This window comes from Vicia villosa, linkage group LG1 (genome assembly GCF_029867415.1).
Source record: "Vicia villosa cultivar HV-30 ecotype Madison, WI linkage group LG1, Vvil1.0, whole genome shotgun sequence".
Classification (NCBI taxonomy): domain Eukaryota; kingdom Viridiplantae; phylum Streptophyta; class Magnoliopsida; order Fabales; family Fabaceae; genus Vicia; species Vicia villosa.
The window spans coordinates 239,363,469-239,435,557 of record NC_081180.1 but is presented as its reverse complement, the minus strand read 5'-3'; the positions used below and the strand labels follow the sequence as shown (position 1 = coordinate 239,435,557).

The 72,089-nt window shown below is 32.7% G+C and overlaps 3 protein-coding genes across 3 annotated transcripts; 1 reads left to right on the top strand and 2 right to left on the bottom strand.

Annotated features, from left to right (window-relative positions):
* Positions 1–15,706: 15,706 nt before the first annotated feature.
* Positions 15,707–17,414, bottom strand: LOC131624271 (uncharacterized). The gene is made up of 2 exons (XM_058895220.1): positions 16,685–17,414; positions 15,707–16,507 (listed from the first exon to the last, which is right to left on the bottom strand). Exons 1-2 carry the CDS (start codon positions 17,315–17,317, stop codon positions 16,211–16,213), a joined length of 930 nt encoding a protein of 309 aa, XP_058751203.1. The 5' UTR covers positions 17,318–17,414; the 3' UTR covers positions 15,707–16,210.
* Positions 17,415–39,871: 22,457 nt separating this feature from the next.
* On the top strand, positions 39,872–40,408 carry LOC131624262 (calcium-binding protein KRP1-like). Its single transcript, XM_058895214.1, has one exon. It carries the CDS (start codon positions 39,963–39,965, stop codon positions 40,320–40,322), a length of 360 nt encoding a protein of 119 aa, XP_058751197.1. The 5' UTR covers positions 39,872–39,962; the 3' UTR covers positions 40,323–40,408.
* Positions 40,409–42,321: 1,913 nt separating this feature from the next.
* On the bottom strand, positions 42,322–46,179 carry LOC131624251 (OVARIAN TUMOR DOMAIN-containing deubiquitinating enzyme 1-like). The gene is made up of 9 exons (XM_058895206.1): positions 46,022–46,179; positions 45,531–45,746; positions 44,644–44,709; positions 44,453–44,536; positions 44,176–44,298; positions 43,300–43,352; positions 43,102–43,151; positions 42,929–43,029; positions 42,322–42,817 (listed from the first exon to the last, which is right to left on the bottom strand). The coding sequence occupies exons 2-9, from the start codon at positions 45,684–45,686 to the stop codon at positions 42,554–42,556; spliced, it is 897 nt and encodes a 298-aa protein (XP_058751189.1). The 5' UTR covers positions 45,687–45,746; positions 46,022–46,179; the 3' UTR covers positions 42,322–42,553.
* Positions 46,180–72,089: the final 25,910 nt, after the last annotated feature.

Genomic DNA, 72,089 nt, shown 5'->3' with positions numbered 1-72,089 from the left:
AATTAGGGTTTTGGAATTATCAGGGACTGAAACTAGGGATCACATTTGGGAAACCCTAAAAATCCCCAGGAAGCCAATCAAAGATTTCAATCATCCTCAAATAATCCCTATGACAATATACAATGGAAATTACATCTCAATTCAAGATCCACAGTCATCAATTTCATCAGGTCGACAATTAGGGTTTTTGGCCTAATTCACTGAACAACTGACTTTTTAATCAGAACATGGTGCCACAACTCAAACCATGGCTCAATATCCTCTAATGCTTCAATGTGATCCATTCATACCATTCATTTGATAAGGATAACCTGTTTCATTTGAAATCTCCAGAAACGCGATTCGTCTGAAAAAGTCAACTGTACAAGATCACCATTGACTTTTGGGGAATTTTGGTCAACCATGACTTTTGAAGTTTTGAATCATCAATATATGATATATGAAGTCATTTGATCAAGAAAAATCAAGAAAATCAATCAAGAATCAAAAAGTCAAAGGTTGACTTTTATACTTAGAAAAATTTTCTAAGTGTTTTTCAATGGTTTTTTCCAAACTTTGGAAGGGAATAACTCAAAATTTCACCTACAAACTGAAAAAAACTTCCAACATGAAAGTTGTAGATTTTGATCCAATAAACAACTTTGACACATATAATTTTTTTTTCATAAGATCAACCATTTAAGAGATATGGAGCTTCAAAGTTGGCATCTTTTGAAAAATGCACTTAAAATCTCACTTTCTTCAAAGCTCATGGCTCTTTTTCACCTACTTCCTTAAAGATCTTGAAGAAACTTTCAACTAGGGTTTTGAAGTGTGTAATATGAGCTTTCCAAAATGTCCAAGAGCATGAAAAAATATGGAGTGTAGCTATGATTTTGAATTTTGACATTAGTGAACTTTTCATTTGAAATTTCAAGTCATTTTGCCAAAGTTATGAACCATTTTGCCAAATGATCCAAGTAATGATGCATAGATGCAATGATTGAAGATATTTTCTGATTTGAAGATCAGAATGGAAGAGATAAGAAGCTTGGCAAAATAACCATGGTTAAGTCACTTTTAACCATTTGCATTTAATGTGAAAGATTCCATTTTATCTCTTAAGCCAAATCATCACTTCTTGATCAACTTGCAAGAGCTTTGCATTCAGAATCCTTGCCCTATAAATAGAGGTTCAAATTACTCTTCAAATCACACCAAAACCTCACAATCATAGGTTTTCTCTCTTCTTTCTTGATTTGCAAGTTTCATGAGTTTCAAAGAGGAAGAATTGCAATTTCCATCTCTTGCAATTTCTGAGCAAAGTGAGGGTTCTAACATCTCATAAACATCAAATGTGATGTGTTTGAACCATCCATACACCCCAAAAACACCAAGAACTTAGAATCACTACCTCACTTCTCAAATATGCATAACATAAGCCTTATCATGCCAATTTTCATCCAAGCTCAATTCTGTCCAATCTAACCATCCAAACACCATCCATATACCATATATGAACTATTCCAATCATCATCCCTGACCTGTAACTCCAAAATCACCAAGCTTGATCCTCACTTGAGCCCTACTGCAGATCGAGCATCACCAGCTGGTCCAGAGGTTTTCAGTTCATTCCAATCATCCAAATATGTTCCATAAGGTCCATTGAAGCTGTCCAGATCAAGAAACAACATCTGGAACCTCTCATTTGCAGAATTCGATTCTCAGTTTGGCCGTTTTTGAAGGTAAGCCTCATGAACTCCAAACTCGTACATACATGCATCATAAATGAAAAATTGAATTGCTATCTTGTTTCTGCACTATCACTGATCAATAGCCCTCAATCAATTTCACAATTCATCAATCCTACACGATTCCATGTTCAAATTCGGAATTAGGGTTCTTAGTGTTCATCACAAAATTGATCACCTTAGAGCAAATATAAATGAATTATGAGGGCACCATCATGTTTCTCGTCCAAAATCGAGCAAGATAGACCATCTACTTGATCAAAACAATCCAGTTTTAGAGAAATTCAAAATCAAAATAGGGATGTGTTCTTGGCGCCATTTTTTTGTTCAGAGATTTCAAACACTTGTTTTTGAATATAATTAAATGAGCGTGTATCATAAACAAGCTGCGCGCGCAGCTCAGTTGGTTGTTGTTTTGAGTAGTGAGCCTCAGGGCGTGGGTTCAAGCCCTAGTGAAGACAAAACCTTATTTTTTACCACTATTTTTCTCATTTTTCTTCACAACTTCATCAATTAATTTAACTAACCAAATCAATTCATTTTTGCTTCATTTTTTAAACACTATTCATTTGATATATATATTTTATGAATACCAAAAAAAATCATCAAAAAATATTTATTTGATACATTTTTTAAATAGGTTTAAAATGACTTGTTTTTAAGTATTTTTAAATACTTTAAATATTGTTTTTCTTTTGATTCTTCAAACTTAATCACTTATAAATATTTTTTTGATCAAACATTAATCATTTAGGTATTAATTAAGTATAATCTTTTTGTTTATCTTGATTAATTTGATTTCTTTCAATTTCAAATCGTTTTAAAACAAGCGATCACGATTCTTTTCAAAAACGATAAACCATTTTTTTTTATTTTCAAAGGAAACTATTGATTAAATCTTTTTAATTAATCCATTGATTTTCAAAACGAAGTGGGGCCTCTCGAATATTAGAGAGTGTAAGTCCCATTTCTTTTCTTTTTGTACAGTTTTTTAAAAACAATAAACTTCTTCAAAACAACTTTCAAATAGTTTTTCAAACGACGCGTCTGTTAATAAAACAATCAACCATGTTTTATAAAATAAAACATGGGCCTCCACATAGGTATAAGTCCCATTCCAGTACATGAAATTAGGTATTTCATTGTACGCCTTTTGTACATATCTCAATCAATTTGTTTTTAACTTTGAATAACTAATCAAAAATGAAGGTTTTTTTTCTTTAAATCTTCCCAAAAATACCATGGGCCTCCATGTAGGTATAAGTCCCAAGCCCCTTTGTAAATACCTGTTTACATAGCTGTTGAATAAACTCAATGGGCCTCTCCCCGAGTATGAGTCCCGAGCCCTGTGTATACAAATGGATCATGCTTACAGGTATATTTCCTTCATAAACTCCATTATATACACACACTTTGTAACTGTTCATATTTGTTCATGTACTTGTTCATATTTGTTCGTGCTTGTTCATATTTGTGATTGTGTTATATATACTTGTTCAACTTAGTACAACACTAGGTTCCCCATAGCCTCCTATTGGGCTTCGTGCAAAGAATCTCCCTAGTTTAGGTTAGGACATAGAGTATGGTTTCCCGGTGAAATCGCTCTAAGAGCTCAAACCAACTATACCACGCCTCCCCTTGGGCTTTGTACAAACGAGTGACCCTCCCATAGCCTCCTCTTGGGCTTACAATGCAAGGACCCTCAATTGTCCCTCCCATAGCCTCCTCTTGGGCTTACAATGCAAGGACCCTCGGATAGCCTCCTCTTGGGCTTCGTACAAGGACCCACGGGCTTCTTATAAGCATCCCCAATATCCAAATCAAATACCCTAGGAGATTAGACATTTATCATCTCTATGATAGGAGTATCTCTTCTATATCATCACAAACAATCAATCAATCAAACTTTTTTGCCACAAGGCTGGCTAATCAATCAAACTTTTTTGCCACAAGGCTGGCTAATCAATCAAACCGTTTTGCCACCATACTGGCTGATTAATCAAAGTTTTTGTCACAAGGCTGACTTCATTGAAACTTTTGCCACAAGGCTGGCTGATTAATCAAAACTTTTTGTCACAAGGTTGACTTCATTGAAAGTTTTTGCCACAAGGCTGGTTAAACAACAAAAACATCTTTATCATTCTAAGCGCCATAAGTGGCATGGCCCAGGGCTTATAATGAAAAGATTTTCAAACAAAATCAAACAGATGTATGTGATGATATAGATTAGATACATCGAACATTTAGATGACATTTGTCTCTTATCCTTTGCTTCCACTAGCATAAGTGGGAACTACGATTGCTCTGACTTTCTCAACATCCCTTTGAGAATACGTAGGCACAAGGTCGTATCCTTGGCGAGCAAAACAAAACAAAAAAAACCATTCAAACCTTAGCACCCGTAGACCCCGAGCTACAGATGCTCTGATTCCCTTTAAGGGATATGTATGCAGAGGATCGCGATGATCTTTGCGAGCATAATCAAACAAACACCTTAGGTCCCACCTATTTCACAAGAACCTCCACCACAAAGGATGCAAAACAAAACAAAGAAACCTATAGAGTACTATAGATACGTTGGGTGCTAATACCTTCCCTTCGTATAACCAACCCTCTTACCTGGAATCTCTCCCCCACTTATGCATTGCTTTTAGTTTTGGGCCTTGCATCTGTTTTTTAGGTTATTGCAGCTTTTTTCCTTTTCCTCCTTTGGAAACAATAAAAAGTTTGGTCGGTACAAAAGAAAAATCATTTTTTTGAGCACTCGAGCCCAAAGAAGGCATCAGGTGTCTCATCCCGAAAAAAGACAACGATTTTTCCCCGCGACAACATTTAAGCCTTTTTTTATTAATATGACTAACTAAGTCTTTGGTGTCACAAAGATGATTTCATGTTGATAGAATTCACATTGTCTCTAACAACCAAAGCTTTTGTCCAATTCAATTTAGAAAGTTTCCCCTTCTAGCCACATCCAAATTACCTTTGTTGAGTTTCCTCTTTACAAACCCAAAGTGATTGTCATAAATCAAGAATATGCACAGAGATCAAATTAAAGGGAAAATTTGTAGCATGTTTAACAACTCTAAGAAACAATTGCATTCTCATGTTAGTTTGTAATCAAATATTACCAACACCAACTACCTTAGATACATCATCCTTACCCATCTTCAACACTCCAAAGTCATCAAAAGTCTAGGATGTGAAGAACTCCTTCCTTGATGTAACATGCAATATATCGCCATTGTCAACTATTCATTCGCTCTTATCTAATATTAGATTAATAGACTCGTGATCAGAAAGAATAACAATATCATCATTATTAGCAGTAGTAAAAAAATCATCATCATAATATTCTTGGCCTATTTGTTTAGACTTACCTTTCTATATTTTGTTATCCCTTTTACACTGATATCATTACTTCTATGTGAGTCCTGTTTCACGAAAATAATATTGAAACTTCATATTCTTGTATTTAGACTTGCTTCTGCCATTCTCTCAAAAACCCTTCAGGAGCAGAACTTGTGTTATAAATACAAAAGATATCCTAAGACTCTAGTAAAGATAGCAATAGAAATAGTCCTTCATCATAAAATTTGATACCCATTTCTGACATCTTCTTTAACATGTATATTTTCAACCAACACCAAAAAATCTCTACCTTAATTGAAAATAGTACATTAGCTTCCATTGTATTCACCGTCATCCATAGTTCAAAATAACTATCATACTCCATCCTAAAGTGTATAGTCACTTGAAATCACACCACTTCAAGAATTTTCACATTGTCTTCACCGAAAATCATAGTTCAAAAGAACAATCATACTCCACCATAAAGAGTATAGTCATTTGAACCTACATTACTTTAACTTCAAGAATTTTTCACATTATCTTCCTCAAAAATCGTAGTTCAAAAATTTATGGTGCAACTTCCATGTTGGCAAGAAGTTCTTCAATCATCAACATAATCTCACAACACAGTTTGGATCAATGCCCATATGTTAATCTGCTAGAAATTAATTCATCCTTTTCCATGATAGCGGAAATGTCATGAGGAGACACTTCTTAATATTCAGAAAAGATCATCATCTCCCATAGTTAGGGAGACATTGCTAGCATTTAACTTAGATCCTTTCTCTGACACTATCCCATCAAGACACTTATACTTTACATGCCTAAATATTCTGCAATTCCAATATCTCAAACCCATTTCATTATTTTTCTTAATATAAGGCCTTCCTCTAGCAAGCAACATTTGATGAAGTATTATCATCGCCCTTTAATCTTCTTTCTATAGAAATAGTTTTACTATCAAATTCTTCAAAAATCAAAGTGTCATTCCCATATATCAAAATAGGTTTAATATGCTCATAAAAATATAGAAGAGACCATATGAGTCTCTAATATTTATCTTCATCGTCAATCTTGACTCCACTAGTTTCAAATTCATAACCAATACCATTAAGAGCACTTAAATGATCATATACTTTCATACAAACGTAAGTTATGAAACTACTCATTCAGCAACAACTGGTTTGAAATACCCATCTCTTGATATTTTCCTTCAAGTTTCTCCCAAATATTTTTGGTTGACGACATACCAAGAATGTTCGCAAGAATATTCTAAGGCAAAGACATGTGAATTTCACTCAAAGCTCTCAATTCCAATTCCTTCCAGTTCTCGTTGTCCATGTTTCAAATGTTTCCTTTCAACGCCTTATGTAATTCTAATTGTATCAATTCATGTTTGACTTAAATTTTCAACAAGGAAAAATTAATCTTTCAGTTAAATTTCTCTAAATCAAGACTCACTATACTTGAAAATTTTGACATTGCAGGCAAAACCTTTCCTAGAGCAAAACAATTTTTCTCAACAAAAATAACATATGAAATTTCTTTTTTGATGTGGAAGATTGTTATACCCCAAAATTTGCCCGCATCTTTTTTAGAAAGAAGGCAACAGACTTCTGTCTAAAATTGGGAGTTTCATATAATCTTGGATTTTATTTCATAAATATCCTGATTTTATGAATACTCGGTTTTTAGAATTTTTCTTATACGGTATTTTGGTTCGCTGTTGAATTTATTCTTACACAAACGCCAAGTACTGTTTATCACTTCACACACGCTGTTTATTTGGGATTTATTTGCAGATAAATAGTACTGACGCAATTGGTACAGAATTAAATTTTGTAGGCGCAGAGTCTGGGGATTCAGACTGTACTGGTAACAACCAGTTGACAGTCAAACCCGCTGACAGCATGATTCTCCGTGTTTTGTACCATCATTCAAATCAATCTTTTGCATTTCAAAATTCCAAGATTTTTGTTCTAGAAGTCTTCTGATAATCACATGATCAGCAGAGACTCAACACTGCACAAAAATCAAGTACGCTTAACTGTCTCCTACACAAACAGTCCCTAACTAGGGTTTTTGTTTTTTTCAGGAGAACAAGTTTTTTTGAGACCTCAAATGGATTTCATGGACCTCCATATGTCTCAAAGTACCACCAGACAAATTTTCAAACTTCAATTCACTCAGACGCACAGTCAACAGCTCAAACAGTCAACAGACGACCAGTTTGACCGAAAAGTCAACAGACAATCAAAAATGAAATTTTTTGTCAACATCCATATTTTGTCAAAATATTCATCATTTGATCAATGGTTGATCATAATTCATCAAGAAAAGATCAAAAATCAACAAAACCCTAAGTTTCAAAATTAGGGTTTTCTCCTAAAAAGTCAACTGAACTTTGACCGGCCATAACTCTCTCCTCGTTCATTCAAAAAATTCCAACCAAAGCTTGTTTTGAAGGAAATTCAATTATCTTTCAAATGCAATTGATCCCATGGTCATTTTATTTACCATTTGAAAAATATGAGCTCAGACATTACAGGTCATTTTCAAAGTCAACAAAAAGTGGTTTTTTGTCAAAGGCCATAACATCGAGATAATTTCTCCAAATGAAAAAAAGTTTCCAAAGTAGCTTGTAGCGGACATCTTGAGGTTTCTAAAAAGTACTAGAACTCCTTCATATGATCAAAATTGAGGGAGATATGCCTTGTTGAAGTTGGCTATTTTTTGGGAAAATGCATGAAACCAACATTGATCAAAAATGTTTTTTTTCCAAAAGAGGCCAAGTTTTCATGATCCAAACATGATTCTAATGATGCTAAGGGCCTCCCACGACCAACCTAAGGCCCATAACATTTTTATTTCTTTTTTAGTTTAATTTTATTACATTTAAAGTTAAATTAAAAAAGAAATGGTGTAAGATAATGATACAATGCTTTGTTCTTAAGCAAAAGCCATCAAAATGGATCCAAACTCTGCAGCATAGAAGTACATGGCAGGCCTAGAGCAAGAGGGATGAAGAAAATCAAGCCATGGCCAAAAATTCAAAGTTTTTATTATTTAAAAATTCAAAAGTTCAAAAGCAATCAATGCTTGATAGCTTAAGTTTGCAGCACTTCCATGGCCTATAAATGGACTAGAATACTTCAGTAAACACACACACACGAAAATACACCAAGGAATAGCCAAGAAACTCACAAAATTCTCAAAAAAATATCAAAACTTTGTAATTTTCATTTTTTGGTTTCCAGCCATTATCAATACAAACTAATTGTCCTAATCATCTTCTGAGACATAATATAGTAAGTTGGGATCAAAATCCATGGCTGAAAGTACTTGAAACGATCATACTCATACTCTCCGATTGGCTTATATTTTCGTGATCCATATCTCATTCATAAGCATATATAAATTATATCTAACATTTTGTTTGAGTTTGTGAAGTGATTTAGAGTAGCTTTGACGTACAACATGGAAGCATAGGTCCCTGAAACAAGCTTGGCCATGTTCAACCGTGCTTAAACTCTTTGCTTCGAATCTCTTGATACAAACACTTTTAGAAAAAACCAAGGCCACCATCGTGTTCAGGAGGTTCGAATTAGGTGGATAGGGTGTTCCTTGCGCTTTAAAACTAACAATTTTGCAGGTTTCAAAAGTCACCTCGCCGGAGAAGAAGACCGGAAACACTGTTCCGGCGGTCAACAAGTCCAAGGGGGGATTTACTGGCTCGCGTGGCGTTTCCTCCTTCTCTCATTGGCTAGTCAAACGTTGACAGCATGCGTGGCAAAATCAAATAACCTGATTGGCTCTGGTTTAAGTTATGGGACCCACCAGACTTAAATTCAAAAAAAAAAAAAGTAGAAACAATTGAACTGGGCCTTGCACGAACTGATTTCCACACCCCTGGTTTCTGGCTCAAACGCATCTTTTAAACTAAAATCAGTTCTTTTCCAAATTTACTTGATACACCCCCTGTTTAAGTTAATTAAATCATTTTAATTTTTACTTTTAAATTAATTCAACCAATCAAAAACACCCAAAAAATATTTTCCTTTTAATTTAGGTTTTATCATCTAATTTTGGGACATAAAAATTATTTTTGTTTATTAGGTTTAATTATTTGTTTAATTAATTAGTTAATTAACTTAATAACCTCAAAAAAACAATTTCAAAAATCACAAAAATTAATTTTGTTTTAAAATTAATTAACAAACAATTTGAACATATTTTAGACTTAATTTTTATTAGGTTTAAATTTTATTTCTAATTCTTAATTTTTTAATTAAATTAATTATGCATTAATTTTGATTAAAATCAACCATCCAAAAATCCAAAAATATTTCCCCTTTATCTTATTGCAATTTAAATTCATAGATAAGTGTATAGGTTGTCAAATTCATGTAAATAGTGTAGTTTACATTTCTCGCACAATCGATGTAATAGCGTAGATTTATTTTCCGCATTTTACATTCCCGCACTTTAATTTCTGTACATATAAAACTGCGCGTATGTCGAAGATAATAACTGAAGCGTTAGATCACTAATTTCAAAAGACAAAAAAATACCTGAAAATGGAACACAATCACACTTGCACCTCTTAGGGTAATCCCTCTGTTACTTTTTTCAAAACCATTTCTAGTGTTTCAAATACAATTCAAATAATTTCTTTCTGTATCCAGTCAAAGAAAATTTTCTAAAAGAAAATAGGAAAGGACCTTATAAATTTAGGGTAGATCTGCTAATTGCTTGCTCAAATCAAAACAACAAATGTTTCACATATCATTGTGTTTTTTCAAAACAAAACTTTCAAAAAAAGACAACATTTTGTATATATCCAAACAAGGATCATTACGAAGTTAAAGATCTTTTTTTCAAAACATCTTTCGAAAGATAAAACACTTTGTATACATCTGCACAAGGATCATTACAAAGTTAATTTACAAAGGTATTTTAAAACCACATACAAGCATTTCAAAGCAAGACAAATGATTCAAACAAGTGAGCTAAACAATTAAGAGCCCATGGATAACCATGGATACAAAGGGGTGTTAATACCTTCCCTTTGTATAACCTACCCCCGAACCCAAAATCTCTTAAAGGTCTTTTTCTGTTTCTTTTATAAACCTTTCCTTAATTGGATAAAATAAAAGTCGGTGGCGACTCTATGATTTTCACAACTCAAAAATAAAAGAAGAGTCAGTTCGTATCTCACGAGAAAAAACAGAGGACGACAAAGATCATACAAAATTGCAACCACAAAGCATACTAAAACAAATTCTACCCCTTCCTAACAATGGATCTTGATACTAATTGTTAGGAAAAACTAATGCACAGAGAAAAAGAGGAACACGATCACAACACAAAATTTAATCTGAAAAATTCAAAAATCTGAGAAGCAACCATAAGAGAATAACCATATATAAAAATTGTAACAACAATATAGACTATCCCCAACTAGTCCAAGACCCTAATGCAAGCACACTCTCCAAAGAATATTTAACTACCCCTTACAACACTCTAACACAATGGTATAAGAGAAATATAATACGTCAAATACAAGTTAAAAGTGCTTTTGTCTTTGCATTTTGCAATATGAAGAACTTGAATCCATTAATAGTCTTGGACTCCCTCTTTCTTTAAAAATGTAAGCAATGTGGATCTTCTTCAACATGTATATTTTCAACCAACAACAACAATAACAATGTGCTTTCCTAATTTAAATATTTGATACATAGAATTCCTAGTTACCTTCCATGTTTGTTGAATTTTTTTAACTTTGTATTTTTAAAATGACATCAAACTTATGTGGTGTCAGACAATGCAAATCAGCTAGTTTCTCTTTGTTCACTTGTTCTATAATAAAATGGAACTTAGTCTATATGTGTTTATTCATTCCATGAGACACGAGATTCTTAACAAAATTAATGGCATATTTATTGTCTATCATCAACTTGATTAGTATATGGATGATCACTCCCAATTCATTATAAACTAAGTAGTTCCAAACAACTTAACAAGATGAGAACCACCTAACTATGTATTAAGCTTTTGTACTTCTAGAGAGAGCTATCAGATGGTATTGCTAGGGGAAGATGAAGCACCTTGGTTGTTACCTTTGTTCCTTGCACATAGATATGGATTATTCTTTGTTATTTAGAGTTAAGAAACTCTAATCCCTTACTCATAGCGCAACCTCATGTTTTGGAGATGCGAAAATTGAAGAGATCAAAGAAAAAGAGGTAGTGTGACAGGTTCATATTCACAATTGAGACTTTATATGAAAAAAAACTTCTCTAGTTAATACATAGTATGATTATGGAAAGTTGAAAGAATATTTCGAACCACAAATTTAAAAATTAACATAAGCTACAATCATGGTACTTAGTCATTGTTTTTTGGAAGAAGAACAAATGGAAATGCAGACCAATAATAATTAGAGTGTATCTTGATGATTTTGTTGTGTGATACTGTTATGAATTAGACAACATGTTGTGTTTTATTGGCTGCAATTGATAAGGTGCGTATAGGAAGGTAGGTGTGTTTTGAATACAGTTAGAAGGAGAAAATTTGTTATTCACTTTGATAATGAGCTCAAATTGTAGTTCTTTGCAATGAATTGGAACTTGTAACTTCTAAAGATAAAATTCCAAAATTTCAATGAAAATTGTAAATTAGTTATAATGAGCCCCTTATCTTGTACAATAGTTCGACTCTCTCTAAGGTAAAGATTTTTATCTTGTAAATTTATGCAAAATATATTTCGTTCGAGAGAAAATATATTTAAACAAAAGGTCATGGTTGATGTAGAGGACATCTCTTGCAGATTCTTCTTTGAGGACATGCAAGGCGAGCTACTGCACAAGACCCGAAATTTGAAACGGTTAATCTATGGCTAAATAAGGCCTCATAAAATATTGTCAAAACTAAATAGTGGTTAAATAAGGCTTATATTTGCATGTTTCTTTTACTATCTTAATTTTAGGAGCATTTTAAAAGAAAAAACCAAAAAAACGAATATGTATCCTAAGTTCATAGAACTGAGTAAGTCAGCTCAGTTGGTAGCTCTGTAGGTTTAAATCTTATTGTATTTTTTTTGTTTTTTTAAAAGGTAAAAAAAGTTGATAAAAAGTCAAATGTTCACTTGTTGAAGTATTTTAATTTTATTTTTGTTTTTTAAATATTATTTTTATTATTTATTCAATTTTAATCACAAAATAATCAATAAATAAAAATAATATAAAAAAAATATGAATCTTTCCCGATTTTTCATCCCTATTTCTAATTGGTCGCAAATTGTCACTTTATTTAAATTAGCCGCAATGTGTCATCTCTTCTTCTAATTGATCGCAATTTGTCATACTTGTTTATTTGGTCACAATGTATCATACTTGTTTCTAATTGATCGCAGTTTGTCATACTTGTTCTTAATCAGTCACGTTCTCTCATTGTATTTTTTCCTTTTATGTTGACTTAAAAAATCTTTATAAATATGAGACAACTTTTACCATTTGGAGAACCAATTTTTATTAACAATATCACACAATAGCCTCAAGTCAACCCTTATTCTTATAGTCAAAAACATCAAAAAAAATTCAATTTGCTCCCCTTCTCTCACATGCTTGACTAAAGTCAAATATTAATACTACCATTGTCCACCATTAACAACTAAGGTCAAAACTTCATCCTTATCACCACATTCTCCCGATCAATCTCCACCCACAGACGTCGGTCGCATAAATTTTTCTGATACGTTAACACCATTGAAGCTAAGAGGTTAATCTATATTCCCTTTTTACATTTGCTTTTGTTGAATCTGAGTTGTTTATTTATTTCAATAATGTGTTTTAACGAGAAAGAAAGATTTGATTTTTTTATTTGAGTGTTCATGTTTGTCTTGATTTGGTGTTTCATGTAAAAGAATGGGGAAGATTTGATTTTTTTTTCACGTGGATTTAATGGTTTTTGGTTTGAATGGTTGAAAAGACAACTAATCATTTTTATTTATTTTTTTATTATTTATTTTTTATTGTTTAATGTTTATTTTATTATTGTTAGTATGAGAAATTGTGTCTTGTTTTAAGGGTTAAATATGTTTTTGGTCCCTATAAATATCTCAAATTTGATTTTTATTCATTATAAAAAAATATCAAATTTATTAATTTTGCATGACGTTTTAGTCCTTCTATAGGGACTAAAACTACGTGCATAAATAATTTTGTAGGGACTAAAACATATTTTTATAAGGACTAAAAGTCAAATTTATTAATTTTATAAGGACTAAAAATATATTTAACTCTTTTTAATTGCATGCACTTCTTTGTTAACTTCTCACCCCTAAACTAGACTTGCACTACCTTTTCTTTTATTTCTAATTTTAATTTTGTTAATTGTTAATTAATTAATTAATTAATTCTTTGATTAATTTTAATTCCTAAACATCAAATATATAAAATACCAAAATAATTAAAATAAGGTTTAAAAATACAAAAACTAATTCATTTGTTTTAAATAATATTATGCTTTTTTTCAAATCAAATTTCTTAAAATACACTCTAATGAACTCGAATAAAAAATATACGGGGTGAATGTACATTCACTTATGTCTCGAATAATCTAGGGTTTAGCGTACACTTTTTGTCTAATTGATTCCCATCTTCCACACAAACAACTTTCACAATAAACTTAGGATTAAAAAACGAGTAAATGTACATTCACTTGTTTCACGAGTAATCGGAGAGTTAGCGTACGCTTTGTTTGAGCAATCACTTGTCTTTCGCATTTAAAATCAATTACAACTCAAACTAACTTTTACCGCCCAAGCGCGACTAAACTTTTTTTAAATCGATCGACACAAATACTTTAATAAGCAGAAGATTAACATTGCACCTGGAAATACGTAACAACATGATTTAACATCATGTTAAGCACATTAATAAAAAAACTAAAATTTTCCACTTTTGTAAATACTTTTAATAAGCAGAAGAAACTTAAACATTTTTAGCAATCACCTTTCCAAAACTAACTAAATATTTCTTGTTGGATACAATGGATGTTGCAGGGGGCTAATACGTTCCCCGCACATAACTGAATCACGAACTTGAAGTTGGTTGCAATGACCATCTTTTCGTTCTTCAAGGATTTCGTCGATGTTTCCCTTTTAAAAATAAAATTTTGGTGGCGGCTCTATTTATTTCGAGCATTGGTACGCTCGAGTATTTTTCCCGCCGCGACACCAACCTAAACAAGGCCTCCAAAAATATCAGATGACTCTGATATTTTGTATTATGCGCGGGAATTTGCTTGAATCAGCCTCTCATTTGTTCGTTAGTTGTAGCTTAGCTTCTAGAGTTTGGTATAAAAATTTTAAGTGGTTGGGAGTCCAGGTTACTCTTCAGTAAAATGCTAATATTCTTTTTGAGCTCTTTAGATTCTTAGGAGGTAGGACTAAGGTTAGGGATATTTTCCCATGATTTGACTTGCAGTGGTGTGGGCCATTTGATATGTGTGTAACAACAAGAATTTCTTCGATACTCCACCAAACGTGAAAGAGATGGAGGAGCAAAATATTTTTTTAGGTTTGGAATTGTTTTATTTGCAGCGTATCCGCGAACTCATTCTTACTCTCAGATTGACTTCAAAACCCTATCTTGTGCCTAAACCATTAGCGATTTAAGAGGTTGGTCCTTCTCAAAATAAGCCTAGTGGTTTTGGTTTTTACTTGTGATCTCTTGTTTTCTTGATGGTGGGGCTGATGGTCTGAGCTTTAACCTTATTTTAATTTTCTTGTGGGTCGTGCTTTGAATGTAGACATTTTTTTAAGGTCGCTTTTTCTCCTCTCCTAATTTCTCTTGCTTGCGGAGTTGTTTGGTTGCTTCCATGCTTTTCCATTCTATTTATATTTTTTCCCTCTTTGTTGCACCTCTTGTGCCAATTATATTTGAACTTTGTTGTTACTGGATTTTTCCCAGCTTCTCCTTTTATATATTTACATGTCTATTTTACCTTTTCAAAAAAATTCGGTTGTATACATATCCAACCAATCAAGCATCCAATACCATATTATTATTTTATAAATTAAATTTAAAATAAATTAAATTTTTATATAGATTTTATTTAAGAATATTAAAACCCGACCAAAACCAAAACTCAAAAATATAAAAATAAAAATTAGCAATAATTATTTGTCACTTTAATAATAATAATAATAATAACTCAATCTGCAACTTTTTACATATATAAAAAAAATTAAACACTTACTAGTAATTAAATGACTATTTTTGGATAATTTAAGCCATAGAGTTCAGATTCATCATTTATCATTATAAATCTTTAATGTGTCCAAACACTACTAGAAATATACAGTTTACCTGCGGAATTTAATTCATGCAGATTTACTTGCAAATTCTCTTTCATGCGACTTTACCTACAAATTTACTATTACCCGCAAAGGTTTTAGTTGGGGATCAGAAGTGGCAGAAAAAACTACAGGAAATGAGTTTCTTGTGGATTTTTAGCTCAAATCCGCATGTAAATCCGCAGAAAAACAGAGTATTTATCGTAGCGAAAAATTCCATAGACAAAATAGTCATCTTGATTGACATAAAATAAAATGATAATGATGATAATTTACTTAAACAAAATCCATTATATCACTTTCTTCTAAGACATTACAAAGTTGTTTATATACAATGAGGAATTTGACTTTATGTGCTTTTTACATTGTTGCACTTGTTTTCTTTTTTTATCCTTTTTCATATAGTTTTCCCTTTTCACTATTTTTGTTTTTCTTTCAAAAATTCCTCTCCTAAATATTTTTGCATCATGAATTCCCAGTTTTCCACCACCAATGTGCTTGTGATTCCCATCGTCTTCTTTTCACATCCATTCTAAAACCGATGTAGTATATGGACACTTTTTACATCGAAGGAAGAACCGACGTGACAAATGTTCTTACATAGATTATAGAATTAACTGATGTATAAAGTCTTTCAAAATGTCTAAGAATACTTTTTACATCGGCTATTATAAAATTTGCTATTTTTTTAAGCAAATAAAACTTGATCTTAGTTGATTGTAAACTAAAATGGAAGTTGTAATTTCGAAGGACTAACCAAAACTCGAAAATGCTAATTACTCACGAATGAAGAAGGAACCACAATTACGTGCAAATCAACATTGTTGGGTGGTAATTGCAACCGAAGTGGATATACTTTTGCATTCAACGGGTTGCGAGAACATACAAGAATATCATCACGCTCTACCTCTTCTCGCAACTTCTCCTTTAACTCAATTACACTACTCCCTTTGAATGTAAAGAACTTTTCTTCACTTCCTTCGGGGACATCCCCGTTTTCATCACCCACGTTATAAAATATAATCCTCCCTTCTTTCATCGGTGATCCATTATCTTCTAAATCAGAACCCTGCATTTGAAAATGATATTTAAGAAAATTGGTTATCATATAATTTAATATATAAATCATTAGTTATAAATTTCTATATGCATATTTTATATAATGTTGTGTATAGAAAGTTTGAGGCTTAAGGCATAAGAAAATGTGTCAAATGTCAAATTAATTTTTTTATAGATGGAAACAAACCTCGATTGATACGGAAGATCTAAAATCAATTAAAGCGAATGGATTGTCGTTATCTGACTCCTCATTAGGAGAATGTGGAGGAGAAGGAGAAGGAGAACGGGAGCGTTCGGTTGAAGGGTCAATAGGACGGATAACGTCTTCAACAACACTAGGTGTGGAATCTTCTATTTGTTTAGGAGGTGGTGGCCGAATCTCGACAAGATCAACCTCCCATAGAACCCAATTTATTGTTTTTGAGCGGTGTGGAATGTCATGTGTGATCGAGTTTCTCCAAGGCGGTAACCCTCCATTTGCGCGTAAATATTGACCATAACGAGTCCTAAGCCTAATGTGGTCACCTTCTCTTATAGGTTCCCATTCCAAAGATGAATTCAACCTTGAGGGAAGAGTTTGTATCACTTTCTTCCCCTTTGCTCCTAACAAAAATGGCATATTGGAAGCTGTTAAATATTTTCCATATATACTCTTCAATCTAATCAAGTTTGCATGTTCTACGATCTCCACCGTCCATTTCGCATTTCGGCAGCTACCAAGACGATCTTGGTGAACACCTTCTTGATCATCATCTGCCAACAAGTATTTATCATGGTGGCTTCTTAAACGCACCACTTTAGCCCTTTGGAAGAATTCCATTTTTCACCTAAATGGAATCAAAATGGAGATCTAGAAACTTGATTGATCGATGAGTTTCAAAATGGATGAGGATATTGTAATGCACAAACTATATGGAAATGTGGGGGAAATATTTTGTTAGGATAAACTATAATGTTTGTTCGTTGGCCCAAAATTAGTGTATTGATTACCTAAAATAGAAGAAAGAGAAATGCTAAGTAGTGGTAGTAACCAATTATTTTGTTAAAATAGTATTAAAGAATCCATGTTTTTGATTAATGTGTTTAGACATGTTTATCAAAAAAATTTAGATTATTAAAAATTAGGCTTAATTGCAACTTTGGTCCCTCTATTTTTTTTTTTTTTCGATTTTAGTTCTCTCATTTTTAAAACCACGATTTTGGTCCCCCTTTTGAATTTTCTATTGAAAAAGATACAAGAATAGGGACTAATTTTGCAGAAAAAGGCAAAATAGGGGGGCGAAAATTACACAAAAAAACTTAAAAAGAGGACTAAAATAGTTATTTTTAAAATAGGGGGATCAAAATAAATAAAAAGACAAAATAGGGGGATTAAAGTTGCAATTAAGCCAAAATAGTAAATTAAAAGTGTTGCACATATGGATGTGTGTAAATATTACTTCCATTTATTATAAGTAACAACATGTGTATTAAGATGATGTATTCAATTAATTTTATGTGACTGCAAACCTATGAGATGATTCATGGATCCTCTTATGACCATGTATATCGTATATTAAAATTTGAGGTGTGCTATGTATACACCAAATTCAATTACATTGTATATATACCTAGTTTTTTTCAAATCCATTTTATTGTGACACAGAAACCAATGTAGGAGATCAATTATTAAAAAATAAGAAAAACAAGTCTAACTGTATGTATATACGGTGTAGTGTCATTTTTTTATGTAAGCCTAGCATTTCTCTTAAAATTTGGTTTAACGGGAATTCTTTATATCAACAGTCTATTAGGAATGGCAAAACAGTCGTCCTGTTGGTCATTTTTATTTTTCCCGTATTTTTTCGTAGAGTGAGTTAAAATTTTAAATTTGCACCCTCTTAGATGATTGTCCTACTCTGCTTAGTTTTTTTTACATTCTTCTGCAGGCGTAGATATTAACGTAACTTGTTGTAATTTTTAAACTAAAAAGTTCTCTCATTTTATTTGCATGGTAGAAACCTGCACCCAAAACAATGCTTGCCCTACTAATAAAAAAATGAACTCACATTTATGACAGAGATTAGGAGATTAGGAAGAAGGTGGATTTGGTGGAGTAGCTCTTCCACTCCCAAAATATAACTCACCGTTTATTTAGCAAAGAGAGAGGTGGGTGTAGTGATTTTGTGGGCCAAGCCTACCAAAAGATGTGTTCGTGAATTTTGTAAAAGAAAATAATTTAACTCTCTAAAATTCAAAACAACATAATATCTAGTAGAAAAAAATAAGAGAAGCATGACATGAGCTATAACATCAGCCTAAAAGAAAAGTGATTTTTTACTCCAAATGGTAAATGGGTGTATTTAACTACAAATTTAGCTAATTATTTTTATGTATTTTTTTTAGTAGTCTTATTTTTTCTTAAGGTTGTCTTGGTATACACATTTTTGTGGAAGTGTTTTTTAGTTGTTTGGTTTCCACCATTATGATTGATGTTCCCTATAATATCATTATTATTGGGTTATGATTTATTAGAAAATTGTGTGTCCGTTAATGAAAAGATTTTCCATTTTTAAAATTTGTTGTCTATGATATTTAATTTTGCTGTGATTATTAATATGTGTGAAAATTTTCAATTTTCAAGCAAGGAACTAGCAGTTTGTTTAAATTCACATTTGTGTGAAAATTTTAGTTTTAAAGAGACCATTTTATATGTTTTTTTCATAACAGTGATATACAAAGTCTTTGTTGGCTCGATTTGTGTATTTTTAATTGGAGAAAAATCAAGAGTCTAATATAATTAAACTCGATTCTATTAATTATACACTTTAAAAGACTCTGATTAAAGATGTAGTATACAATAAAGAATTGTATGGTCCAATTAAAGTGAAAAAAGATAAAATGAGTGACAAGTCTAGTGTCGCCAAAAAAAAGATAAATTGAGAAATATTTGCTATAATTAGATATGGGTGAGACTTGAGTCTATATCCACACGTTGAAGTTGAAACAGATGTCCAAAAAATGCATGACTACAGCATGAGTGCAAGAACATAAAAAAATAAAGAATGTTTGATTTGGAAATTTATTTATATGAAATACATGGATGGTGATTCACCGAAAGAACGTATGAGTGTTTCTTAAAGTATTGTGAATCTGTTAAAAAGTTATTGATATCAAGTTGGATGATGAGTTGCAAGCCTTATTATTCCTTATATCTTTGTTTGAAACTCAAAAGTTCATTTTGTGATACTTACTAACTCGGCTCCAAATAGAAGATCAATGGTTAAAGATAACATGCTTAATGAAGAAGTTAGAGTAAAGAAACTTGGATTGATTGTTACTCCTAAGCATTCTAAAACTCTAGTTGCATAGTCATAGAGGAGAAGCCGACCAAGAAATTTTCATAAGCATTGAAAATCTAAGAAATCCGCCAAGTAAAGAATTAGAAAAGAAGTTACATGTTACACTTTTGGAAAAGTAGGACACACAAAAATTGAAGGTTTCTCAATAGAGAATATTCAAGAGAAAGAGATAAGTATAGTGAGAATAAAATGATTAAGATACAGTTGAACTTGTGTTTGTTGAGAGACAAAAGTAAAGTTTTATAATTATCACATCCATAAAGATTGGTGGTTTCAAATATCGTTCAACAGTTTTTAAGATCTTAAGTAGATAAGGGTTTTATATTTGTTGTGATGCGTGAAAGTAAATGATATAAAATAAATGATAGAAAGCAAAATGGAGATTTTGGTGTTAACAGTAAAAAGAGTTGCTAGGGATAAATTTTGTCATTACTTGTTTATCGTGCACATCCATAGACCATTAATATGCTTCTATACTCAGCTAGTAATATTACCACATATTTCTCTCATTCGTATCTCCTTTCGATCTCCTCGCCATGAGATTATTACATTACCTAATAGTCGATATATCAATCTATTAACCAACACAAAGCATTAAGTCCTAATAGTTATAAAGTAGAAAGACTCCACATCGATCCTACTAAAGTACAAGCAAATATTGAACCTAATCTATCTCTAGACATTAGTATCCAATAGATGATTATCTTAGATCTAGTAATGAAAATCACCCTTCAAAATCAGGTCACAACATGAAAACAAATTTTAGGTAGAAAAGCTAAAATAGTCATTAAGATTAAAGAGTCGTCAATATTAAATGTTGAGTAGAATAACATAAAATTCCATGACCTATTTCTTACATGAATATAATGACTACATCTAACCCCCAACAAAGAGATTTTAGCAACGTTTACTCTTCATAGCTGCCAGTAATCCCACAAAGTTAAGCTTGGAAGTTTATTTTCCTTGTCACTTGAGCAGCGATTCTGCCTTCAAGTTCCCACCCTTATTGTCCTGTTGTAGGCCAAGGTGAACCTACTCCAAATATGCATTACCTCGCTCCATTGAAACTCCCTTTGTAATAAACTTGAAACCTCTATTTAAAGGCAAGATTTTGAACTTCTTGCTAGGTACACAGCCCTTGAGCCTAGCAGGCCTCCTTTCTTTCCTATTAAGAAATGTTAGTTGTTTGACAGGTGGCACTATTCTCCTTGCCTCGTTATACGCGCCATCTCTATGTTTAACACATAAAAATTTGCTTCACCTTGAAGTACTTGAACCTGGATCCATCATTCAAACCTTTTGATTGTGCTCAGTGCAGAAATGGTTGGGCCTAGCTAGCCTTAGTTTTCAGGGTTTTGCTATAGCTTAGTTTTAGTGTCCTGAATTGTGGATTCCCAATCCTTTTTAGCTATTTTTAGTTAACACATACTAGAAAATTTCAAACATCTATTTTCTAACTTTTCATAGATAAATTAAGGGTTTTTCGTATTAATTACTTATAAAATAAGTCAATAAATGCTTATGTATTTTACGTTTATTTGGAACTTAACAACTTCCAAGTGATAATGAGGTTTATATTGTTTATGGTGATAATTCATGTTGACAAGCATTTCTCAACTAAGCGACTATGGGCCTAAAATGGTAAGTTGGCCCAAATAAATAGGTGGCCTCTTATCAAAATGCTCATTACATGAGAAGATAAAGCGCCATCGACGAAGCATGTGAAACGCGTCCAAGGAACGACGTCGACCAGGACAGCATCTAGAAGGCTTGGTTTGACGTCGACATGATTGAATACATAGGCGGAAAAAGACAAATTCAAATCTGCAGATCATGGAGCCGAACGTGCGGAGAGGTTTTCACACGAATTCCCAGCGTAAGAGTATAGTAACCGTCGACTGTTGCATATGTATTTTATCTATTTAAGAAATTTACTGCATTCAGTTTAAAGGTCGGAAATTTGTTACATTGAAACACTACACTCAGAGTACCCGCATCTAAGAGAGAAACGAGTTTTCCAGTTTTCAATGTAAGTTTGCTTCCAACATTTCAATTCAAAGCAATTTCCAGTTTTATACTTTAAGTCTTTTGTTTTACTTTATTTCACTTCTTCTTTACGTTGCATTCTTTTACAATATTTTTCCTTGATCACCGATTTATACGAGAAACTCAACACTAAGTATAGGATTTTTGTAGTCGGTCCTGCAAGTAAACTTTAATAAGAAGCTAGTAATTATTTAGCAGAAAAACAAACTGGCACACCTGTTGGGACATGTTTGTGTTGAATCCATCTCACTTCATGCATGAGATTAAGAAGTGGGAGAAAATGGATGATCCAAGGAATCCAAATCCAAATGGGGAACAACCCTCAGGAGGAAATATCAATGCTTCACAAGCATTAGAGGTTGTTTCGTGTTCAGTGGCGGTATCGTCTACCCACGGCCCACCAGCAGCGACGAGTCAACCGTTGACTCCAAGGTCGACTAAGGTCGGCGCCACATGTCCATATATACTTAGTTTTACTATGCCTTTAATCGGCAGGGAACAAACATATGAAATGTCAACAGCAATGATGGCAGGATTACATGGTGGTCATTCGATATTTGCTGAAAATTCGGCGTCATGATTTTCAACCTATCATATGTCTAGTACCTTAGGAAACCAATTTGGATGACCAACTAGATTATGTTTTTCGTCCTAGTAAATCCCAACTTTCACCATGAATTTTGTCACAGTCATGAGACAACAGATGTACGAAAGTAATCACGAAATGGTCCATTTTTTGACGTAGCAAATGGGAACCATCTTACGACCCTTAATACAAAGTTCGACCCAGATTTACCAAACACTGGAAACTCAAATGACTTGTATAGATGATTTCCTAGGCGCTCCTAGAGTGCCAGTTCGACATGTGGTACCACTACCACCCTTGGAGGTGCCAAAACAACAGTTCATCGAATAGATACCAAGATTTTTTGAACAACCTCGGGTAGTAATAGCAAACTGAAACCAAAATGCTGACCAAGTAATCAGAAGGGTTCGACACGAGGCAGCAATTGGGGAATAGAACCTATAAGCCATCGTCGAACGTATCCTGGTTAGTAATGGAGTAAATACTTGCTACCAGTAAGATTTTTCTCTCTTATCTTTAGACTTTTTAAATCCAAAGAAAAATTAATGTTTTATTTAAGCTCGATCACATTAGAATCAAAAGAAAGTTCATAGTGGTCCATGACTGATAATATATCGTGTGATATTGCTTCGATAAAATTTAAAAATGTTTATGTAGTTCATGCATTATCCAATTATGAGGGAAACACTAACCATTGAGAGATACTCAATGAGATCGTGATTCTTATGAACAATTGACTGTTGATCTAGAAATGTTTTAAAATCCTACTTTAGTCAAGCAAGTTGTTTATCTTCATGTTATGGCTTGTGGATATTTACTATTTTGATTATGAACTTGCATTGAAAAGAATATTGTGTCATAAAACAAATGCTTTTCAAAATTTCTTGATCTAGTCATTCAACCTCTCATGAAACATGCATTTCAAAAATTATGGACCATTTGAATGGATTTTGTTTAAGGATAAACAAAAAGATAAGTTTGGGAGAGGTTATAAGTTCCAAAATTACATAAAATATGTAGGCACTTATTAACTTATTTTATAAGTAATCAATAGAAAAACCTCCTCTATTTATCAATCAAAAGTGATAAAACACACGTTTGGACTTTTTAAGTGCACATAAACAAAAAAGGTAAAAAGAACTGGAAAAACCATCAAGTAGCACACAAATACCATGCCATGATATTTTACTACAAGAAAAGCTCGATGAGCCAAGATCATATGCATGCTTAGCAAGCACATGAAACCAAGAAGACTGTATAACTAAGTAACTTCAAGGTTAAGTAACGAGCCTCGCTAAGCCATGACCCCAATGATAAGTTACCTCATGATGAAGGAAGGGTTTATGCGCTAGTTAAAGATGGGCAGTGCACCTAGTGAGATAAGATGACTAGTGAAAGTTGCAAGTGAGTTGTCAATGCTTAACAAGAAAGAAAGTAGGAGCGCTAGGAAAATATAGATGGTGTGCCTAGCGAACCTACCTTTCTCAAGCCAATAAATAAGGGTTCCATTTTCAGTTCCAATGGAGTTTCAATGGATTCAAGGTAGTATAAATAGAAAGTAGGTTCACCTTAAATCTCAATAGGAGATAATAAGGTAAGGAAGATTGAAGGCGGAAATGCTACTCGAGGAATCCTTGCAAATGTTTTTCAACCTCTTTCTTCTAGGGTTAAATTGTAAAGTCATGATGAGTAAGCGTAACTAGTTCTCTTTTGTTTGGGTTAGGTGTAATTATCATTATACTCATGTATTAATTACGTTCATGGTGTTATATGTGATTTTACTTAAGCTTTAATATTAATGATTTTTCATTCTTGATGCTTGTTTTGAATTTTCTATCTAAAACATATTTTCATGGTATGACTTGACATACAAGAGGTGTTTGTCATTACTAGATCCATATCTCAATTTGTTGGATGCTAATGTCTAGAGAGAGAATTAGGCCTAATATCAACATGAAAAACGATATTGGTGAAATGGTACATTGATATATGCATTCACCATTGAAAATTAATGTTGTTTTATTGGTTAATAAAATAATAGATAGTATATTAGGTAATACGGCTGATATCACACCGTTGACTCGAAGATTAGTTGCAATGAGAGCAACATGTGAGAGTATTAATAACTGAGTAAAAGAGCATATTATTGGTCAATGATTATACATGAGGATAAGGATGATGAAATTTAACCCCGAAATTTTTTTCTCATTGTTAACACCAGCATATCAATTTATTTTATTTCATTTTTGGAAACAAACAACTCTAAACAACCTTTCTCTTAGAATCACGTTAAAATATGGAATTGTCTTTGAAACACGACCAGTCTTTATAGATACGATAATTTACGTACTTGCTTTCGCACTTACAACAACATTCAAAAGGAAGTATATGTTGATCAACCTCCTTATTTCAAAAATGTATCTTCTTTTAATCATGCTTTTTAGTTGAAAAAGTCTCTTTATAACTTCAAACAAGCTAATCACACTTGGCATTAGCGTTAGACAAATTGTCTGCTTCAAAACAAATTTCAAAGAGGAAAGGTCGATACAACCTTGTTTATAAAAAGTTCTGAACATAACATTTTACTTGTTCAAATTTACAATGATGATATTATATTCGGTGCTACTGATGTATTTTTATTTAAGAAATTTTTAAATATGATGCAAAATGATTTTGAAGTGTCAATTATGTGTGAATTTTAATACTTTCATGGACTACAAACTTATCAAACAAAAGAAGTCCCTGCATAAATCAAGCTAAATATTGCAAAGAACTCATATTTGGAATGGAAAAATAAAAATCAATATTAGTTCCCATGAGTACATCATGTTACATAGATAAAGACAAGGGATCAAAGTCAGTAGAAGAAATAAAATATTGAGGTGTGATTGGTTCCCTTCAATACCTAACAACATCTCGTCTTCACATTTTGAGGTCTAAAAAAAGGATTGTGTAATTGAAATTGTGTCACCATATAATCAAATGACAGATTTATATTAAATCTCTTCCAAACAAAAATTTATTTTTAATAAGAACTAAAATAAACCAATCATACGTTGATTAAATTATGTCACCGTGCTTTTTTATTTTTCTTATTTCTCTATTGTGTTCTATATGTTGTTTATGTTGCTATCTGTTTCCGCGCTTTTTTATTATGCCAAAAAGAGATAAGTATACTCTCAAGAGGGAGTATGCTACATATATATAGTTGACACCCCAAACATTCTCTTTATCTTAACCTCTCATAAGTCACATTTCTAAGAGATGTGTTGTCATAATCAAAAAGTGAGAGAATGTGGTTTTATGTGTCAAACATGTATAAATGGGTTTTGATTATGATAAATGAATCAATGGAAAAATTCATGAACATTATCAAACGAAGAAGAAAGCTTGAATCAAATAAAAAAAACTGAGATGTTTTTTATGATTGATGCAAAAGAATCAAACACTAAAGAATATCATCAAGAAACAGATTCATTTATTAAAAGCTTGCAGGTGATTATGGGCTATACTGTATTATTTTTTAAAAATATTTTATGTAATATTAAGTGCGTGAATCGTCATAGAGAAGTTCATCCATACCAATCACCTTGCAATTTTAATATTTTTATATAGGTATTAGTTGTGGTGTCTGGAGAAGAACGCAAAATATTATGTTTGCATGTTTAAATTCATAATAATATTTATCATTGGGTCTGCCTACCTCACAAATAATTGTAATGATGCTTTCATCTTAGGTGATCTCTCTATCTCATTCTCTCACTCACATTTCTATACTTGTCATGTCTTCTTATGATTCAATATATTCAAAGAAAAATTGAGTTGTTATTTATTAGAAAGATTCCAAGTTTTCAGGTTATCCAAGTTTCACATTGGATAAGGCGTATGATAGAGTGTTTAGGAAATTTTTGTGTGAATTCCTAGAGAAAAAAAGGGGTAGGATTAGAGATATCCAAGATATGTATGAAGAGGTACATATCGCCTAGTGTGTGGACACAGGGTAGACAGACAGACAACTTTTCCATTACAATTGGTTTGCATCAAGATTCAACCATAAGCCTATATCTTTTTACCTTAATTTTGGATGTACTCACGAAACACGTCCTACTGTTAGCACCGAGATGCATGCTTTTTGCAGATGATATAGTCATTCTTTAAGAGTCAAAGGAGGATTTAAATAAGAGGTTGAAAAATTTGAGACAAGTTTTAGAAAGGAAAGGTTTTCTCCTAAACAGAAGTAAGAAGGAATATATGAAATATTAGTTTACCAAAATAAGAAATGTTTCTAACCTAAAGGTGAAAGTTGGAGACCATATTATACCTCAAGTCACACAGTTTAAATATTTTGGGTCCGTGATACAAAATGATGGAGAAATAGAAGAGGATGTGAGTCATTGAATTCAAGCTGGGTGGTTGAAATGGAGAAGGGTGTCAAGTGTTTTATGTGACTCAAAGGTAGGTAGCGCTCAAGTTAAAGGAAAAGTTTTATCAGACTACGGCAAGGCCTGCGATTTTGTAAGAGACAGAATATTGGACGATTAAGAATAAACACGAGAATAAAGTAAGTGTAGCATAAATGAGGATGTTGCAGTGGATGTGTGGTAAGACTCGACAGGATAAATTAGAAATGAAAATATTAGAGAGAACGTTGATGTAGCATCTATAATAGAAAACATGGTGGAAAATAGACTTAGGTGGTTTGAGTATGTAGAGAGAAGATATGTAGATTTTGTGATAAGGAGAGTAAATTAGATTGAGAAAAGATAAACAATTAAAGGAAGAGAGTGACCTAGAAAGACTAAGAGAAGTTATTGGAAAATATCTCGAGATTAATTATTTGGATAGATGCATGACCCCTGATAAAAAAATTTAACAAAAGTTAATTCATATAACCGACTTCATTTAGCAAGATAAAACTCATTTGTTGTTGTAGTATTATTATTAAATTAGTCCTTAAATTTTGTATTGGATAAATCACGGTTCTCTAGGAAGCATTGTAGGCCCAACATCCAAAAGTACATGCTATCACATAAAACTAGTCTAGAGTGCATAATTAGGTCATGCCATCTTTCATAGAAGCCACATATGTGAAGAAATCCAAAGCATCAAAGTCAGAATCTGAGTGACCACAAAGCTAAGTCCAAAGTTGTGAAAACTACGTGAAATTTCTCTATTATCTAACCTTTTTGTTTCTTTTCTTTGTATGATCCAAAAAGCCATAAGATTTCGGCAGCTTCCTTAACTACTTTAATATAGACATCAACATACAGACGACTTGCCAGAAAGGAAACTAACAAAGTATAAGCCTTGACCATAAAGATAGTAAATCTTTTTTCTAATTTGTTTTTTTGAGTTTTGTTTCTTTTCCATTTCATCATTTTCATTGTTTTGTTTTTGTTATGCGGTGTTAAACCTATATATATATATATATATATATATATATATATATATATATATATATATATATATATATATATATATATATATATATATATATATATATATATATATATATATATATATATATATATATATACTGTACTTAATTAATATTTTCCGTCAAAATAATATTTTAATAAATTAATAATTACTAATAAATTCCACTAACCACTTTCCTATCCCTCTAAATTATTCATAAAAAAAATTAATACTAAATTATTAATAATAAATTCCACTAACTAAAAATGATTAAAAAAATATGCTACATACTTTTATATAAAAAAACATGGTTATAATTCTTTTTTATTATTTCTTAATATTTCTTTGTATAATAGTAGCTTAATTATTTCTTAATATTTCTAATTTAACCTTTGTAGCTCCCAATTATTCATTAATAAATTTCACTAATAAAAAATGAATAAAAAATATGTTACCTGGTTTTCTTTGAAAATTATGGTTAAATAATTGGTTTTTTTATTTTTATTTATTATTATTATGATAATAATATTAATAATAGTAATAATAATAATTATTATTATTATTATTTTTATTTATTATTATTATGATAATAATAATAATAGTAATAATTATTATTATTATTATTATTATTATTATTTTTATTTATTATTATTATGATAATAATAATAATAATAATAATAATTATTATTATTATTATTATTATCATTATTATTATTATTATTATTATTATTATTATTATTATTATTGTTATTGTTGTTGTTGTCGTCGTTGTTGTAGCTTTTATAACTCTCAATTATTTAATAATTAATTAATTTTAAATTGCTAAATAAAGGTATAAGCAGTTTTCTTGGCATGCTTGCTATCTAAGCCATCCTTTGTATAACCCACTAATCCATTATCTCACAATTATTCATAAAGGTTTGATATGCAATTTCCATTTCTTCTTAAGCATCGCATAATATTACTTTTTTGGTAAAGATATTTAAGAAAAAGATGGGTTATGAAAGAGGATGAATTAAAATAATTCATATTATTTGTTGTTTTTATTATTTTATTTTTTACTATTCAATGTTATAATATTTTAAATTCAAGCATTAATAGATATTTCATTCTTATATAATAATTTTGACAAAGTAAGTGATTTTATAATTTGACTTTGTTTGACTTAGAGATGAATCTAATATATTTTGTAAGTGATTACTAATTAATTTCATTGCCTTATAATCGTGCGATGCACCGATGAACCGTCTAGTTAATATAAAATCTATCACATTTGATCGAGATTCTAGCTTTGTCACAACCAATATAAAATTGTTTAGTGTGAAAGAGCCGAAGATGGATCATATATGAAATTTTATTATATGATGTAAGAACTCTTGTGAATGAGATTGTTGAGTTAAAGTATGAGTGATTTAAGATAGTTTGATTTACTTTTGTAAATTAAAAAAAAAAAAAAAAGTTAAACTTGTTTGTTAATCTAATTTTTCTAAAACAATTTTTTAAAAACTATCGTCTAATTATGAGTTTTTAAAATTAAAAATATAAAAATAGATTTTAGAGATTTTAATTTTTAAAATAGAAAATGAAAAAAAAAACAAAAAATAAAGTGGTACTATTTGTATTATATGACAAACTTGTAATCTTGTACAATTTAAAATATAATTATTTTATAAGTCATCTTATTTTATGAAAGAAAACACAAATAAATATGTAAATAATATTTTTATTCATTTTGATAAAGAAGAAATCAATTCTTATATTTTATTCTTTTTTATTATATTTAATTTGTGTTATTTAATTTGTGTTATTCAATTTGAACAAATTTTAGAAAAAATTAAGTGTTTATAATTTCAAATTAAAAATAATAATATTAGTTGATTTATTAAAAACAAATACAATAAAATACATAATAAATTAACTTATTTGTTTATGAAATTAAAAAATAATAATAAGAAATTTATAAAGTAATGAATTATCGTCAATAACACAAGATTTTGTGTAAATTCGCACAATGAATCAAAGTTCATTCTTAATATGGTATTGGATCCTTATTTAAGATCTAGTCGGTCACCTACTAGATATAGGGACTCTTTGAAAATAGTGACTTAGATTGGATAAGTAATTCGGATGAAAGATGATCTACATCATGCTCATGCATATATCTTGATCCTAATATAATCTCATGGACTTCCAAGAAGCAATCCTTAGTTGCCCGCTCAAGTACTAAAGTAGAATATCGCGCACTAGGACACACTACTTCTGAGTTGTTATGGCTCAAATATTTGTAAAATCAACTATATGTCAAATATCAAGTTTCAACTCTCCTTTTCGACAACATTAGTGCAGTTATGGTGTCTCATAATATGGTGCTCGATGAAAGAACTAAGCACATTGAATTAGATATTCACTTTATCCGTGAAAGAGTTGCAACCAACAAACTCAAAATCCAACATATACCACAAACAACACGAGTTTCACATGTTCTCACCAAACATCTCTCTTATGACATGTTCCAGGACTTCAGGTCAAATCTCAATGTTACACCCACAATTCAACCATGATCTTGTCGAGGGTATTAGAGTGACATGCTTAGAATCTTTTGATGTAATTAAAATAGTGAGATAAGTTAATTAAAGATGGTTAAAAGAGATCGTTAGAATAACTAACTAACTTTTGCATGGTTAAATTAACTATCAAAGTTTGCATGACTTGTTAGGATAAAAAATTGCATAAAGAAAAAAAGGAACACAATAACAACACAAGAATTTAACAAAGAAACTCCAAAACCAGAGAAAAAACCATGATCGTTGTCAAATGACAATCAGAAAATAACACTATGTGAAAATTATGACAACACATAGACTATCCTTAACCACCCAAAGGCTTCAATACACTCATACTCTCTAGAGAAAATATTTAACTACCCCTCACAACACTCTAACACAAGAATATAATAGAAAATATAAAAATCAAAAAATAAGCTTAAAGTGTTTTTGGCTGATACATCTTAAAGGACTCATTCTTCCTTTACAAAACTAAGCGATGTGGGACTTTTTCAACATGTATGTTTTCAACTAACTCCAACAATCTCCACTTTGATTGGAAATAATATATCAACTTTCATTGCATTAATTAACAATCATACTTCACCATAAATAGTATAATCAATTGAAACTACAAGACTCTAAAAAATTCCACATTGTCTTCACCGATAATCATAGTTTAAAACCTATCATACTCCATCTAAAGAAGATTATACTTCAATTGAAGCTAAATCATTTTAAGAATCTTCACATCTGAAAAACCAGAGTGAAAACTTATGGTGCAATTTCCATATTGATAGGAAACTCTTCAACCATCGACATGATCTTACAATACACTTTACATCAATGCTCATGGATTAACCTGCTAGAAATAACTCATCCTTTTCCATGACATCAGAAATGTCATAAGGAAACACTTCACAATTTTTAGAGAAGATCATCACATCCTACAGCAAGGAAGACATTGCTAGTATTTAACTTAGAGCTCTTCTTTGACGTAGTCCCATCAGAACACTTATGCTTTATAGGTATATTCTTTCCATATTTCCAACATCTCACACTTGTTTCATTATTTTTCTTCACATAACGCCTTCCTTTAACAACCAACATTGAATTTGATGGAGTATTATCCTCACTCTTCAGTCTTCTTTCTTCAAAAATAATTTTACTAGGAACTTCTTCAAAACTCAAATTTTCCTTCTCATATATCAAAACGGGTTTAATATGCTTATAGAAATATATAAGAGATCATATGGGTCTAAAAGTTATATCTTCATCGTCAATCTTGACTCCAATAGTTTATAATTCAAAAACAATACCATTGAGAACACTTAGATGATCTGATACTTTAGTATGTTCACCCATAAGCAAGCTAAGAAACTGCTCCTTAAAAAACAATGGATTTGATATACCCTTTTCTTGATATAGCCCTTCAAGTTTTTCCCAAATATCTTTGGCTGAAGACGTACCAAGAACAATCATCAGTATATTCTTAGCCAAAGACATGCATATTGTACTTGAAGCTCTCGAATCCAGTTCCTCCACTACTACAAAATATGCATTTGGTAACACAATATTACACCATCCGTCTAGTTAACTGTGGTAATATTTCTTTTTTGGGCGCATTTTTTGTTGATATTTACGAAAAGACATTTCATTATGGTCGTTATAAGTAACCGTAGTTAAATGTACATAGAGTGGCAGAGTTTGAATCCCACTACCAATATTTTTTTATTTTTTGTTACAAACAGTGTTGTCCTTATAATATTTTATATATATATATATATATATATATATATATATATATATATATATATATATATATAATAAAATCAAAATATATATCACCATGATTAGTAAAAGAAACCTTTGTGAAAGGCATTATATTTCATCACGGTTCTAATAATACAACTATGGTGAAATATTTTACCTATATATAAATGAATTTAACTCTCGTTTCTTAACAGAATAGGTGTCGTCTCTCTAAGCAACACCCTAATATTCTCTCTTCTTCTTCCATACATGCAGAAATCAACATTCTTCTTTTTCGTACTAAAAGGTAACCAAGCTCAATGCTCTTTATTCATTATCTTTCTTCCTCTTCTTCTTCGTAGGATTTTTTCCATTTTTCTTTGTATAGATTCTAATTTTCATTACAATTGAAGAAATTTCAAAGCACGTCAGTCCTAGAACTATTCATTCAATTTTTTATCATAGAGGGTTTACATTTGGCATGGTATTTTTTGAAAGTTGTTTATTTTTCCAAATCTAGTTCAAGAGTTTATGTTTCCAAAATATTTTACATTTGGCATGGTGTTTTTTGACTTGTAGGAAAGGTGAATAAAAAATTAACTAAAGAAAGCGCATACTATGGGTGTGGTTCAAAAATTAACCCAACTTTGTATGTTTTTGTTTTGTTGATAAACGTTGATAAATGTTGTTGTATGTTGTTGTTTCGTTGATGTGTGTTGTTCTTGTTGATAAATGTTTCTCAAAACAAGAGCAAAATATTGATATCACAAGAAAAAACCTTCTTGCGACTTAACAATGTTTGGTTTTTGTGAATCTTCCAGCATTAATTTCTTATGTAGATTGACAGAAGATCCAGTTGAGTTTATTGTATTGTATGTAGATTTTTTGTTTCATGTTAGTTACCAATTTGTGTAAATATCTTAGGTAATTTTTGGTAACTCTCAAGTCTTTTTGTGGTTAATAGTAGTATTTTATTGTCATTTGGTATATATTTATTCTTATATTTATATTATTGTTGAATAGTTCTTATCTTTGCAATCTATGTTGAATTTTGTAGTTTTTATAGATAATTGGAAGCTTGGACCATGGAAAAAGCACCTTGAAGATGTTCCAAGACCAAAGCCAAGGATTGCTGAAAAGAGGTAGCGCGCTAAGCGAGGTTGAGCCCGCTAAGCGCGCTTTTGAAGAAAAGAAGGAAGTTCTGGCAGAGAGTTCCGCGCTAAGCGAGGTCTGGAGCCCGCTTAGCGCGGTTGGGCGGTTTAAGCAATTATTGATAGCGCGCTTAGCGGGCTGCACCGCGCTAAGCGCGGTCTGCGAAACTTTGTTTATTTGTTTATGGGCCAGATCACTTTTGAAAGTATGTAGAGATATTTTAGAGAGAAACAAGAGCATAATACACTGTAGCAAATATAGAGTTGAAGATTGGAAGCCTTGATCGTCGATTAATCGCCTTTGATGCTTGTTGATCTTCATCCTTTCCTTCTTGTGCAAGCTACCATTCTCATGGATAGCTAAATCCCTTTTGTATCAAGATAAGATGTAATCTTCCTAGCCTTTTGTATGTTTTTCTTGTGAATATATGTGTATGAACAAGTGATGATCAATATAGATGGTTTAGTTTGTTTATTAAAGATTTTTCTTTGGTATAAATGTTTGAGACATCAATGTTTGTATCTAGACCTAACTCATCATCTTTCAAACTATAAGTTGCAGACATGGATTTAGAGTTTGATGTTTACTAAGTATCGGTTCTTAAAACGTTATTTGTATTGTTTAAACGGTGGAGAAATCGTCGGTTAAACAATACGGTAAATCTAGCTATATCGTTGCGGACACGGACGATATAGGTGTCGATACGTAATTATATTGATCGTTAGCAAGTTCATAAGCATCTATTTATAAGGAAACATACAAATTTAGGTCGATGAAATCGAATCTTGATACATTTTCTTTAACTTAGAACTTTCATTAATTTACTCTTTGCTACTAAAAGAATCGAATGATCTTTTGCAAACCTAAAACTAAAGTAACATTAACTCAAGACAAAATAGGCTATAGAACGGCGGTGATATCGCAATAATCCCTGTGGATACGATATAAACGAAAAGTACACCACAATACTCTTTCAACATTTCACTAAACCTGCATTTGTTTACATTGATTTAGAAAATAATAATTTGAAAAGAAGTTATATTTGAAAATCAACTTAGATGAATCAATGTTTTTTGAATTGCATGCATATCGCAATTCATCTTTCGCTCTTTTACACATAGAACTTGGTTCAATGCCCCGAATTCTTCAAAGTAACAATTCATTTTCTTATAGTTTATATTGCAAAATATTAAATTTGTCGAGAGATTCCCGCTCATCATCATCACTGGAATGTTGAAGAACTTCGGGCATTGAACCAAATTCTATATGCTAAAGAGCGATAGATGAATTACGAGATGCATGTAATTTGAAAAACAGTGGTTCGTTTAAGTTATTTTTCAAGAATTGTTTAATTTATCAGATTATTATCTTCTATATCAATTTTAATATGGTTGTATATGTTTAGTGAGGGATAGGTAAAAATAAGCAATCCACATATTTCATAATAAACTCATGTATATATACCAGAACGACTATCTTTTATAACTGAGGTGAAATATTAATGTTATTCTAAATAAAGTGTTGTTGTTGGGTTTCGAACCCATGACCTTTATATATATATATATATATATATATATATATATATATATATATATATATATATATATATATATATATATATATATCACAACGGTTGTTTAACATAATCGTTGTGATAGGTAGCGTGCTACCTAGTTTATCACCACGGTCACACGCTCGTGGTGGAAAGAAACATACTTACAATCACATGCTATCTAACAACAGACATACAACCATCATTATATGTATTTCACAACCATTGTCATATGTGATTTTTGTAGAAGTTCTCCCACTTTTTCGTTGTCCATGATGTAAATGTTTCTTTTCAACGTCTTGTGAAATATTAATTGTATTAGAATATCTTTGACTTAAATATTCCACAAGTCAAAATTGGTTTTTCCATCAAATTTCTCTAATTCAATCTTCAATGCACTTGAAAAACTTGACATTGCAGCCAAAATCTTTTCTGTAGCAAAAAAAACTCAACCAATATAGAGTATAAAGTTTCTCTTTTGATGTTGAAGATCAGAGAAAACTGTAGCCACATAGCATACTAAAAAATGAATATCCCACCAAACCAATGCTCTTTATATCAATTGTTAGGAAAAACAAATGTATGGGGAAAAAGAATAAAATAACAACACAAGAATTTTACGTGAAAACTCCAAAATCGGAGAAAAATCAGGATCATTGTTAAATGACAATCAGAGAATAATATTATGTGAAAAGTGTTATAACACATAGACTACCATCAACCACTCTAAGGCCCTAATACATATGTATTTTCTAAAGCAAATATTTAATTATCTCTCACAACACTCTAACACAAAAGTATAAGAAAAAATATAAAAAGTGAAATGTAGGTTTAAAGTGCTTTTGATTGATATATCTTGTAACGAAGAACTTGAATCATTTATGTAACATTAATTTCCTATTCCTTTACAAAACTAAAGCGATGTTAGACTTCTTCAACATGTATATTTTCAATCAACCCCAACATGACTAGTATATATGGCAAACTTCTTCCATTATATCAAGTAATGAACTATCATTAATAACACAAGATATCGTGCAAACTCTCTCAATGAATCAAACTTCATTCTTAAAAGTTGTCTCTCTTGTGATTTTGGAACATTTGATCGGTTGCTTCTGCCTCCTTCAGTCTTCCAAACATTACTTTACATTAAATTAAAAAATATATATATTAATTACCATTTCATGATCTTTGTTTAATAGTTTAAATAAAAATTTTATGAAAATTGTATATTTAATATATAAAAATTGAAATATTTAATTTTTAAAAAATATCTTTTATTTGAAATTGTTAGATAATATTCTTAGAACATTCTTTAGCAATGCCCTATTAAATATTTAACTAATGTCCTGATCTATTTAGACTATACGAAGTGAAAAAGGACATTATGAAGCTGCTATTACAAACCTATTTGCTTGTTTTATTTATTTATTTATTTACTATAAACCTGTATAGTCCTTTTTTTGTAATACCTATATTGCCTTTTAGTATAAAGGACTCTAAAAGTTAATAAATGTGCTTGTACAAGTTTCCATTGTCTTTTTGATGATGTCCTCTAGCAAATTAATTAATTCAAAATCTACCAAACGATCGAGCATTAATATGAGTGTTTAAAAATTGAATGGGCCTCTTAAATAGCTCTGAATTAGGGGTGGCAAAACGAGCTGCCCGCCCCGTCTTAAACCCGCCAAAAAAACGATGGAGACGGGCATGCCTGCCAAGTAAAATGGGTATAAAAATTATGTCCGCTCCGCCAAGATGGCGGATTAACGGGCGGCGGGCTTGCCCGCCTATTTTTATTTATATTTTTTTCATTTTTTAAAAATTAATAGATTTTTTTAACTTTTAATTAAAATTTTCACTTATTTTTTAAAACAATTTTTTTATAAAAACAACTTTTTCACAAATTTTACTTAAAAAAATATTACATATATTTACAAAATAAAAATATAAAATAAACTATCAAGAATTGGAATTACTAAAATTAACTAAAAAAGATGGAATTTTGGAGGAGGGGCGGGCTTTGGCGGGCGGCGGGCATTGACGGGGCGGACGGCGAATTTTAGCTGGACGGACTTTGGGAGCGGCGGGTCTAAAATCCCAACCCAACCCGCCATTTTTTAACGGATGCGCGAGCCGGCCCGATAGGCCACGACCCATTTTATCACCCCTACTCTGAATGTAGAATTGGATAAATTATTAAATCACTAAAAATCAGTTAAATTCAGTATAAATTATTATATTATTTTATTGTGTGTCATTCTTATGTTTAGAATTTGAATTTATATAATATACTTGTAAAATTATGATATTTTGAAATTTTATACGAGTCGTGACTTTTTTAGACACATAGTCATTTATTTTAGTCAGTTTAATAATTATATATAATGATTGATTTATTTAATCGAGTTATAATTTAATTTTTTTCATACGATTTAACTGATTTTTAACTAGTTTAATTTTTAAAATATTAATTAAAATATATAGATAAATAATAATAGTAAGTGTTAAAAAGGTATCCTTTATGAATTTTTAGTATATTAATATAATTTTGAAGTTATTACAAATAGTGTTTTAAAAACCAGACCGAACTGGCCAGTCAGAGCGGTTAGATCAGGAACCAGAGAGGTCACCGGTCTGGTATGATTGATGGACCAGATATGCTATTGAACCGGTAAGAACTGGCCAAAACCGGTTAAAATGGGAAAAAAACGGTGAACCAACGGTTCAAATGTATGCTCTTTTTTTTCGCACAAAACGACGCCGTTTTCATGATTTTTTTTTAAAAAATAAAGTTAAAATATAATTAGACTTTTTTCCAACCTTATTTGGAACAACTTTTCCTTTGTTTGCAATTAGACCTGGTTTAAAATTTATTTAAATTTATATTTTGTATTATTTTGTTGTGAGTGATGATTATATTTAGAATTTGAATGAAAAGAATAAACATGTGAAATTGTGATATTTTAAAATTTTAAAATTTTGTAGGTGTTTTGATATTTTTTTTAGAGACTGAGTCATCTGATTCAACCGATTTAATAAATATAGAGTAGTGCAATAGAGACGAGTTTATTCAACCGAGTTATCCGATTTAATTCGATTTAATCATGCGGTTCGATCACTGACCAAATAATTCAACCAATGAATCAGTGACTCAGTATCATCACCGATTTAATGACCGGTTCGATTTTTAAAACACTATTACAAATGTATGAAATCAAAAAGTATGATATATATATATATATATATATATATATATATATATATATATATATATATATATATATATATATATATATATATATATATATATATATATATATAATAGAATACGGTTGATATGTGTCAAATATGGTAAGTAAATTTTGGTGTTAAAGTAAAATGAATGTGAAAACCTCTACCAAAAAAATAGAAATATTTTTTATTTTCTCTCTATTTAAAATTTTCTCATTCATTTTTTTCTTTTAAAATGTTTTCTTGATAAATAAAAATAAATTTTCAAAGAAATTTATTTTGAAAACGTGAATGTGAATAAAAGAAGATAAAAAGAATAAGTAAAATAAAATATATAGAAAAAAATACACATATGATACTAATTTCTAAGTATTTAAATGAGATGAGTTGACACAATTCAGTTTCAGCTCAATTTGATATCGTATATGTTGTAGCACTAAATTTCCTGTGGGGTCCTTTATGGCCCATATCATGTGTCGTTTGGTTTATACAAAACAACAACAAAAAGAAGATATATAATGTAATATAAATAAAAAGCAGTATATGAAAAGTGGAAATATTAAATTGTCATTATCTTTACTTTAAATTAAAACTTTTTTAAAATAATTATCAATTACCCCAAAAATTAATAAAATATTAATGTTACCTTTTATTTTTATTATTAAATACATAGTACTCTTTTTATTGAAACAAAAGAAATACTATTTATAGAAAGTAACAAAAATTGATGCCTTCTAAAGAAAAATGCTTATGACATGAGTAATTTGTTGGCAATTAATAAATAAATGGATATCTCCAACAAATAAATAATAAAGTTACAGAGCATTTCTCACATATATTCATAATTTTACACTTTTATAGTAAAATGTTATATCTACTTCCAAAGTTATTTAAAGATGGAGCGGGAGGGATTTAGATATATCTGCCCGCTTTTGTTAGTAATACTCGTAAAAAATAGGATGAGACTAAACAAATATTTTAAAAAGTGTGAGTTTAAAATTTTAATCTATTTCATAAAAAATCAAGTAAAATAGACATGTTAGATAGATTTAGTCTGTTTTCACCGCTAATAAGAGCGGGGTGAGCGAAACAAAATCATCTGCACTATTATCAGAGTTGTCTCAAAGTTTTAAAGATCATGTGTAGGTTAGCTATAGTTTATCTATAACAAAATAAATAGAGGTTCTATTTATTCAAGATTTAACCTGACAAATAATTTATGAAATCCTATTTATCTATTGTTTAATCTTAAAAAATTTGAGGTCATGTGTGATAGCCCGTCTTGCACTTCCTTAAAGTCGGACTTTCTTAAAGTCAGCGGTGACTATTAGGATATGCATTCATCTATATTGATGAGTTTTGAAATTAGTCATATTCAACATTCATGTTTCATTTTTCATCAAATATAAAAATAACATTCACATTTTAAACCCCAAGAGTTCATTTGGAATGATTAAATAATTATGACCTATAACCTACAACCTATGCAAACTAACAAAAATTGATGTCTTAGAAAGGAAAATGCTAATCCCATGATTGATTGATTCTGACCATTTTGTACCTTGAAAACCCTTATGTCACACTCACCTTATAGAACTTCCCACGCACCTTCCAAGAATTAGACAAAAAAGGTCACTAAATGTCACATTTGTGCCTAGCCACAACCTTAATTTTTACTCCTTCCTCAAACATTTATATACTTCATTTGTTTTATTCCTAATCTAACTCTATATATAGTAAATCCACTTCCCACAACAAATCATTGTCCTCACTATACATCACTACACTAACCTAATTTTCATTTTCTCTCTTGCATAAATTCTAGGATCAATTCATCAACAATGGCATCATCAAGTTCAAAGAAGAATGGTGGGTCGGTTGTGTTTGAGGATTTCTTCCCTTCAATGATGGAGAAGCTAGGAAGTGAAGGGTTTATGAAAGAGTTGGCAAATGGGTTCAATGTGTTGATGGATAGAGAGAAGAAAGTGATAACATTTGAGAGCTTGAAGAAGAACTCGGCATTGCTTGGGCTCGAAGGTATGAGTGATGATGAGATTACTTGCATGTTAAGAGAAGGTGATATGGATGGAGATGGAGCTCTTAGTGAAATGGAGTTTTGTACTCTCATGTTTAGGTTGAGTCCTTCTTTGATGAATGACACTAAGCAACTTTTGGGGGAAGTCATTTTCAATGGAAATTAATGACTTTTTTTTTTTTTTTGCTTTTAAGCATGTTTTGGTTTTGGGTTTGTATGTGTATTTTTTTTTTCTAGCTTGTTTGTTGAAAATGTTGCCTAATATTTAATTAAGGTTTTATTTTAATTGATTATTATGTATTAAAGTTTTAATTTTGATCCCTAATGTTACAAGTGTTACATCGGGTTAGTTCACTGTCAAATTCTTACCTAACATTGTTAAAAAACTTTTATGTAATCGACAATTGTACTATTTGGCATTTGTTTGTAGATGGCTGCTAGTGATAGTGAAGACTAGGAGCGTTAACATTACTAACAAACTATCATTGGATACTTTTGAGATAGCAATGGATATTTTTATATATGTAATTTATAAATATTTTTAAAAAATGATTGTTTTTAAATATATGTTTGAGATGGAGTGCACCATGAAATTATGGACGGAACAACAGCCATAGCAACAGAATAGGGAGGGGCGAAGACGGTATTGGCATAGCAACATAAATTATCCATTATGTTACACAATAGGGTGGGGCAAAGACGGTATTTATCTTTTCTTATTTATATCTAAATTTTTAAATAATTTTTGTTTTAAATTGGTTCGGGTTAAATTTGGGTATCTTCGTCCCAACCATCTATAAAATAGACTCAATTTTTTAATATAAATATTTATTTTTTCCAAAAACTAATCACATTACACATACTAAAATTAAACATTTAAAAATTTTCGTACACACATTTCAAATAATTAAATACAATTATCAAAACAAAAATGGTAAATAAAATAAATTGAATGGATTCGAGGTAAATAGCATGTCTCCATTATCCAACTTGTTCTTATATTTTATAATCGAGAAAAATTCTAACTCTAACCCAAAGTCAATCAAAGTACGTTTTCTAGAGGTGGCAAACGAATATGTCTGCTCTATTTGAACCCGTCTTGCAAAAAAAAAAAACGAAAGCGGACGGAGTGAATATAGTTAAGAGTGTATGTTTAAAATCTTGACTCGCCCTACAAAAAAAATGAGGACAGGGGCGGAGAATGTTCGCAAGCTTTGCATCTTTTAGATTTAAAAATGTTAAATTTTATATAAATACTCGTGCCCGAAAAAAAACAGAGTAGAGCTAGCATATTAGAGATTATAAGTCTAAAATCTTCGTCCGCTCTACAAAAACTACAGACAAAATAGACATGCCTAATTGACCGAATCCATTTTATCACTATTTTTCCCATGAGAGTCAGTTCGGGTGAATTTATGTGGATACGGGGAAGGTTTTGTTGTCGTACTTTTTGACATGTTAGTTGAAAGATTAAAAATATTTTTAAAACTATTTAAAATGAAAAGTCTCATACTTGAAAGACCATTTATAGAATTCAAACTTCCTTTATTTCAATAACATTGAAATTAAAAAACAACACATAGAAGAACTCAAAGTTCAAAGACCATATACAGAATACTTAAAATAAATAAATGATAAAATTAATTACTTTTAAGTACCAGCTCATTAGTATCTTACTCCCTCCATTATTATTTATAAACAAACTTTAACTTTCTTTTTTAATTTAATTGATGTCTAGAATTTGATCCAAGGATCCATAATAATCTATGCATGGTGCATAGATTTTTATCTATGCACAGTAACTGCACCCAGTTATATACATTAATTATTTAATAAATTTAAAAAGTTAAAATTTTCTATAAATAGAAATGGAGGAAATAGCATTATAACCTTAAGATACCTCAGTAACTAGTATATCAAATATTTACGTAGTTTTTTACCATTTAAGTTGTACTAATACACAAGGTTTTAAACTCTCTAGTTACCTCACAAAAATGAGTTAAACCGCTTATTAACTCTCTTCTTGACAAACTCTTATAAAATCTAATTAACTAAGATAAAATTGGTAAACTCTTAATCTGCATCATTCTAGAAGCTATGCCATCAAAACTCACTAACTCCCAATGCACAGAAATATCAGGAAGAATGAAATTATGACCAATAAATTATGAAGCAACATAAAATGGTGAGTTTTGATTATTAATGCGCTAATGTTGGCATACTTTGTTGATCAAACTTTCAAAACATGTTATAACATTCCAGACATATTTGACCATTCAGCATTAACAAGACAAGACATGGTGAGTATATATGCCCTTCTTAACAACCAACCTCAGTCTATAGTTGTTTGCGGCTCAAAAGATCGCCGAAAAAGTAACAAATAAAAGGTCTGCACCCTCACTTTGGATAGAGGATATCATAGTGACCGGGACGGTATAGCAATGTGATGAAGGGATTCTTCTTTTCAGAGCTACCACTTGAACTTGGGAGATCACCAGCAGATGGAATGAAATCATGATGATTTACACTGACACCGCCGGTATCGCATGAGCTGCGGTCGAGGTACACAACACGGATGGGAACACCCAATGCATCTGAAAGGGCAGTAATGTGCACATGGTCGCTCTCTTCGCCCATTGGTTCAACAGCTGATTTGCAAAACTGAACCACAAAAACATGAAAGAGATGGGGAACATTAAAATCAGATGACTTAAGCCAACTTTACAAGCAACTTATCGAAGGACGGAAAAAATTCTTAGCATTGAAACCAACCTGCTCAACTGATGTATTGGTTAAACCCATTATGAAAGGTTCAAAAAATTCTGAGCGGTTTTGTATTGCAGCAGAAGTAACAAATCTGAAGAACATAACAACTAAACAAAACATTTTGTCAAGAAAAATGAAAGAAATGAGATCAGGAAATGAGACAGGTCTAAATCACTCACCATAATCAGATACAGATTGATCTCGGCTTCTAAGCACAAGCTCTTCATGACTGTGACGATATAATATATTCAAATAAAATTATCAGGGGTAGATAAACAGAAAATTGTGATAACTGAGTATTCTGAGAATATATCACGCTTCCAGTTCAGAATTGTCAATGAGAATTCATGGTGATTGGTGAAGGAAAAAGTTAACACCTTATGGAAGTCTCTTTCCCTTGAATTACATCTTCCAGCTGCTCAAGGAATAGCTGAAATATTTTTACAGTGAGATAGTAAAAGGTAAATTTATATAGTTAGATGACGAAAATAATTGTATGTAAACTTGTTAACCTCTGGAGTGCTTTGTTTATACTTTCACCATCACAGAGAAGAACTATAAGCCAGAAAATTTTCCGAATTCTTCCCATAAATAGAAAACATTATACAGAATTAAGATTTAATTTAAATGCAGCCTATATTTTTTCTATTGTATGATTTCCCAACTTTTTGAAAAAACTCCCCATAACATAGCCCTGATCAGCCAATTTCTTATGTTTCATAGCTCCATGTCGTAACATTAAGAGGCCTAAATTTTGTTGCTACTCTAGTAAGTTATTGGTTTTCTATATGATATCACAATAACCCCGCCTCAAAGTGAACATCCTTTATTATCATTTCAAAGGGAGAGAAGGATATACAGAAAAAGTGACATGAAATTGAAGATGATAATAAGCCACTGCATGATAATTAGGATAATTTATCTCATTTCTTTAAACTGTAGAAAACATAAGCTTAAAAAATAAATTCAAATTCTTATATCAATCAATAAACAAATTAAAACTGCACAGATGGAAGATATATTCAAATACTTCCTATAGTACAAGGCTAGATACACGGAAGGCATATGGAAGTCATAGTAGCTACATTCGACTAGTCTAGAGGTTAGCATAGATTATTATGTATACCAGGGAAGAATTTGCCTATGTTTGGAGCATTTTTCACTTAGGCTAAAAAATATGAGATATTTGTATAAAGTAAGCAATAACGTAACCCCAGAAACACAAGAAATGAAGAATGCAATTGATAAATTACCGTAAAAAAATCTTCAAAAGTCAATTCTGCATAACCCAAGGTCTGAAGTGCTTTTCTACTTCTCTCAATATTGGCTTTGATGCGTTCAATTTCTGCTTTGTCTTGAGCTTCCAAAAGATGCTCCTAGAGAGAGAGAGATAGAGAAGATTAATTTATTGACTAAAATTACTGGAAATCTGGAATGTTTTATTCCATACTCCCTAAGATCCAAGCCAGAATATCCATCCAATTTTAAAGTAGAAGAAGATGCTACTAAACTGGAAACAACAAAACCTACAAGGTATGAAAACATAAAGCCTCGAAAGAAGCAGTTTCCATCTCCCCGAGTACGCCGAATGGCAGCATATTGCTCAGCAAGCACCTGTAGTAAGGGGAACAAGAGAAAGATTCAAGAAATGTGACAATATGCTAGGATATGATACGACACAACACAAAAGATAATAGAGATAAGAGTTTGACCAATCAAACCTTGATTTTCTCCAGTAAGATAGGACTGCCTGATTGATATTCAGCAGCCAAGCTAGATAGTGGTTCCTGCCAATTCACCACATGAAATCTTTATCCTTGAAATAATTACTAAAATAAAATTGTATTTCAACCCCTCCATCCACTAAAGTAATGCCACTTATAGTTTAACAACTTGTGGCACTTTGCTCAAATAAATTCTTCATCAAATTCAGGAGTATAAGAGAAGGGAAGCTATTAGCATTATATACATATAGGCCCTATTTGGATAAACAACTATATACATATAGGCCCTATTTGGATAAAAGCTTATTCACAGCTTAGAGCACAAACACTTATCATGATCTATAAGCTAATTCAATAACAAAACAATAACAACAACAACAACAACCAAGCCTTATCCCACTAAGTGAGATCGGCTACATAGATCAACTTATGTCATAATGTTCTATCTAGAACCATGCTTCCATCCAAATCGTTAATCTCGAGATCTTTCTTAATAACTTCTCTTATAGTCTTTTTAAGTTTTTCTCTTTCTCTAGTTGTTTGACTTCTCTCTATCTGATCTACTCTATTCACCACCGAATCTACAGGTATTCTCTCTACACGCCCAAGCCACCTAAATCTATTTTCCACCATACTTTCTATTATAGGTGCTACCCAACACTCTCTAATATTTTCATTTCTAATCCTATTCAGATAAAATAAATTTAGAATGTTTTCCTATAAATAAACTATAAGTTATTTTCATAAGCTATCTTGAGAACTTGTGAAAATAAGCTGAAAACAACTTTTGAATAAGTTTCCCCAAACAGTTACGCAAAACTTAAGCCCTCAATCAAATAACCCTTAATTCAAGATAATCAAGGGAACCAGTTTCAAAGTCTTACCTTATCACCCACATACGGAAGCTTCTTGGCTTCATCATCATGAATAGAAGACGTCTGCTGCATTACATCCTCATCCTCAAAATCATTCCATCCACAACCCGGACCATCCTCATACACCACTTCCCCATCATCCAACACCGGTTCTTTATTCCGCATTTCTCCCTCTCAAACCAATTCAACTTTTTCCACAACAACCAACAATCAAACTAAACAACACTGCCAAAGATAACAACAACAACAACAACAGAATTCATCATAGTTGACCGAATCATAAAATTGCATTGAAATCAACAACAAAATCAATTACAAATTCTTGATAAAGAACACTCACAGCAATAATAACATCATTTCTAGCTCAATATTTGAGAAAAAACTATGCGAAAAATCGAAATCAAAAGACGAAATTCGTAGGGTTTAGAATCAAATTGTTGATTGTTTCATGGATCATTTGCATTGAGAAAGCTTATGGAACGCGAAATGGGGAACTTTACCTTGCGCAAAGTTGAAGATTGAAATCAGTGAGTGAGGTGCAAGAGCGGCAAGAGTGAACACGAATCCCTAAAATCTCGAGAGATTTATTTAATCGCAAGAAAAATGGAGAATGCTAAACGCACCGGTGTTGGCGTTTTATACCCGTACAAACGGTTATGTTATTATGTGTGTAATAATAACAATGGGGGATTTTTCCTTCAAAAACAAAAAAAGCTATTATGGTTACTAGTAATTAAAAATTATTGTGGTTTATATTTCCTTAAGAAAATGATAGTGACTATATTTCCAAATGAAGTGTAAATTGTGCTTGATATTTTGAGTAAGTTCAAAATATTCTATAATACAATTTCACTAAAGTATTATCCATATATGATATTTGTCTCTTTTGTTATAGATTCAATGTGCTTTATTCATTCGTGGAATATTGAATTTGTGATTATATAACATGTTTATGTTTATTGACTATCACAGTAAAATAATGATAATTGAGTGTTTGTTTTTTGAAGTCTTGAAGAAGATAGATTAGTTGTTGAATCCTCAAACTGGAGACGTTGTTACTCGATATTAGGTTTTAGAGGAGTTTCTTAAAATTGTTGCTTACTTATAAGATTTCTATGAATTAAAGAATCGTCGAGAAATATGAAAAACGCATTTAATGGTTTCTTTGTATCACGACATGCTTCCTAATTAGAGTCCCAAAATGCCTTGAGTTGAATGTGAGATGTGGATGGTAACAGAATGTCTTGTACTCGACTAGATTTAAAGTATATTATAACACAAATGGTAACTTTGTGATAAATAGTTATTAGATAACTCATGAATTGGCCGGGCTCTTTAACATAGAAGTTAATATTTGGTCTTGTATTGATTAGATTATTGAGTTTGCCTATAAATTCTGATATGCAATAGGATTTAAAAGAGAATAACAAAAAAATTAATGAGCTTGATGTCTTTTCCATTGAAATGGTGGTTTTGCATCCTGAAGTACAATTTCTGAAAGAGGTCTAAATATATTTTCTTTGGCGCACATGGATTCCCAATTACTTCTAAGATTTCCATAAATTAAAGAATCACAGAGAAATATGTTAAATGTGGTTATTGATTTCTTTGTATCACAATGTGTTTCTCAATTAGTGTGGCAAAATGTCTTGAATTCAATGTGAGATGTGGATGGTAAGAAGATAGTGTGCGTTGGACAAGATTTTAAGTGTCTTATAGCACAAATGTCCTATACGCAGTAGGATTCAAAAGGGAATAACCAAAAAAGTTATGAGTCTAATTTCTTTCACCAATAGAATGGTGATTTTGCATCCAGAAATCCAGTTTCTGAAAAGGGGTCCATAATATATTATTTTGGGCGCACATGAAATTCTGGCATGGAATGTGCTACTTGAATTCCTGAAAAATACTTTATATTTCTCAAATCTTTGATTTTGAAAGTGTTATTCGAGAATTATTTAATGCCAATGATCGCTTGTAAATTATTTACTATAACTAAAACTTTATCCATATAAATTAAAATAGCCATAAAGAAAGGATTATTTTCTTTGATAAATAAGGAATGGTTAGAAGGAGATTGAGTATATCTTTTTCAAATCAAAGTAGAGGAAACTTTGGAGAACCATTACCTAATTGATTGTTTTAGTCCATAGATGGATTTAAGGAATTTACAAATAGGATTATTTTATGTAATACAAGGAACTAGTTGCATATAAACCTCTTCATTCAATTTTATGTGTAAAAAGACATTATAAACATCTATTTAAGGATTAAACTAATTTTTAGAAGATGCACTAGTAATCAAATTGGTAATTTAGCAACAAGTGGGTAAGCATCAAAGAAATGTATATCTTTTATTTAAGTGAAACTTCTTGCAACAAATCTAACATTATTCCTTTAAGTGGGTCCATTAGGATTATACTTTACTTAATATATTTATTTGCATCTAGTAAGTCTCTTATGTAGTGGTAACTTAGTGATAATCCATTTTTTATTAGGTAATGTAAATTGTGCATTCATAACCTTTAACCAATTATCATAATGAATAGATTGTTTATAAGTACGAGGTTTTATATGATCAAAAGTATCATATACAAACTCGGAATTTGCCAAGAAAAACTTGTAATGTGATAAAGCAAATTAGATAAGGTATAAAGGTTTAGTGTTACTAATGCTTACCGCCACGTTGCATTCAAAAATATTATAAATTACTATGAGGCTTTTTAACCCTGGTGGAATTGTTGAAAATTCGCTCACAAGGGTTATATTGGTCACAATTTTGATGTTGCGTAAACGAATTTATATCTTGGAAAGAATTAGTATCAACATTACTTTGAATTTGATCACAAGAGATATATTCTGAAGTAACATTGTGCATATATTGGGATCTATGTGTTCATTATAATGAACATGGAGATCAAAAAGTAATGTGAAATTATATGAAATAGTTAAATTTTAAAAATGGGAAATAATTATTTTTAAAGTAGGGAAACATCAATTCATGTAAAATCACATTTTTTGAAATGAAAAATTCTCTAGTACTTGGGTCGAATGAAATATACCCTTTTGTACCAAGCTTGAATCCAAGAAAAAGGAATTTTTTAGCTCTAAGGCTAAATTTGATTCTAGCATAAGTTAACATTGAAGCATAGGTCAAAGATCTAGAAAAATTAAAGCATAGAAAATAAGAGGATGTTTATATAACATTTCAAATAAAGGTTTCTAGTTTAAAATAGAGGTGAAGATTCTATCAATAAGGAAAGTGACATGTTGTAAAGATAAAGACCAAAACGATTTAGCAAATTATCATGTAGTAAAATATTTCTAGAACATTATGTATATTTGTGGGGGGGGGGGGATCTTAACAACTCCAATATTTTATCTATCTTTTTTCTATTTTACCTCCTCCCTAATAGACCTGTTGTCATCAACAAAAATGGGGGGATAATGTGGTTCTATGTGTTGTGCAGGTAGTATCGTCAAATGATTTTGATGATGAAGACTCTTCAAGTGGTTTTTGATGATGACAACTAAACAAATAAGGATATATCTCAAGTATTATTAGACGAATGTTTCAAGTTCTAGTTTAAAGTGTTAGGCAAAGTTTGATCAAGAAAGGGGACTTGAAGATATGAAATTGTGATCTTGAAGTTTTGAACTAAAGGATGTGAAAGTGTGAAAGATCGTCTGATCCAATGCTTAGAGTCTTACCTTGTTTTTTTTCAGTTGATTGTAAATGAAACAAGAGTGGGTATTGAGGTACTAAGGAAATGCACACACGCATACACACACAAAGTATTTCCAAATCTCTCACTTTTTTACAAAACATTTTAAAACCAATTTGTACCAGTGCTTAAACAATAAAGAAGTTTGTTTGATAGAAAGACAAAATACATTAGTTAATCGATTAAGCCTTGCTTTTAACTGATTAAAACAAAGGTAAAATCTTTCTAATCGATTGAGAAGGCTTTTAATAATCAATTGAAATGGAATTTCAAAGTTTCTTTTTTTGGTTAAGTTAATCGACTAATACATAGTTTTAATTGATTAGAATGTTAAAAAGCTCATGGATTGTTGCCTTTTTTAGACAGATTTTTCTATGTAAAAGAGGTTTCTCCTCATTTTAAAATAAACCAATTTTATAAATAAAAATTCTCTACTATATTTCTTTCTCTCATTATCTTATAAATGTCTTTTTCACTAGAGTTTCCTTAGTGGCAATAGAGTAAAAAGTTTCATCTGAGAGTTGTGTTATACTGGTCTTGTGTTGTAATTATTTATTCAATAGTGTATCTCTCATGTGATCCTTTTGTAATATATTTGAAGATTTCAAGCTAAACATTTAAAAAAAAAATAGGTTAAGGTTATTTAGTTGAACTTGTGTAAAAGTTTTGGTTATTTGGGGTTATTGAGTTGAGGCTGTGTAAAAGCTTTAGGTTTCTTGTGAAAGATTTTTTGGTTGATTTTGTGCAAAAGCTCAAGTTGTTATGTAAGGTTGTTTGGGATGATCCTACATGTATACAAGCATACATACACATATGGAGACCTCAGGACAAGTATCCAAACACATATCATGCCTCAAAATGCTAGACAAAATATAGGTCAAGAGCGTCCAGACACCCAAATATAGTTCAGGCGCTAGTATATATTTTTAGAGCATCCAAACGCATAGATACGTGTACACAAGCAAAATAGGCTTCTATAAAAAAGCATCCAAATGTCCAATTGAAAGTCTGGACAACCATTTATGACTATAAATTAAGAAAACCTTATTTGCTCCTATTAAATTGGAATTTGACGGCAGAAAGGCACTTTAAAATACATCAAACACATCAGGAGCAACGAGGAGCATATTTTGACGGATTTCAGCGTTGAAGCTTTTTCATCACTGAGTTATGTGTAAAAAATTTATTCTTCCAATGTATTTTTAAGGATTATGAGTAGCTAAGCTCTTTAGTGCTAGGAATCAATAACTTTCATTAATGAATCAATTAACCTGAATTGATTCTTGTGATAATCAAGTATTATATTCATGTTTGATTTATTCCTATTTGTTTTTAATGATATTTTCTTTATGGCCCTTTGTAAAATAAATTACGATTATCTGTTATCAAGGAATTTTAATAGGTAAATTGATAGGAACATTTTTGCTAGTTATTGTAACATCTTGGTTTTTATTATTATTTATTTATTTATTTAAATAGCTAATTTATTATAAGTTTAATTATTTAATTATTAGGTGGTATGATAATTATTTAATTGTGTGTTATTGTGTTAATTGGGTTATTTGAATTGTTAGTAGAATAATAAATGAATAACAGATTGGGCCTAATTATTAGAAGCAGTAGTAATAAGGGGGTGAGAATGACTAAGCCCATTTAATGAATAAAGATAGTAAGAGTAGAGATTAGGTTAGTCTCATAACTCGTGTGGTGAAAGAGAAGAGAAAGAACAAGAGAAAAGGAGAAAGAGAGAAAAGAGAAAGGAAACCTAGAAGAAGAAGCAGAAGAAGAAGAAGAAGAAGAAGAAGAAGAAGAAGAAGAAGAATAATCTTCAAGAGGTAAGGGGGGAATCTATGTTATCATGGGTGTATATGTTATGTAATGGATAGATTGTTTGTTGGGTGTTCTTAATTTCAATTTCTCATAACTTTCTATGTTAGGGTTTATGTAGGAATCTATGAATTTGAAGGAATAAATCATGTTTTTGTTGATGGTGTTGGTTACCCATGATAGAACCATGATTAGGAACTTTCATATGTATGATTATTGGCTGTTGGTTTGGTTTTGTTTGGTCTAAAATGGATTTTGAGAATGCTATCAAAAATGAATTTTTTTTTCAAAAATCGCAAAGGACGTGTCGCGCGGGCGAGACAAAAGAGCGCGCGTAGCGCGGCCTATTTCAGAAATTTTTGATTTATGACTCTTTGCTTTGGGATCCTGTATGCTTATGATTTAAAGTGGATTTCCATGTATTCTAATAATTTATTCAGTAGTGTTTGGATAGGTTTTGAATCGAAAACAAATGTACACATGTTACTTGAATTTTGTATATGTATAAGTTGAATTGGTGAATGGTGTGAATAACATTGATTGGCTTGTATGCTACGTGTTATGTATGATTGATAAATGCTAAGTGAATGCTTTATTGTTGATGAATGTATGTTGTGCAACGTTTTAGTGGATAATTCAAATTATGCGGATTATTGTGATATGCTTGGATAATTAAGGTTGTGTAATAATCTTAATTCCATATATATTGTGAGTCTTGTTGCACATGCACTCATAGGGAGATTGTACTCTAGTTATGTGGCTTTGATCCTAGTGTGGAAATGGAAGCGGTGAACTATGAGTTTATATTGTTGGCTTGGATCCTAGTTCGGATCGGGAGCGTGGCTTTGATTCAAAATGAATCGAGAGCAATGAGAGATTGATGTTCATGATGGTACCACATGCATGAGTCACATTAAATTGCATTTGAGTCACATTGATTGCTATGTGATGTGTTTGAATTTGGTGTGTGCTTATGTGATAATTGGTAATTGCTATTTGGTGGAAAATTAACAATGATTGTGCTATGTTTTGTTCATTGTTCATATTATATATATTTATAATGATGTGAATTCTCACCCTTCTATTGTAATGATGTTCAACTAATTTGTTGCTATGAGATATTGTTATATTCTCTTATTTGACATTGTAATTTGGATATATTATGCTATATGGCCTTAGTGTCCAATGTTTGTACTCATATGACTTATTGATGAGATAATATTGTCATTATGTTTGTAGATGATTATAGTATGAGATGTAATCTTTGAAATTGTTTTGAGAATAAATATTCTGTTCGATATGCATATTTGAGAAAAACATGAAGTTTAATATGTGTTATAAATATGATCAGGTGTATGCTTATGTGTGTGTTTTGTTGGTTTTCATTTGTTGTGAATTCAATGCCAATAATGAAGTATAAGACAAGGAAAGAATAAAGAGCAAGGATTGATTATAACTGATATTCTTTCCTTTCTCTTTAATCAAGATTACACGTTTACAAGAATAACAAATAACCCTCTCACCCTAAATTAGGATTTGCAGTATGCAATGATGAGAGACTAGTATGCTATTTATAATAAAACCTAACATACTAACTAATAAGCTTTTTTCACAAGGCCCATTACACAAGCTAACTTAATGAACAAGCTAACTTAACAAACTAGGGTTTAAACACTCAAACCTAATTTAACATGCTAACAAACCTAGCATCTTCGACACCAGCATGCGAATAACCTTCGACTTCATGCTTAATCCTGTCGAACCAAGAAGCTACCCTTCGACCATACTAGAGTTCGATCCAATATCTCACAAATCTCCACCTTGGACCTAACTCTACAACATCAAAGGGAAAAAACTAACTTTCTTCATGCAACTTTATCAACTGCATATAGTGGAAAAACTTGCAACTCGGAAATGTCTTGGTGATCATATCAGCAGCATTGTCCTCAGTCGAAACCTTTAGCACTTGGACTTCTCCACGCTTGATTACTTGACAAAATGCAGCCTCACATCAATTTTCTTAGTTCGCTCATGATATGCTGAGTTCTTCGAAAGGTGTATAGCACTTTGACTATCACATTTAACAGTGATACCTCGACCTTGAAGTTTCAGCTCCTTCGCAAAACCTTTAAGCCACAATGCTTCTTTCACAGCTTCAGTTAGGGCAATATACTCCGCTTTAGTGGTTGATAGAGCAACAACCTTCTGAAGTGTTGCTTTCCAACTAATTACAGTGCCAAACATAGTGAAAACATATCCAGAAATAGATTTTCTGGAATCCATACAACAACCTGCTTAATCAGAGTCGACATATCCTTCAATTACTGCATTACTATCTTCACCCAAGGCTCCACCATAGATTAGGACCCTGTTCATAGACCCATTTATGTACCTTAAAATCCACTTCAATACTTGCCAGTGAGCCTTTCCAGGATTTTCCATGTACCTATTTACAAGACTTATTGCATATGCTATGTCGGGTATAGTACAGATCATAGCATACATCAAAGAACTAACTATATTAGCATATGGGATGTTATTCAAATAGGCTCTTTTGACATCAGTACTAGGACACTGATCTATACTCAACTTGAATTGAGGAATTGTCGGAGTCACAACAGGCTTTGAATTCGACATACCAAACTTTTCGAGAATCTTTCGTAGATATGCCTCTTGAGTTAAGCATAACTTCGACTTCTTTCTATTTCTTTGAATGTCAATTCCAAGAATCCTAGAAGCAACTCCTAGATTCTTCATATCAAACTCCTTATTGAGTTTAGCCTTCACCCTCATCACATCTTCGACATTGTTGCTTGCTATGAGAATATCATCCACATAAAGCAACAAAATAAAAAATGAATTACCAGGTCGAAATTGAAAGTAAACACAGTGGTCCAACTGACTTCAAACAAAACTTATGCGTGCCATGAACTTATCGAATCTGCTATTCCACTGTCGAGGAGATTGTTTCAGCCCATATAAAGATATTTTTAGATTGCATACACAATCTTCCTTCTCTTTTCGACCTACCCTTCAGTTTGTCTCATCAGGATCGTTTCATCTAGATCACCATTGTTGTCCTCGGTTTTTTTCTCGTGAGATACGAACTGACTCTTCTTTTATTTTTTGAATTTTGAATCAGAGAGTCGCCACCGACTTTTATTTTATCCAATTAAGGAAAGGTTTATAAAAGAAACAGAAAAAGACCTTTAAGAGATTTTGGGTTCGGGGGTAGGTTATACAAAGGGAAGGTATTAGCACCCCTTGTATCCATGGTTATCCATGGGCTTTTAATTGCTTAGCTCACTTGTTTGAATCATTTGTTTTGCCTTGAAATGCTTGTATGTGGTTTTAAAATACCTTTGTAAATTAACTTTGTAATGATCCTTGTGCGGATGTATACAAAGTGTTTTATCTTTCGAAAGATGTTTTTGAAAAAAGATCTTTAACTTCGTAATGATCCTTGTTTGGATATATACAAAGTATTGTCTTTTTTGAAAGTCTTGTTTTGAAAAACAATGAATATGTGAAACATTTGCTGTTTTGTTTGATTTGAGCAAGCAATTAGGAGATCTACCCTAAATTTATAAGGTCCTTGCCTATTTTCTTTTAGAAAATTTTCTTTGACTGGATACAGAAAGAAGTTATTTGAATTGCATTTGAAACAGTAAAATTGATTTTGAAAAGAGTAACAGAGGGATTACCCTAAGAGGTGCAAGTGTGATTGTATTTTGATTCAGATATCTTTAAAATTAGTGATCTAGCGCTTCAGTTATTATCTTGGACATACACGCAGTTTTATATGTACAGAAATTAAAGTGCGGGAATGTAAAATGCGGAAAATAAATCTACGCTATTACATCGATTGTGCGGGAAATGTAAACTACGCTATTTACATGATTTTGACAACCTATACACTTATCTATGAATTTAAATTGCAATAAGATAAAGGGAAGTACTTTTGGATTTTTTGGATGGTTGATTTTAATTAGAATTAATGCATAATTAATTTAATTAAAAAGCTAAGAATTAGAAATAAAATTTAAACCTAAAAATTAAGTCTAAAATATGTTCATATTGCTTGTTAATTAATTTTAAAATAAAAACTAATTTTTATTTGGATTTTTGAAGTTGTTTTGGAAATTTATTAAGCTAATTAACATATAATTATACAAATAATTATTCAAATAATTTAAACTTAAAGAGAAAAATATTCTAAATATGTACAAAATTAGTCTAATATATAAACTTAATTTAAATAAAAAGAAAATATTTTTTTTGATAGGTTAAGATAATTAAAAAGCAAATATATAAACATATACTAATTAATTAAACAAAATATTTTAATTATTAAGAAAAATAAAATATTTTTGTGTCAAAAAATAATATATTATTTTATCAACCTAAAAATATTTTTATTATATTTTTTTTTATTTTTAAAACTATTTTAAATTAATTTTGCAAGTTATATTAAATAAAATAGAAAATATAATATTTATAATCTGGTGTGGTGATTTATGATGGACTATGGTGTGGTTGCGCATGCTAGGGCGTTAGATTTGGATTAAATGAAATTGGAAGGCTGAGATTGAAGAGGTGTATGGTAATAGCGTGGGGTAATGAACGCTGGATCCAAGGAATTCAAAATGACCAGGGCGCGCAAACTGGCCAATAGGAGCACGCCACGCAGGTCCTTTCCTGCTCATCTTCTTCTTCATTTTTTCTGAAGCAAATAGCGGCGGTTTTAAACCCCCACTAATTTCACGATAAACGCCATATCTCCCTGTAGCTTCAAAACCTGCAAAAGCAAGGATCATAAACAACAAAAGCAACCCAGATCCCCTAATTAGGATGCTCTGAGTTCAAATATGACGTTAGTTTTGCTATTTGAGTGTTGTAGCTATGGATTCGAAGATATTGAAGCTTGAACATGCATGAACACTCATCAATGGTATTGAGCAATTTTCACGTGGAAGCTAACATGTTAAAGCCCATACCTGTCCTATAAGACCTCATGAACTCATTAGAATGATTAGATTACATTGAGATTGATTAAATATAAGAAAACGAAAAATTGATTATGTATGAATATGAAGAACACTATGCACGTGTTATGACCCTCATGGGACCATATTAGGGGTTCATTCTTACTCTATATGACTTCAGAAGATGATTGAAAGTGTTTGTTTGTATTGATAATGGTTGGAAACTACAAAACGAAAATTACAAACTTTTGGGATTTTTGAGAATTTTTGTGAGTTTCTTGGCTATTCCTTGGATGGATCTTTGTGTGTCCTGTTGATGATGTATTCTACTTCATTTATAAGCAATGGAAGTGCTGCAAACTTAAGCTATCAAGCATTGATTGCTTTTTGAACTTTTGATTTTTTAATATTAAAAATCTTGAATTCTTTGGCCATGGCTTTGAATTTTCTTCACCCTCTTGCTCTAGGCCTACCATGTACTTCCATGCTGCAGAGTTGAATCAATTTTGATGGCTTTAGCTTAAGAACCAAAGCATTGTATCATTATCTCACATAATTCCTTTTTTAATTTAACTTTATATGTAATAAAATTAAACTAAAAAAGAAATAAAAATGTTATGGGCCTTAGGTTGGTCGTGGGAGGCCCTTAGCATCATTAGAGTCATGTTTGGATCATGAAAACTTGGCCTCTTTTGAAAAAAAAAACATTTTTGATCAATGTTGGTTTCATGCATTTTCCCAAAAAATAGCCAACTTCAACAAGGCATAAATCCCTCAATTTTGATCATATGAAGGAGTTCTTGTACTTTTTAGAAACCTCAAGATGTCCTCTACAAGCTACTTTGGAAACTTTTTTCATTTGGAGATGTTATCTTGATGTTATGGCCTTTGACAAGAAACCACTTTTTGTTGACTTTGAAAATGACCTGTAATGTCTGAGCTTATATTTTTCAAATGGTGAATCCAATGACCATGGGATCAATTGCATTTGAAAGATAATTGAATTTCCTTCAAAACAAACTTTGGTTGGAATTTTTTGAATGAACGAGGATAGAGTTATGGCCGGTCAAAGTTCAGTTGACTTTTTAGGAGAAAACCCTAATTTTGAAACTTAGGGTTTTGTTGATTTTTGATCTTTTTTTGATGAATTATGATCAACCATTGATCAAATGATGAATCTTTTGACAAAATATGGATGTTGACAAAAAAAATTCATTTTTGACTGTCTGTTGACTTTTCGGTCAAACTGGTCGTCTGTTGACTGTTTGAGCTGCTGACTGTTCGTCTGAGCGAATTGAAGTTTGAAAATTTGTCTGGTGGTACTTTGAGACATATGTAGGTCCATGAAATCCATTTGAGGTCTCAAAAAACTTGTTCTCCTGAAAAAAACAAAAACCCTAGTTAGGGACTGTTCGTGTAGGAGACAGTTAAGCGTACCTGATTTTTGTGCAGTGCCTAGTCTATGCTGATCATGTGATTATCAGAAGACTTCTAGAACAAAAATCTTGGAATTTTGAAATTCAAAAGATTGATTTGATTGATGGTACAAAACACGGAGAATCGTGCTGTCAGCGAGTTTGACTGTCAACTGGCTGTCCGGGCATTAACATAACAGTTAAAGTGAAAACTTAACAGTTAAAGTTAATTTTTTCTTTTTGTTTTTTTTGTTGTGTTAATGGTGAAAATTTATTTACATGAGTTGTTAGAAAAACACAAACATAATAAATAAATAAAATATGCTGTACGCGAACGAAATTACCGATAATAACCTTGAAAAATATTTAATGCACAGAAAAATAAATATTTAACTAGCAATAAACACACATAATATTATCTTGATAATTAAACGACAGTACGATAGATAGTACGACATTTAATACTGACAGTACAAATATTACATAATATAATGAACAGTACGACAAACGGTACATTTTTGAAAGCGAAAGATACGACAACTTTAAAAATGACGATTAAAAACCCATGCTATAAATAACAACATATAGATGAACGGGAGTGTAAGCAACCCAGGTCCGCATTTTTCAGGACTATGCAGACAGAAAAAGGACATGATCACCACCAATACAGTGATGACCATAAGAAAACACGTATCCATCCATTTTGCCATTTTTGCCGGGGAAGAAGAGATGATAAATATGAGGTAGAAGTTTGAGAAATTAGTTGAAATTTGATGTGAGAATTTATGAAAAAAATGAGAGGTATTTATAGAGTGAAAAGAAGGATAGAGACGTTGGGGAATGAAGTGATTCCGTACAAAAAGGAAAATTTGAGTGGTAGTAGGATTTGAAAGAAAGTGATGGTAGGGTTTTTTAAAAAAAAAGAGATGTATGGAATAAAGTTAGGATTTGATTTGAAAGAAAGAGATTTGAAAAGAAAGGAAGAGATTTTGAAAATAATAGAAGAGATTTTGAAAATAATAATATAGTACAAAAATTAGTGGGAAACAAAAACTAATAATAATTTAATTATTACCAATACAGTCTGAATCCCCGGACTTTGCGCCTGCAAAATTTAATTATGTACCAATTGCGTCAGTACTATTTATCTGCAAATAAATCTCAAATAAACAGCGTGTGTGGAGTAATAAACAGTGCTAGGCATTTGTGTAAGAATAAATTCAACAGCGAACCAAAATACCGTATAAGAAAAATTCTAAAAACTGAGTATTCATAGAATCAGGATATTTATGAAATAAAATCCAAGATTATATGAAACTCCCAATTTTAGACAGAAGTCTGTTGCCTTCTTTTTGAAAAAGATGCGGGCAAATTTTGGGGTATAACAACCATACAAGAACACAGTCTTCACATCCATCTGTTCGAGTTCAAGGTTGAACTGTGCCACCATGGCAAGCAACATTCGAATGGACATATGATTCACAACAGGAGAAAACACATCATTGAAGTCAACACCTTCTTTCTGAGTGAAACCCTTTGCGACCAACCTTGCCTTGTATCTTTTCGACGCTACTCCTTTGATTCCTTCCTTAACTTTGAAAATCCATTTACACATGACTAACCTTTCTCCAGCAGGTTTCTTGATCAGTTCCCAGGTGTGATTATCATGAATAGATTTCATCTCATCATCCATGGTCTTCAGTCATTCAGTCTGATTTCGAATCCTCGTAACTTCCTTAAAATCTCTAGGTTCATCATCAAGAACCTCACTGGCAGAGATTAATGCATAAGCTATAAGATTTGCATACGCAAGTCTCTGAGGTGGCTTGATGACTCTTCTTGACCTATCTCTTGCCAACAGGTAGCCATTGACGGTTTCCTTAACTTCCTCGGCATCTTCTGCTTCTTATTTGACTTCATCTAGGATATGTAATTCAGCATCAACATGCTCCACCTCAACAGGAATCTCTACCTGTTCCAGCTCTTCTGCACTTTGACCATTATCATCATCAGTTTACTTGAAAGCCATCTCATCTTTGACTCCTTCAGAGTATCCCATGAACATGCATTTCAGAGCTCTAGGTTCGACCTTGTCTTTCCTAATGTGAGCATAGGCTACACAGCCAAATACTCTCAGTTTATCGAGATTTAGTGGATGACCCGACCAAACTTCTTCAATTGTCTTCATATCTAACACTGTCGATGGACATCTGTTTATCAAATATGTTATTGTCGAAACGGCCTCGGCCCAAAACACCTTCTTTAATCCAGCACTAGTCAACATGCATCTGACTCTCTCCAAAATAGTTCGATTAAACCTTTCAGCCAAACCATTTTGTTGTGGAGTACCTATATTAGTTATTTGCCTTGCAATACCAGAGGCAGCACAAAAACTATCAAACGCCTCATTGTAAAATTCAAGGCCATTATCGGTTCTCAACCTCTTGACCTTCCTGCCAGTCTGATTTTCGACCAGAGCCTTCCAAAATTTGAAATTCTCAAAAGTTTCATCCTTAGTCTTCTGGATGAATACCCATAACTTCCTGGAATAATTATCTACTATGGATAGAAAATACCTTGCTCCTGAATGTGATGGACACCTTGCAGGACCCCAAAGATCAGCATGGATGTAATCAAGGGATCCATGTGTTCTTTGTTTTCCTTTTTTGAACTTCACTCTGCAAGATTTTCCAAGTACACAGGGTTCACAAAACTTCAGTTTTTCGATTTTGTCTCCACCAAGCAGATTTTGTTTCCCTAATTTGACCAGACCCCTTTCCTTGATTTGGCTCAATCTCATGTGCCAGATTTCTGTCTTCAACAAAGGTTTCGTGGATGCAACATTTGTTGAACCACTTACAACTTCACCCTCAAGGGTATACAAGCCTTGTTTCTTCACGCCTCTCAAGACTTCCTTCGACCCTTCATGACTCTTAGGATACTTTTCTCTCCTTGGAAAACATATCCTTTATTGTCGAATTCACCAAGAGAAAGCATATTTATTTTCAAATTAGGAGCATACCAGACTTAAGTCAGCAACCTTATTGACTCATCATGGAGCTTGAATCTCACAGATCCAACACCTGCAATCTTGCAAGCTTTTTTGTTTCCCAGCAGTACTGATCCACCATCTTGATCACATAACTCCTCAAACAAGTCTTTGTTTGGATTCATGTGCCAAGTGCAACCTGAATCCATAATCCACTCCTTCCTAGAGTCAATGTTTGAAACCACAAGGACATCAAATGATTCGAAATCATCTTAAATAATGGTTGCATTGTCATTATCCTTACCTCCATGATCTTTCAGGCGTTCAGGGTACACCTTTCTTGTGTGACCCTCCTTCTTACAGTGATAGCATTGAATACCAGATGCTTCGCCACTATAAGACTTATGCTGGCTTTTGCCTTTCTTCTTGTCGAACTTACTATCCTTTCGTAAGAATTTTCCTTCAACAGCCAAACCTTCACCAACCGTCAAAGGTTTATGCTCCTTTCATTCATTCAAAGGTTAGGGACTCCTTTCCATACAAGAGAGTTTCTTTGAAGTGAGCATGTGATCGAGGCAAAGTGCACAATAGTAACAACGCTTGATCTTCATCATCAATCTTCACATCAATATTTTCAAGATCAAGAATCATCTTGTTGAACATATCCAACTGCTCAGTGTCATACCCCAATTTTTGACCTAAGATACCACCTCATATCATTGCATATGCATCATTTGCATCTCTAACAAATTGCATAGCCTGTGTTTGTTACTTGTGACTCAGCAGGATTTGATCAGGAAATCACTCATCAGTACAAGTAACAATCAATTAGGGTTTTGTTCTCCCTTCATTTCAAATGAATCATCTTCATCAACACTCAACATTTGGTCCTCAAAGTTTCATTTCAACAAACTCAAAAGCTCTGAATCAACCAGATTAGGGTTTTGACTGAAGATAGCATACTCCTGACTTCTGCTCAGGATTTGACCTAATGACTTGGGACGTGACCTCAAGACCCCAAGTACATCATTTTGACCTAATCCATTGGCTCAGAACATCTCCTACACAAGGATTGATCAACAGTGAAAGTTCAAATCATCAGATTAGGGTTTTGAACTATCAGGGACTAAAATCAGGGATCACATTTGGGAAACCCTAAAAATCCCCAGGAAGTCAATCAAAGGTTTCAATCATCTTCAAATAATCCCTATGACAATATCCAATGGGAATTACATCTCAATTCAAGATCCACAGTCATCAATTTCATCAGGTCGACAATTAGGGTTTTTGACCTAATTCACTGAATAACTGACTTTTTAATCAGGACATGGTGCCACAACTTAAACTATGATTCAGTATCCTCCAATACCTCAATATGATCCATTCATACCATTCATTTGATGAGGATAGCCTGTTTCATTTGAAATCTCCAGAAACGCGATTCGTCTGAAAAAGTCAACTGTACAAGATCACCATTGACTTTTGGGGAATTTTTGGTCAACCATGACTTTTGAAGTTTTAAATCATCAATATATGATATGAGAAGTCATTTGATTAAGAAGAATCAAGAAAATCAATCAAGAATCAAAAAGTCAAAAGTTTGACTTTCCATACTTAGAAAAATTTCTAAGTGTTTTTCATGGTTTTTTCCAAACTTTGGAAGGGAATAACTCAAAATTTCACCTACAAACTGAAAAAAACTTCCAACATGAAAGTTGTAGATTTTGATCCAATGAACAACTTTGACACATATAATTTTTTTCCATAAGATCAACCATTTAAGAGATATGGAGCTTCAAAGTTGGTACGTTTTGAAAACTTCACTTAAAACTTCATTTTTCTCAAAGTTCATGGATCTTTTTCACCCACTTCCTTAAAGATCTTGAAGAAACTTTCAACTAGGGTTTTGAATTGTGTAACATGAGCTTTCCAAAATGTCCAAGAGCATGAAAAAATTTGAAGTGTAGCTATGGTTTTGAATTTTGACATTAGTGAACTTTTCACTTGAAATTTCATGCCATTTTCACTAAGTTATGAGCCAATTTGCCAAATGATCCAAATAATGATGCATAGAGGCAATAATTGGAGATATTTTTCTGATTTGAGATCAGAATGGAAGAGGATAAGAAGCTTGAGTTTTAACCATGGTTTGGTCACTTTAACCATTTTGCATTAAATGTAAAAGATTCCTTTTTATCTCTTAAGCCAAATCACCAATTCTTGATCAACTTGCAAAGGTCTGAGTTCAGAACTCTTGGCCTATAAATAGAGGTGCAAATCACTCTTCAATTCACACCAAAACCTCACAATTATAGGTTTTCTCTCATCTTTCTTAGAATGCAAGTTTCTTAAGTTTCAAAGAGGTAGAAATGTCAACCTCCAAATCCTTGAAGCTATGGCCAAAATGATGATTCTAGCAAACCATAAACACCATATGGGATGTGTTTGAATCACTCATACACCCAAAAACACCTCAAAACTCAAAATCACTACCTCACTTCCATGTTTGCATATATTGAACCTTATCATGCCAAAATCCATACCAAGCTATATCTGTCCAAACTAACACTTCCAACACCTCATATATATCACATATGAACTATCCCAACACTCATCATCAATCAAAAACTTCAGAATCACCAAGCTCGATTCATACTTGAAGCAACTGCAGATCGGGTTCCACCAACTGATCCAGATGTTTTCAATCCACTCCAAGCATCCAGACACCTTCCATATGGTCCATTGAAGCTATCCAGATCATCAAACAACTTCTGTAACACCTCTATTGCAAAATTCGAATCCCAGCTTGGCCGTTTTTGAAGGTAAGTGCTATGAACTTCAAACTCATACATACATGCATCATAAATGAAAAATTGAGTTGCTATCTTGTTTCTGCACTATCACTGATCAATAGCCCTCAATCAATTTCACAATTCATCAATTATACACAATTTCAGATTGAATCATAAGATTAGGGTTCTTCGTGTTCATCAGAAAACCAATGATCTTAGAGTGAAAATAAATGCAATTAAATGATACCATTGTGTTCCTCGTCCAAAACCGAGCAAGATAGACTATCTACTTGATCAAAACAATCCAGTTTCAAAGATTTTCAAAAATCAGTTGAAGGTGTGTTCTTGGCGCGTTTTTTGGTTTGAAAAATTCAAATGTTTGTTTTCAAATATAATTAAATGAAAGCATGTGAATAACAAGCTGCGCGCGCAACTCAGTTGGCAAGTGTTTTGAGTTGTGAGAGAGAGGGCGTGGGTTCAAACCCTGGCAGGACCAAAACATTTTTTTTGACACTATTTTCTTTCATTTTCTTTAACAACTTCACCAATTAATTTAACCAATCAAAATTCATTATTTTCACTTCATTTTTTGCATACTCTTTGTTTAATATACATATTTTATGAATACCAAAAAAAATCATCAAAAAAGATTTATTTAATACATTTTTAAATAGGTTTAAAATGACATGTTTTAAGTGTTTTTTAATACTTTAAAATATTGTTTTTTCATTTGATTTTTAACCTAATCACTTGTAAATATTTTTTGTGATCAAACCCTAATCACTTAGGTCTTAATTAAGCATTAAAATTTGATTTTTACTTAATTAAGTTGACTTTTGTCAAATTCAAATTGTTTTAAAACAAACGATCATTCTTTTCAAAACAATAAACCATTTCTTTTTGAAACTATTGATTAAATCTTTTTTAATTGATCAATTGATTTTCAAAACGATGTGGGGCCTCTCGAATATTAGAGAGTATAAGACCCACTCCTTTTTTTCCTTTTATACAATTTTTTTTCTTTGAACAGAAAACTCTTTCAAAACAATAATTTTCAAACTGTTTTCAAAACAACAAACGACGCGTCTGTAAATAAACAATCAACCATGTTTTATAAAATAAAACACGGGCCTCCATGTAGGTATAAGTCCCAAGCCCCTTTTGTACATACCCATTCCAGTACATGAAATTAGGTATTTCATTGTACGCCTTTTGTACATATCTCAATCAATGTGTTTTTTTTAACTTTGAATAACAAACCAAAAATGAAGGTTTCTTTAAATCTTCCCAAAAATACCATGGGCCTCCATGTAGGTATAAGTCCCAAGCCCTTTTGTAAATACCTGTTTACATAACTTTGAATAAACTCAAGTGGGCCTCTCCTCGAATATAAAGTCCCGAGCCCCCGTGTATACAAATGGATCATGCTTACAGGTATATTTCCTTCATAAACTCCATTATATACACACACTCTGTCATATATATATAATTGTTCATACCTGTACATGTTTGTTCATACTTGTTCATGTTTGTTCATATGTGTGATATGTGTGCTTGTTCAACTTAGTACAACACTAGGTTCCCCATAGCCTCCTATTGGGCTTCGTGCAAAGAATCTCCACTAGTTTAGGTTAGGACATAGAGTATGGTTTCCCGGTGAAATTGCTCTAAGAGCTCAAACCAGCTATACCATGCCTCCCCTTGGGCTTTGTACAAACGAGTGACCCTCCCATAGCCTCCTCTTGGGCTTACAATGCAAGGACCCTGGATTGTCCCTCCCATAGCCTCCTCTTGGGCTTACAATGCAAGGACCCTCGGATAGCCTCCTCTTGGGCTTCGTACAAGGACACACGGGCTTCTTATAAGCATCCCAAATATCCAAATCAAATACCCTAGGAGATTAGATATTTATCATCTCTATGATAGGAGTATCTCTTCTATATCATCACAAACAATCAATCAATCAAACTTTTTTGCCACAAGGCTGGCTAATCAATCAAACTTTTTTGCCACAAGGCTGGCTAATCAATCAAACTTCTTTTTGCCACAAGGCTGGCTAATCAATCAAACTGTTTTACCACCGTACTGGATGATTAATCAAAGTTTTTTGTCACAAGGCTGACTTCATTGAAACTTTTGCCACAAGGCTGGCTGATTAATCAAAACTTTTTGTCACAAGGCTGACTTCATTGAAAGTTTTTGCCACAAGGCTGGTTAAACAACAAAAACATCTTTATCATTCTAAGCACCCTAAGTGGCATGGCCCCGGGCTTATAATGAAAAGATTTTCAAACAAAATCAAACAGATGTATGTGATGATATAGATTAGATACATCTAGCATTCAGACGACATTTGTCTATTTTCCTTTGCTTCCACTAGCATAAGTGGGAACTACGATTGCTCTGACTTTCTCAACATCCCTTTGAGAATACGTAGGCACAAGGTCGATCCTTGGCGAGCAAAACAAAACAAAAAAAACCATTCAAACCTTAGCACCCGTAGACCCCGAGCTACAGATGCTCTGATTCCCTCTAAGGGATATGTATGCAGAGGATCGCGATGATCTTTGCGAGCATAATCAAACAAACACCTTAGGTCCCACCTATTTCACAAGAACCTCTCAATAACATGGAATGAAAAACAAAGCAAAGAAACCTATAGAGTACTATAGATACGTTGGGTGCTAATACCTTCCCTTCTTATAACCAACCCTCTTACCCAAGATCTCTCCCCCACTTTTAAGGTTATTGCAGCTTTTTTCCTTTTCCTCTTTTGGAAACAATAAAAAGTTTGGTCGGTACAAAAGAAAAATCATTTTTTGAGCACTCGAGCCCAAAGAAGGCATCAGGTGTCTCATCCCACAAAAAAGAGGAACAAAACGATTTTTCGCCCGCGACAGAAAAATGGCGACTTCACTGGGGACCATCTTTTTATTGTTTCCAAAGAAAGGGTTATTTCTATTTGTTTTGTTTTTATTTTGTTCTTGTTTGGTTCTTTGGTTCTGTTACTTGTGTGGTTCTGTTACAAGTGATACATTATGGACAAATCCTAACCCGGATTAAGTACACATAAGAATTAGGTGGAGGGTATAGTCATGTGCAGGCGCACGTGAGAATCCTTCCGCTCAGTGGAGGCTCCTTGTTTGTAATATATGTTTAGCGAGTTAATTGCGAAGACATTATTGCTTTCATTGAACTGTAGAAGCTGAGTTGGCTGTAGAACCCCAACCCATCCTGGCCTTATTAGGTTGTGGTGCAGAAACTATTCAGGTGAAGACTTGGATTAGTTGTCATGCGGAGAACCACACTCAGACGAGTTTTTCTTGAGAATATTGCTGGCTCATGAGTTTAATTGTGGAAAGCCGGTAATATCCGAAAGAAAGATGTAGACTCTGACGTATCAGTAGAACATGTTTTGCAGGTGATTAACTAGAACTATCCCATGTTTGGTTCTCTGACCTCATGCTCGTGACGCTGGACCTTTGAACCTGTGTGTACCATGTTTGTGTTACCATGTTTGTGTTGCCATGTTTACAGTACCATGTTTGCGTTACCATGTTCGCTTTACCATGTTTGAATATGTGGCATCCATGCATCCATGCATTCATACATCCATGCATTCATACATCCATAAAAAAATAAAAAAAAATCTTTTTCCATAAAAACATGATTTTTTCCAAACAATTAGAGAATTTTCTTTGCAAACATTATAGGATTAGGTTATGGAGTGGGTAAAAAGGCATACCAAGAGGTACGGTTTCAAAGAGCCTAATGTGGAAAGACTGAAAGAGTTAGCGTCTTTTGTACAAGATCCTTCTGATTTTAGGAAAAGCCATGGAAAGCTTTTGCCTATCTTGAACACTCATGTTGATGAAGGACTTCTCAAAACTCTGGTTCAGTTTTATGATCCCGTCTACCGGTGTTTTACCTTTCCAGACTATCAGTTGGTACCAACCTTGGAAGAATATGCCAATCTTTTGGGTATTCCTGTGTCTGACAAAATACCTTTCAATGGTTTGGAAGCCATTCCTAAGTCACCAGTCATTGCAACAGGTACCCACTTGAAGAAATCTGAAATAGAGAGTAATTGGACTACCAAAGGAAACCTTCCAGGTTTGCCTTCACAGTTTCTAATAAAGAAAGCCTTTGATTTCATCGAGACTGGTAGCATGATAGCTTTTGAAGCTGTACTAGCCTTGCTCATCTATGGGTTGGTTCTGTTTCCCAATATCGACGACTTTGTTGATATCAATGCCATAAAGGTCTTTTTGAATGGAAATCCCGTTCCGACTCTGCTTGGTGACATGTATTTCTCTGTCCATCATAGGAATCACCAAGGTGGTGGAATTATTGTATGTTGTGCACCTCTGTTGTTTAAATGGATTGTTTCACACTTACCTAAGTCTCCCATTTTCACGGAAAACCGGGAAGGTTTACGTTGGTCTCAAAGACTTATGTCTCTTACTAATAATGATATTCAGTGGTATACCTTGGCTCGCTGCGGTACAGAAACCATTGAAAGTTGTGGAGAATTCGCCAACGTACCCCTCATTGGTACACAAGGAGGAATTAACTACAATCCGGTCCTAGCCCGACGACAACTCGGGTATGCAAATTCAACTAAACCCATTGGCCCTACAGTGGAAAGCTACTTTTATCAGGAAGGAAATGATCCTCAAGGGTTGAAAACAAAAATGGTGAAAGCCTGGTACGACATCCGATGGAAAGAAAAAGGTGAGATAAGGAACTGCATTGCTACAAACGCCTACACCTGCTGGGTGAAGAAAAGAGCAAGGGAGTTTCAAATGCCTTATGATTATGAAAAACCCATGTTCCCTGTGGTACCTCAACGACCCAACATTCCCGCTATGGAGGAATACCAAGACACTTTGACCAAGATGAGGATAGAAAAAGACGCTTGGGAAGAAAAGTTTCGAAGAACTGATGTGGAAAATAGAAAGTTGAAGAAACAAGTGAAAGAACATGAAGAAACTCTCTATTATCAGGATGGATGGCTCATGAACAAAGATGAGAAGATCCGTCGGAAAGATGCCGCAATCAGAAGATACATCAAAGAAAGCAAGAAAAATCTTGAAGCCTCGACAAGCAACGCTCCGATACCTGACAATTGGAAGAATGTTGTTGACAAGCTGAGAGCTGAAAAGGCCGAGTTGAAAGCTTACTATGGGAAAGAAATCATGAAGCTCAAGCTGCACAATGCATTTGGTTCTTCGTCTGATGAAGATGTTTAGGATTTGTTTAGATTTTCATGTATCATTTGATTTTGTAAGGAGCTACGCTCCAATGTTGTAACATTTCCCATTATTTCAATAAAAGAATTGTTTGTGTTCAAATGTTTGCAAGGAAATAATCTTTAAAATGTTTGGAAAAATCATAAATTTCTTTTTGCATACATCATTCTGCATATCGAGTCTGTTGTATAGAGTCTCATCTTTTGGATCTTTCTCCATTAGATCGTCAAGCTGTCGCGTCTCAAAGTTTCTCGACCGCGCTCGCAATCAGATCACAGATACAATACTCGTTCAAGCAGAAGAAGAGTAATGGAACACTCTGAACAAGAGAATATTGAGCTCCGTGGTACAGTGACCACCCTTCAGGAAAAGTTGGAAAGTCTCACTACTCTGGTCGACTCCTTGATGGCCGCACAGAATCAGCCGCCACCACCCAACAGTCAAGCAACAGTAACATCTGAAGTCACTACTCCAGTTTCTACGGTTGCATTCAACATTCCATCTTTCTCCATGCCAGAAAGTTGGGGCCCGCCTTTCAGCTTTGGTACAGGTTTCCGCCATAATTTCTCTGGGGTTCAAACAGCTACAACTGAAGCGCCTGCTGCACAAGGTTCGGCGTTTATTCCAAATCAGGGGGTAACTTTTTCCCAAATCACTATGGCACTTTCTCAACCCACTATGACAGTTCCGACCCCTACGGTTCACACTGTTCCTTATGATGGCAATGAGATTTATCATGATCAAGGTGATAGCGCAAATCCGCGTAATCTTGTGGAAGATCTCCAAGAACAATTCAACAAGATTCAGCTGGAAGTCAAAGCTATTCGTGGCAAAGATTTGTTTGGAAAGAATGCCCAGGAGCTATGTTTGGTTCCCAGTGTACAAATACCGGCTAAATTCAAGGTCCCAGACTTTGAGAAGTACAAAGGTAGTTCTTGTCCACAAAGTCATCTTGTGATGTATGCCAGAAAGATGTCTACTTATGCAGATAATCATCAGTTGCTTATCCATTACTTTCAAGACAGTTTGACTGGTGCCGCACTGAAGTGGTACACAGGCTTGGATAGCACTAATATTCGAACATTCAATGACCTAGGTGAGGCCTTTGTCCGACAATACAAGTATAACTCGGATATGGCTCCAGACAGAGATCAGCTTCGGTCCATGGTTCAGAAAGATCATGAAGCTTTCAAAGAGTATGCCCAACGATGGAGAGAAACTGCTGCTCAGATTAATCCACCGTTAAAAGAGAAAGAGATGACAAAGATCTTCTTGAATACTCTCAGTCCGTTTTATTATGAACGCATGATTGCTAGTGCTCCAAGCGATTTCACCGAAATGGTAAACATGGGGATGCGTCTAGAAGAAGGAGTCCGAACCGGACGTCTGACTAAAGAAGGTGGATCTTCAAGCGGAACCAAAAAGTTCGGAAGTGGTTTCCAAAAGAAGAAAGAACAAAGTGTTGACATGGTATCCCAAGGAAAGCCAAGAGCAAACGTCAATCGTCGACAACAGATTGCTGCTATTGCGCCAGTCGTTAATACAACACCAAATCCGGGATTTACCCCGCAGTTTCAGCAACAACAGCTTCGACAACAGGCTCAGCAGTTCAACAATAATCAGAATCGTGTGCAAAGAGCTCCACAGTTCGATCCAATTCCAATGACCTACACAGAATTGTACCCTGCGTTGGTTGAAAAAGGTCTCGTTCAAACTAGAGCACCACCACCAGTACCTGAGAAACTCCCATGGTGGTACAAAGCAGAGGTCTCATGCCCTTATCATCAAGGAGCACCTGGCCATGATCTTGAGCATTGCATAGCTTTGAAATATGAAGTTCAGAGGTTGGTTAAATCTAATCTCCTCTCATTCAGAAATTTGAATCCAAATGTGCAAGCAAATCCGCTGCCCAATCATGGAGGGCATGTTGTAAACATGGTGTATGGATGTCCTGGTCCATACCGAGTCTATAATATCAATTACTCAAGAGCCGATTTGGTACAAATGCACGCCACTCTCTGTCGAGGGCCGAGTTTTCGCCAGCATCAATATGGTTCCTGTAGCATATGTTGTGTAGATCCTCACGGATGTTCGATTGTGAGAAGAGATCTCCAAGTGCTGTTGGATAATGGTACTATTCAGATCTACCGAAATAGGGATGAAAATGAAGTTAACATGATAGGATGTTATCCGCATGAGCTTTTAGTCTCAGATATCAACTCGAAAATGCCTAAAGTTAACGTCATCATTCCTCATTTCAACATGCCCGAGCGCATAGAAGTTACTTACAACAAGCCAAGGGTTCCTATTGCTCCTTTGATCATTTGCCTACCAGGACCTGTTCCTTATGACTCTGACAAGGCAGTTCCATACAACTACAATGCAACAATGATAAAGGATGGGCAAGAAGTTCCTTTACCTACTCTTTCATCTGTCGTGAATATAGCCGATGTGAGTCGAGTAACAAGAAGTGGGCGTGTGTATACTCCACTACCTCCAAAGCAGCCTGTTACTCCTGCAACCGGGCAAAATCCTGTCAATACATCAGTAGGGAATCCTGAGGAAACTCCTGTCAGTAATACAAACATTGATGTTGGTCAATCCAGTGGAACCAATGTCAGTCCTGATTTTGATGAAATTTTGAAGCTTATCAAAAGAAGCGAATACAAGGTTGTGGATCAGCTTATGCAGACTCCTTCAAAGATCTCAATACTTTCATTGCTTTTAAACTCAGAAGCCCACAGAGAAGCCCTGATGAAGGTCTTGGATCAAGCTTTTGTAGATCATGATGTGACTGTTGATCACTTTGATGGGATAATAGCTAACATAACAGCTTGCAACAATTTAAGCTTCTGTGATGAAGAACTCCCCGAGGAGGGAAGAAATCACAACCTTGCTTTGCACATTTCTATGAACTGTCAGTCAGACTCTTTGTCCAACGTGTTGGTAGACACCGGATCTTCCTTGAATGTGATGCCAAAAACGACTCTTGCTCGTTTGTCTTACCAAGGAATGCCTATGAAGTTCAGTGGTGTAGTTGTCAAAGCATTTGATGGATCGCGAAAATCTGTTATCGGCGAAGTCAACCTTCCCATGACAATTGGTCCGCATACATTTCAAATCACCTTCCAGGTCATGGACATACAAGCTGCTTATAGCTGTCTGTTAGGACGACCATGGATCCATGAAGCAGGGGCAGTAACTTCTACGCTCCATCAAAAGTTAAAATTTGTAACAAATGGAAAATTGGTAACGATAAGTGGAGAACAAGCCTTGATGGTGAGTCATTTATCCAATTTCTCTTTCATTAGTGCTGATGATGTGGAAGGAACACAATTCCAAGGTCTCTCTTTAGAAGACGAATCTTCCAAAAAGAAAGCATCGATCTCTTCATACAAAGAAGCAGTAAAAGTAGTGAGAGATGGAACTACCACTGGCTGGGGGCAAGTTGTGATCCCTACCAAGAATGAAACTAGAGCAGGTCTCGGATGTTCACCAACATTCTCAAACTGCACCAATAAGGATGAAACCCTTCGTCCGATCAAAGAAACGTTCCATAGTGGAGGGTTCCTTAACCCAATTC

What these genes read in the sequence shown, in the direction of transcription:
- LOC131624251 (XM_058895206.1), bottom strand. Translation starts at nt 45,686, where the DNA reads ATGCGGAATAAAGAACCGGTGTTGGATGATGGGGAAGTGGTGTATGAG. An exon ending in CTTTTGAAGATTTTTTTACG is followed by an intron (nt 43,353 to 44,175) that starts GTAATTTATCAA and finishes AAAATATTTCAG; the next exon opens with CTATTCCTTGAGCAGCTGGA. An exon ending in TCAATCTGTATCTGATTATG is followed by an intron (nt 43,030 to 43,101) that starts GTGAGTGATTTA and finishes TGTTTTGTTTAG; the next exon opens with TTGTTATGTTCTTCAGATTT.
- LOC131624271 (XM_058895220.1), bottom strand. Translation starts at nt 17,317, where the DNA reads ATGGAATTCTTCCAAAGGGCTAAAGTGGTGCGTTTAAGAAGCCACCAT. An exon ending in GATCTTCCGTATCAATCGAG is followed by an intron (nt 16,508 to 16,684) that starts GTTTGTTTCCAT and finishes TTTCAAATGCAG; the next exon opens with GGTTCTGATTTAGAAGATAA.
- LOC131624262 (XM_058895214.1), top strand. Translation starts at nt 39,963, where the DNA reads ATGGCATCATCAAGTTCAAAGAAGAATGGTGGGTCGGTTGTGTTTGAG.